Source organism: Cherax quadricarinatus, unplaced genomic scaffold (assembly GCF_038502225.1).
Source record: "Cherax quadricarinatus isolate ZL_2023a unplaced genomic scaffold, ASM3850222v1 Contig2894, whole genome shotgun sequence".
In the NCBI taxonomy this organism is placed as follows: domain Eukaryota; kingdom Metazoa; phylum Arthropoda; class Malacostraca; order Decapoda; family Parastacidae; genus Cherax; species Cherax quadricarinatus.
In genome coordinates this window covers 1-52,411 of record NW_027197920.1, presented here as the reverse complement: position 1 = coordinate 52,411, position 52,411 = coordinate 1, and the positions used below count along the sequence as shown (strand labels likewise).

The 52,411-nt window shown below is 41.1% G+C and overlaps 1 protein-coding gene and 1 pseudogene across 1 annotated transcript; one reads left to right on the top strand and one right to left on the bottom strand.

The window, feature by feature from the left end:
• Window positions 1-3: 3 nt before the first annotated feature.
• Window positions 4-13,948, top strand: LOC138851939 (deoxyribose-phosphate aldolase-like; annotated as a pseudogene).
• A 5,843-nt stretch (window positions 13,949-19,791) lies between these two features.
• LOC128699525 (uncharacterized) lies at window positions 19,792-47,190 on the bottom strand. The gene is made up of 8 exons (XM_070081503.1): window positions 47,024-47,190; window positions 43,261-43,426; window positions 42,236-42,362; window positions 40,755-40,960; window positions 37,981-38,116; window positions 36,570-37,372; window positions 34,684-34,832; window positions 19,792-21,149 (listed from the first exon to the last, which is right to left on the bottom strand). The coding sequence occupies exons 1-8, from the start codon at window positions 47,151-47,153 to the stop codon at window positions 20,797-20,799; spliced, it is 2,070 nt and encodes a 689-aa protein (XP_069937604.1). The 5' UTR covers window positions 47,154-47,190; the 3' UTR covers window positions 19,792-20,796.
• Window positions 47,191-52,411: the final 5,221 nt, after the last annotated feature.

The window sequence follows — 52,411 nt, the reverse complement described above, 5'->3', positions numbered from 1 at the left end:
ATAGGAGCAGACATTCCTGTAGCGGCAGGTATGTGATTAGTCAATACTGCATCTCTTTCCTTTGTATGTGAGGATACAGTATATACAGTGGACCCCCGCATAGCGAACGCCTTGCATAGCGAACAATCCGCATAGCGAACGCTTTGTTCGCCAAAATTTTGCCCCGCATAGTGGACAAAAACCCGCTCAGCGACCTTCGTCCGAGAAGCGTCCATTGTTTACCAGCCAGCCTCCGCGGTAACATTCAAGCATACACTCGGAATATTTCGTATTATTACAGTGTTTTCGGTGCTGTTTCTGGAAAATAAGTGACCATGGGCCCCAAGAAAGCTTCTAGTGCCAACCCTGTGGTAAAAAGGGTGAGAATTAGTATGGAAATTAAGAAAGATTTTGAAGGGTTTGGGGCTAACCCTGAGAAGCCTATGCCAGTTGTGGAATCCATTGTGCCTTGGGTTGAACTGCAAACCTTTATGGATGAAAATCACCCTGACACAGCTGTTGCAAGCCGTGCTGGTGACTATTTCAATGACAATGTTATGGCCCATTTTAGACAAATCGTAAAGGAACGGGAGGTACAGAGCTCTATGGACAGATTTGTTGTGCGACAGAGGTCCAGTGACTCTGAAGCTGGTCCTAGTGGCATTAAAAGAAGAAGGGAAGTAACCCCGGAAAAGGACTTGCTACCTCAAGTCCTAATGGAAGGGGATTCCCCTTCTAAACACTAACACTCTCTCTCCCCTCCTCCCATCCCATCAATCATCACCAGATCTTCAATAAAAGTAAGTGTCATGTAATTGTGCATGCCTTTTTCAGTTTGTGTGTACTAAAATTAACATTTTTTTGTGGTAAAAAAAAATTTTTTTCATACTTTTGGGTGTCTTGCACGGATTAATTTTATTTCCATTATTTCTTATGGGGAAAATTAATTCGCATAGCGAACATTTCGCATAACGACCAGCCCTCTTGCACGGATTAAGTTCGCTATGCGGGGGTCCACTGTATTTGCAGAATGCAGATAAACATTTTAATTATTCACAGTGTCAAAAACCTCACAAAGATACTGATATTGCTTTATATTCAACTTTGCTTTTATGTAACATTTTAGCAGTGTTTCTTAAGACTGTTGGTTTGATTAAAGTCTTATCATGAAGGAACATATCCTAGCAATGGTAACCCTTCTGCTCATGTATGTCAGTATTTTTTTTTCTTCGTCAAACCAGCCATATCCCACCGAGGCAGGGTAACCTAAAAAGAAAAACGAAAGTTTCTCTTTTTAACTTTATTAATGTATACAGGAGAAGGAGGTACTAGCCCCTTGCTCTCGGCATTTTAGTCACCTCTAAAGACACGCATGGCTTACGGAGATAAGAGGAAATGAACAAGAACAGGAACTAGCAAGAAAATAGAAGAAAACCCAGAGGTGTGTGTGTATATAAATGCTTGTACATGCATGTGTAGTGTGACCTAAGTGTAAGTAGAAAAAGCAAGACATACCTGAAATCTTGCATGTTTGAGACAGAAAAAAGACACCAGCAATCCTACCATCATGTAAAACAATTACAATCTTTCATTTTTCACTCACTTGGCAGGATGGTTGTACCTCCCTGGGCGATTGCTGTTTACCAACCTATTACCTAGTTACGTCAGTACGTATTATTATTATAATAATAATGATGATCTGGCAAGAGCTGGCTGACTATCTTGATAGAATTAATAAACATTTATCAATTTCTCTCTTCTTTCAACACATCGGCTGTATCCCACCAAGGCGGGGTGGCCCAAAAAGGAAAAACGAAAGTTTCTTCTTTTACATTTAGTAATATATACAGGAGAAGGGGTTACTAGCCCCTTGCTCCCGGCATTTAAGTCGCCTCTTACAACACGCATGGCTTACGGAGGAAGAATTCTGCTCCACTTCCCCATGGAGATAAGAGGAAATAAAAAAGAACTAGAAAGAAAATAGAAGAAAACCCAGAGGTGTGTGTATATATATACTTGTACATGTATGTGTAGTGTGACCTAAGTGTAAGTAGAAGTAGCAAGACGTACCTGAAATCTTGCATGTTTATGAGACAGAAAAAAGACACCAGCAATCCTACCATCATGTAAAACAATTACAGGCTTTCATTGTACACTCAATTGGCAGGATGGTAGTACCTCCCTGGGTGATTGCTGTTTACCAACCTACTACCTAGTTATATCAGTACGTATTATTATTATTTTTTTTTTTTTTTTTCAACAAGTCGGCCGTCTCCCACCGAGGCAGGGTGACCCAAAAAAAAAAGAAAGAAAATCCCCAAAAAGAAAATACTTTCATCATCATTCAACACTTTCACCACACTCACACATTATCACTGCTTTTGCAGAGGTGCTCAGAATACAACAGTTTAGAAGCATATATGTATAGAGATACACAACATATCCCTCCAAACTGCCAATATCCCAAACCCCTCCTTTAAAGTGCAGGCATTGTACTTCCCATTTCCAGGACTCAAGTCCGACTATATGAAAATAACCGGTTTCCCTGAATCCCTTCACTAAATATTACCCTGCTCACACTCCAACAGATCGTCAGGTCCCAAGTATCATTCGTCTCCATTCACTCCTATCTAACACGCTCACGCACGCTTGCTGGAAGTCCAAGCCCCTCACCCACAAAACCTCCTTTACCCCCTCTTTCCAACCCTTTCGAGGACGACCCCTACCCCTCTTTCCTTCCCCTATAGATTTATATGCTTTCCATGTCATTCTACTTTGATCCATTCTCTCTATATGACCAAACCACCTCAACAACCCCTCTTCTGCCCTCTGACTAATGCTTTTATTAACTCCACACCTTCTCCTAATTTCCACACTCCGAATTTTCTGCATAATATTTACACCACACATTGCCCTTAGACAGGACATCTTATTATAATAATAATGATGATCTGGCAAGAGCTAGCTGACTATCTTGATAGGATTAATAAACATTTATCAATTATTGTATTTAATTGAAGATTTTATGGCGCTTGTTTTGAGGTACTGCAACAAGGCATGTGAAATCATTTTACCTGTTCTAACTAGGTATGGCAAATTGTGGTCTTGGCTAATATTGAAAATGCTTGTTTACAATATTAAATAAAAAATTGTTTTCACTAATTTATCCTCAAATGAGACATATTAAATGCCTCTAGATTCTTTGGTTGTGGATTATCTGGCTCAAGGATAAATGTAAGCTTAGTATGTGTTGTATGAATGATTGTTATATTTGAAAAAAGTACAAAACCCATATGCCTAGCATGGAGCAATTGTTTCAACTCTCTCCTGAAAACTTTGATGGGCTTGCAGAAACTCTATTAAGCATTTAATATTAAGCAAGCATTTTGTATTATTGTATTAGATATATTTTATTAATAAATTTGTTTATTACTGTATACAATAACGGTACACAAAACCGACAGGTAGATTAATAAGACCCATGCACAACATGTGGGTTGCACATGTGGCTTTGTCATTCTAATACATCGGTGGTATTTTTCTCTGTATTGGATTGAGTCACTGGTTAGCAAAACATATCCATTTGTTTTATTAATCAGAAGATTTACTATCATCGGAGTTCACAATTAACCCTTAAACCGTCCAAACATAGATCTACGTTCACATGGGTAGTGCTCCCAAGTAGATCTACATTTTGTTACATTTTTCAAATATAGCAAAAAAAAATGTATATCAAAGTTTTTTTTATACACTTTCAAATGTAAAAAAAAAAAAAGATCTATGTTTGTTTACATATTTTCAAATGTTGAAAAAACGTAGATCTACGTTTGGACAGTTTAAGGGTTAAATACACACTTTATGTTTAATGAGCTGACTGTTGGTATTTCTTATAAAAATTTATCAACTTTGCAGTGGCAACAGGATTTCCATCTGGACAGTACCACTTGAAGACTCGGCTTGAAGAGATCCACCTAACTGTAGCAGATGGTGCAAAAGAAATTGACATCGTTATCAATCGAGAAATGGCTTTAACGGGCAATTGGCAAGGTGAGTGAACGAGAGTTTCCCAAGGGTGAGAGTGATAGCATGTACATTTGTTAATAGAGTCCATCACGAGTTTGCATTATTGAAAAGATGTCTGTTGGTATCCATACGTGGAAATTCCTTTATTCTTCTTGTCTGTGTGTAAATGATTAATTCACTATATATTATCATTGGAAGTTGATTATTACTACCTTCACAGACAACAATGAAAGAAGTGTATTCCTCACCATCCATATCACTGGCTAATTTGCTTGCTGTACCATCAGACACACTGAAATATAAAAGCCATCCACAATACTGACTTTATTTTAGTATTTTCATTGTTTCCCACCCAAGAAATGATGATATTCCCCATTACTTATTCCTTAGCTGCCTTTCCAGAAGGACTATGACATTACAGGCCAATGTTGTCCAACCAAACATCTTGCATTCCACTTTCAGAGTGCCAGCATGGTACTTTCCAACCTCCAAAACTCAAGTAAGGATAGTTCATTTCAAAAAATTCCTCTGTAGACATTATCATGTTTGTACTTCAGCAGCATCTCAAATCCAGTAGACCACTTACCTCCACTTCCTTCAGTCTAACATGCATGTCTGTGCCACCTAGATGTCCAAGCCTCTACAGCTCTATCTTCCTCAGATTCTGATCCTTGCACAGACCCCTTGGGATCATCAGCTCTTGCCATGCTGAGATCATTTCTTTTACATTATTTGACTTTTATATTGTCTTGAGGATAGTAGTCAAGTTGCCTTATCCACTGCATTTGTTTTCACCTCTTCTGTGTTATTTGCAGTAGGGAGGCAATGAAGCATTTCTGGTTCTTGCTGATCAGTGTATTGATTGGCTAGAGGCAAATACATTCTTGTATCCTCTTTGATAGTCTGACACAAGGGAATGCATAGATGGTAAATAGGGAGGCTTGTACATACCTGTACAGTACAAGATAAGAAGGATTGTACATGCATGGATAAGGGGGGCTTGTACATGTGTGGATAAGGGGGCTCGTACATGCATGGATAAGGGGCTTGTACATGTATGGATAAGGGGGCTTGTACATGCATGGATAAGGAGGCTTGTACATGCATGGATAAGGGGGTCTAGTACATTCATAGATCAGGAAGCTAATACATGGCAATATAAACACAAATGCAGTATAATGTGATCCTTTATTGACTACGTTTCGCCCACACAGTGGGCTTTTTCAAGTCACAAACAGAACTACCTGGGGTGGAAGGAACGCGAGTATTTATAGTCCGGCTGAGGTCAAGTGAAGAATGCTGCATCTGATGATGTACCGAGTTGGGTTGTAGAGTCTAAAAACTTGGGTAGCTTGGAAAGGAGACTGGACAAGTTTGTGAGCAGACCTTCTACAGTGTTCTTATGTGGGATAGCGATGAAGAAGTTTCTTGGCAAGTGGTTCAGCTATGTTATAGAAGCCACTATTCTGGTTGAAGTTGTCGGATATAGAAATAAGTGATGACTCCAGGATTCTTCGGTATTGGGTGTTGTCTTCTGTGGCGATAAGTCTTGAGTTTCTGTAGTTTATCAAGTGGTTGTGTGAATTACGGTGTTGTACGCAGGCATTCCTTGTGTCGTCAGACCTGCTTGCGTATTGGTGTTCTGAAATACGTGTTTGGAGGTCCCTTGATGTTTCGCCCACGTATAACTTGTTGCAGTCATTACAAGGGATTATGTATACCCCTGCAGAGGATGGAGGCTTGTCCTGCCTACTACTGGTGATGTCCTTGATGGTCGTGGTTGTGGAGGTAGATACTTGGAATGATGTTTTGGCAAAGATGTTGGAAACATGTTTGGCAATGGAGTTGGTGGGAAGGACTATGTATCTCTTCTCGGCAGTGTCTTCTCTGGGTGTGTTGAAGATGTTTAGTGCTCGCCGTCTGCAGTCTCTGATGAAGTGACGAGGATAGTGGAGTTTGGAAAATACCTGTTCAATTATAGTGCATTCTTCCTCAAGGAACTCGTTGCTGCAGATTCTGAGTGCACGCAGGAAGAAGCCTATAATTACACCACGTTTGGTTTTGGTGTCGTGGTGAGAGTAGAAGTGGAGAAGATCGTTTTGGTTGGTGGGTTTTCGATAGACTTTAAAACGAAGTTCGTGGTCAGCTTTGCAGAGTAGAACATCAAGGAAAGGAAGAGTGTTGTCGACCTCTTCTTCAAGTGTGAACTGGATTGAAGGCTCGACCTGGTTGAGCTTGTCTTGGAGAGCTTGAACGTTGAAGCGTTTAGGAGTTATGAGGAGAATGTCGTCAACATAACGGAGCCAGGTGACAGACGAAGGAATAATGGTGGAGAAACGTTCGGCTTCTAGATGTTCCATGTATAGGTTCGCTAGGACTGCACTGAGTGGCGAACCCATGGGTAGTCCAAAAGTCTGCTGAAAGAGGTGATTTTCAAAAGAGAAACACGTAAAGCCAACACATAGTTCAACCAGGTCGATGAAGTCGCTGGCTGGAATGGGAAGATCAAGTGAATCGTCAATTTTCTTGCGCAAGAGATCGATGGCTTGTTTAGTAGGTACTTTAGTGAATAGGGAAGTCACGTCAAGGCTGGAAAGTTTCTTGTTCCTGATGTTGATGTTGCGAATGCGATTGAGAAGATCACCTGAGTGTTTGAGATGTGTTGGACTGATAGTGCCCAAGAGTTTCGAGAGGTGTTTGGCGAGAATTCCTGGTTGAACTATGTGTTGGCTTTACGTGTTTCTCTTTTGAAAATCACCTCTTTCAGCAGACTTTTGGACTACCCATGGGTTCGCCACTCAGTGCAGTCCTAGCGAACCTATACATGGAACATCTAGAAGCCGAACGTTTCTCCACCATTATTCCTTCGTCTGTCACCTGGCTCCGTTATGTTGACGACATTCTCCTCATAACTCCTAAACGCTTCAACGTTCAAGCTCTCTGAGAAGAATGCACTATGAACGGGTGACTCAAACTCCACTATCTAATCTTCATCGAAGATTCTGAGCGGCGATATACATCTTCAGCACTTGAAGAAGACACTGCGAAAGAAGACCTCCACATGGTCCTTCCCACCAACGCATTATGAAGCATGTTTCAACGCCAAAACATCATTCCAGTAATCTGCCTCCGCAACCACGACCATCAGAACATCGCCAGTATTGAACGGGACAAGCATGCGAGGTGCTGTAATCCTTGCAATGACTGCAACGAGACCCATGCGTGGTAGGCGCAATCGAGACCTCAAACGCGTATTCAGAACGCCAATACGCCAAGCAGTCGGCGACACAGAAGGAAAATGCCTCGCGTGTACCGTGATACAACGATGACTACGAAACTCAAGACTTGTAGTACAGAAGACAACGCCCAATACGAGAAAGAATCTGGAATCATCACTTATTTCTGTATCCGACAACTGACTGAGAAGATAGTGACTTCTACTCTTTATAATAGTTTCACTATGAAAACACTATTCATCAAGCTATCACATAAACACTGCAAGATATAACTCTAAACTTTTATTCAGTCACTACCCAGAAGACACGAACTCTACAACAACTTCGACTACGTGCGGCATTCTTCACTGGGACTATAAATACTGGCGTTCACGGAAATGTGTTCTGTTTGTGACGAAAAAGCCCATGTGGTAGCGTGGTCGATAACGATATCTGCATTTGTGTTTATATTTTTATTGTCTCGATATTTTATGCCATTTGTTTCCAGCTAATACATGTGCATGTTCTACAGTTTTGTGTTAATTGTCTCAGGTGTTCTCTTTTGAAACTCTCCTGCTAATGGAACTGATAATTTAACATCATTTAGCCTGTGTAATAGTACAAGACACTGTACAGTAGACTGTGAACTAGAGCATGGATTGGATATATGATAGTCTTAGCACTTGACTGAGAATTTGAACTGGAAAAATATAGAGCATGAAAGGGATTAATATTAGCTAGTAAGGATTAGTGTAGATGCAGGATTATTATATTGCACAGTGTGCAATGTAATAACTTTGCCCTCACCTCCTCTCACCCCCCCCATATTCCCTGCTACCATGCCAGTTGCCTGGTAGATCACCACATTGGAAATGACCTTTCGTTGTGCAAAGCATTGCACAATCACTTTGTGCTAGATATATCTTGGGCACTCAAAGGAATATAACTTTATTCTTGAGGTCTAAGCAGATGACTAAGTATGAAACGCTGATGGTATATAAGAAAATACGTGAAAGTTTTAGATACGCTGGCATGTGGCATATGTAATGAATGCTGCCCGCTCATTTGGTCTTGGATCGTCCATGTGCACCATCAGAAACAATAAGAAGAAAGTAGAGCCTTTGTAATGACCAATTACAGAAACTGAGGTGCTGAAGACATTCCTGAGGCCAGTACATATAAATAAAAATGGAAAAATTTGCTGAATGGATTGAGGAGAGAGAAAAAAAAGGCCTGCTTGATGCTCAGATAATACAGCACAACCCCTTTTCATATTGAAACTGTTGGTTTTATAACTAGAGGAGAATTTAAAACTGAGAAGGTACAGTAAGGCTATAATATTAAGTTTAATGGTGAAATTATCCATTCTAATCAAGTGGTAGCTGAAATTTCCTGCTGACTTTAATGCAGGAGTATTTTTTGGAAAAGCATGTACTGTTAAAACTTGCATTAGTAAAGAAAAAAATGGGTCCCCTAAGTTCCAAGGCAGCTAGGATATGTTTTCAGTGAAATACACTGACATGTCTAGAAGCGGGGGTCTGCAGTGGATGTGCATTATTACCCACTCATTATAAGTTGTTGGTGGAAAACAGAGCAGAGAAGCATTTCATACATAATTCCTTGGGACTCCATTACAATCATTAACCACTGACAACTCTGCATCACATCGTACAAGAACCTCAGCCATCCACCTTTGCCATTATCGACCCAACCACACACTTGAAGTCGACAAGCAGTATCGGTGACAGTGTAAGGTAAGATGAAAGTTATAATTTTCAGGTTTTATGATCTTTCAGAAAACATGCAGCTTTTTAAGAGGTCAGTGGAATGTAACCCAATTTTCAGTATGTTCCTCAGGATTGGTTTTGATACTGGAGGATGGATTTTAGTTTTCTAAATATAACACGCTTTTGTATTTTACGACATTTGGCGCAGTGTGTTTGTTGACCATATGTTATTGCCATATTAATAGCATTCATTTTGTTTATTGTGACATCTGCATTATTATGTGTTCATTTAGTTGTGGATGATGAGAGAATCTATAAATCTGCTATATTGTTTTCATTATCTTGTGTTATAGTTTAATTCTAAATAGTTCTGCTGTAATGTTTCTTAAATTTCAATGTTTTTGACAGTATTTTATTGTGTATTAAATATAGTTCATTTCTCAGCTGTAAACATTTCAGGGAGCGTTGGTATTTTTTATGGCTTCGGGGGAGAAGTGCTAAACTCATAATGTTAACACAGTGCCTGGAAAAAATATCTGGTACACTGATACGCCTTTTAAAATTGTTTACAGGATTGTGCGATGAGCTGAGCAATCTGAGAGCATGTGATGCTACATGAAGCTATTCTGGCTGTTGGAGGGTAGGGTCTGAATAACGTTTACAAGGCTTCCCTTGTAGCAATGATGGCAGGGGCAGACTTCATTAAAACTTCCACTGGCAAGGAAGGGAGTAAAATGCCCTCTTCCTGTAGGTGTGTGTGCAGAGCTATCAGAGATTTTACCAGCGTCACTGGGGCATAGGTGAGGCTTCTTGTGACGTGTTGCTGTTTATTTTGGGGGTATTCAGCTATTCCCTTTGGAAAGTGCAATATGAAAAGTTATAAAATATTTGTGGTAATAATTGAAAGTATAATCTTTATGATGCAATGTGATGTTCACTAGTGTGCGCTACAACTATTTCAGAAATAAATGGTATAAAATACCGACACAATGGAAACATAAACACATATGCAGTTTAATGTGATCCTTTATTAACAGTTTAAACCACACGAAGTAGGCGTGCAAGTCTAAGCAGATCTGTTTGTGATGACTGCATATGTTTATGTTTCCACAACTACAGTGGACCCTCCAACCAGCGATGGCGATTAAATCAAAATCTGACTAGCGATACATTTTAGCACAAAAATTTTGCCTGCGACTGGCTTAAAAACCCCGGCCGGCGCTGGCTTCATTCTATGCGAGAGGCAGCGTCCACTTTGGCCTGTTGGCGCCTCATATCACGTGGTGCCGGTGTTTACAAACTAGCCACCGTGGTGGCTTCCAAACATACAACTGGAACATTTCATATTATCACAGCGCTGTAGTGATTGCACCTGCAAAATAAGTTACCATGGGCCCCAAAGCTAGTGCCAACCTACATGCAAAAGGGTGAAATTACTGTGGAGATGAAGAAAGAGATCATTGCTAAGTATGTAGAAAGTGGAGTCACAGTGTCTCTTGAGCTGGTCAGGTTGTATAATAAACCCCAATCAACCATAGCTACTGTGCAGGCAGCGGCCAATCAAAGGCTGCTCTTGCCAAAGGTGCAACTATGTTTCGGAAACTGAGAGAAGCGCAAGTGCTAGATGTTGGGGCTCTTAATGTGTGTGGATAAGCGAGAAACAGATAGCAGGAGATAGCATCTCAAGCGTTTATATGTGAAAAGACCAGGAAGTTTGCATGTGATTTAATTAAAAAAATGCCAACTAGTGATGCGTGAATTTAAGGCCAGCAAAGGTTGGTTTGAGAGATTTAAGAGCGTAGTGGCATTCACTTAGTGTGATAAGGCATGGTGAGGCTGCCAGTTCGGACCACAAAAGCGGCTGAAAAATATATTGCATGAATTCAAGGAGTACACCAGACAGAAGGACATTTAGACAAGTGTTTAGTGTGATGGAAACAGGCTGTTTTTGGAAGAAGAGTACCAAGCAAAGGACCTGCATTATCAGGGGAAAAGGAGCTCCACAGGACATAAACCTATGAAGATGAGCACTCTGTTGATGTGTGCCAATACAATGAGTGGTACAAAATGACCTTTATTGGTGTATCACTCTGAAACTCCAGTGTTCAGGAAAAACAAATATGATCAAGGCTAATTGTGTGTGTAATGTGGAGGCCAAACAGTAGGCATGGGTCATAGGGACTTTCTATGACTAGATTTACCATGCATTTGCTAAATGTAGATTGCCTAGTGAAAAGAAATTATAGACCTTAAGTACCTCTAATTGTGGAGCAATGCTCCTGGTCATCCTTCCCAGGGCTTGTAGGCAGCTTTCTAGGGACATGGGCTTCTCATACACTCTCCTCCTGCAGCCCATGGATAATGGTCATTTCTTCAAACTACACACCAAAGCTATGTTTGAAGAAAGAAGGTGCTTTGGTGACCTCAGAAACTCAACTGGCTCTGAAGTTTGGAAGATCATTTTACCATCCTCAGTTATTCAAACATTTATGGGCTAAGGCTTGGGAGGAAGTGCTGAGGATGCAGACTCTGCTTGGAAAAAACTGCTTGGCCAGATCTTAGACCAGGATTTTGAAGGGTTTGCAGGGTGCCCCTGAGGTCCTATACCAGGTGAGAATCCATTTGTGGCATTAGGAGATCCTTGAGTTGGAGTTTGTTGAGAGGATGTGGAAGAGCTGGTGGAGAGGACCAATGATGAGTGCCACTGATGAGCTACTGGTCATCTTGAACAGAAGGGTAGGTACAGGAAACTGCTTGGAGGAGAGAGAATTGAAGTTATCTACTTTAAGATTAAGGAAATGTGTGCAAATTGGCAAGTGCAAGGCACTTGATGAAAATCACCCCTAGCCTTCCTGAAGCGTGCTGTGACACGCAGCAATGTTGTGAACCACTTTGGAAAGTCATAAGGGCAGAGAGGTACAGTTATCTATGGACAGATATATTTGTGCGACAGAAGTCCAGTGACTCTGAAACTCTGGTCTAAATGGCATTAAAAAGAACAAGGGTAACCCCAGAAAAGACTTTCCTCAAGTGCTAATGGAAGAGTTTACATTTGAACACTAAGAAGATCAACAGTCTCTACTCTCCATGCATCAGTCATCACCAGATCTTCAATAAGGAGTGATGTCATGTAACTGTGCATGTCTTTGCTTCAGTTTGTGTGTATTAAAATTAATATTTGTGTAGTAAAAGTTTTTTCATCTTTAGTTATCTTACCTTGCAGTTAATTTGATTTCATTCTTTCTTATGGGAAAATTAACTTGACTAACGATTATTTAGATTCTGCATGATGAAGCTCTCATGACGGATTAATATAGCTAGTTGAGGTCCACTGTATTTCTACATTGTATTTCTGCATTTGGATCTCTGCTTCTTGTGTGTTTTATCATGTTGGAAATTATATTATGATCTCTGTATCTGGACAGTTATTTCTGAATTATTTTTTAATACCCTTCTTCAGGCATATTTTATTGCCAGTGATATGTTATTGCAGAGAAATTAGAATAGCCCATTTTGTGATCCTTACAGTTGTTTCATCTCCTTTTTGCCAGTTGCTGCATGCCCCTTATGGAGTTAATACTTTCCCCATGTGCTATTAATAATTGCAGGTTGGATTTAAGCCTGCTGGTGGGATCAGAGCAGCCAAAGGATGCTCTTGTCTGGTTAATTCTCATCAGGAGGAACTTGGGAATGACTGGGTTAACAGCACATGTTCAGGTAAGAAAATCCCAAAGTGTGTTATTTTATTTGCATTGTGTATTATCCACAAGATAAAATGTATTAATAAAAAAAAAAAAGTAATAATTAGGAGATTAATAATAATAATCTTTGTTTCACCAGTACATGTACAAGGTATACAGGCATAATGGTATCAGTGACATAATATTATAAAGAAAGCCCCTTGTTAACTGCAGAGCATTATTGGCAAATTAGATTCAATTTTGTCCCCCAACATGTGCTGACAATGATCAAGAAATAACACTTGAGTACCTATGTTTTGCTGTTAGGTGAACATGGACCTTGGAGTGTTTTGTTGTTACACTTGTGAGCATGAATTTTAAAAATAACAGGTGCTCAAGAATAATAAAAAATCCGAAATTATTATTATTATTGTTACCTTGCTCACACTCCAGCAGTACATTAAGTAATAAAAACACTTGTTTACACCTTATCTAGAGCACTCGCACAGGCCTGCTAGATCTTGGAAGCCCCAACACACAATATTTACCCCTCCATTCAGCCCTTCTAGACAACCTCTGCTCCTCCCCTTTCTCCACCCCAGACCTGGAAGAATTATACCCTCTTAGACCTATTCCTGCTCCATGCTTTCTAAAATCCAAACCACCTTGTAACCTCAGGTCTGGATGATTATAATAATATCTCCATGGGGAAGTGAAAGATCCTTCCTCTGTAAGTCATGCATGTCATAAGAGGTGACCAAAATGTAGAGGAGCAAATTGCTATTAACCTCTTCACCTGCTTATAATTACTATATGTAAAATTAGGAAACTTGCCATTTTTTCTTTTTAGGTTGCCTACCTTGGTGGGATGTGGCTAGTTTCTTGAAAAAAAATGTAAAAAAGAAAAAACTTTGAAAGCATTCTTCTTCTTTTCAGTCACCTTGCCTCAGTAGGAGATGGCGATGTATTATAAGAAAAAATAATAAAATGAAGAATGATTTCTGGAGATTTTTAAATGTTTTACTGTGATTTGCATCGAAAGATGGGAGTAGACTAAGTTGCAAAATAACTTTCTCTTAACCTCTTTAAATGTGTTTGTTCTTTGACTATTTTCTCATTCTTGAAAACATTGAGAAAGGTTCTTTATCTGAAAAATGTTTGCGAGTATTGAAGCATCTTCTATTTTTGCAGGATTGGAGCATCAGGTCTCTTGACCGATGTGGCGTCAACTCTTCACGCTCTATGTGTATGGTAGCTACGCAGCTGCATCGAGAGCTTCCCATGGCCTAGAAGACTTTCCTTAATCCTTTGAGGGTTGACAGGCCCTCTCGAGACTTCGTTCTCAGGGTCGAGCCAAATTTCAAAAAAAAAAAAAAAAAAAAAAAAAAAAAAATTCTTATGAGAAGATGAAAATCTTTCCCTATCACCAATCACCAAAAATATGAAATTTGATGGAAAACTTAGGGAATTATGCTCTTACGCGAAGTTAAGCGGTCTCAGCGATGTTCACGTATCGGCGATTTTGCCACCCCAGGCCCTGTTTTGGCCAATTCCTGTACTAGTCGACAAAAAAAACATGAATAATATTTACGTAGAACTCCATTTGTTTCGTAGTAGGTGCAGAAACCACCCATTTTAATTTCAACTGCTCCAGTACAGTGGTCAGAATTTATAATTTTGCCAATTTCACACATATTTCAAAAGATGCCAATTTCCAAACGGGTCCAGAATAAACAAGAAAGAACATTCTGGCACTAAAATGACATTTCCTCTGTTCATTAGTCTGTGTCAGATTTGCCATTCTTTTTGCTTTCCACTTTGAATTTTTATTCTCACAAAATAGAAGATTTACTGTTATACAGACTACTGCATTAGTGTAAAAAATGGTATAAATATTGGGCGCACTTGCGAGAATATTAGACTCACCAGTTGGCGTGTATTGGGCGGCAGCATGATTTGTTTACTTTTGAACTTTGGTAAAATCAAACATTTCTGCTAGTTTGAGCTCAATTTCAAGGTACTTTTCATTGTAAAACCAGTCAAAATCATCTCTCAATTTCTGTAATATGTCTTCCATTCTATAAAAATGAGACCAAGAAAACTAGAATACAACAATAAATACCATATGAAAATACAGTGCAAAGTCACTGTTTTATTCCAAAAAACAGATCAAGTTTTTTCCTCATTATACACTGTGTGCTGCAGGATTTTATTCTGCACCTTTGAAACCCTATAAACCCATTGCTCATATGTATACCTACAGTTTTCTCCCACTAGATTTGGCGCTAGAATTTAGGCGTACTGGTACATCAAAACCCTGGGTTAAATAGCCATACTAAAATGCGGCGAAACCCTCAAGGTTAGCCAGGATATGACAGCATCCTCAACACCTGCTGTTTCTTTGTCACTCTGGCCTGATTGCTTCAAGTATGATGTTACATAATATCTTAAGGCAGGAAGAATCTTCAATATTATGCAGTACATTTTATGAGTGAATTTGATTTTTGTTAAGATTATTACTAATGCTATACTTAAATTTGTTTATGCAGAAATGGGCATTCCCAAAAATGTCAGAAGCAAATGTTATTTTTAAGTATGTAACTTTGTCATAATAGCATTAATTTTTGTGGTGATGTAGGACTTAAGTACAAATGAAGACATTCAAAAGTGTTTTGTTTTAATCCTGTAGCTCAATTACAGCACCATTTATGGCATTTTTCAACATGTTTCCCACCATTTCCAGGATGACCAGAGAAAAATACATATACAGTTACTTACTCCCAAATTTATCTTTCTGGAAGTGCTTGTACATTACCATAAGTATAAAATGTGTGCAGTCTTGGAGTACCTCATCTCATGGCTCTGAGATCCTCGTCCTTGAGGTATAGTAAGTAGAATTAATTTCTGAACTTTTTTTTTTCATAACTCCTATCCCTTACTCTGCCTGACCAACTACTGAAAATCCCAACCTTCAGCATAGACTCGTGATTTCAAAGATAGAGGGGAAAATGACAGGTGGAGGGTGTGAGATGATAGACTTTAGAAAAGGAAATTTTGAAAGAAGAGAAAATTCTTGAATACAGTACAGTGGAATGGAGAACTGGAGGGAAAGTCAGCAGATGAGAAGCTGTAGGACCAAGCTGGAATATGCCAAGGAGAACTTCATACTCAGAAGATGTGGAAACAACAGAGAGCCGTTGGTGCAACCAATGATGCAGAGAGGCAAAAAGGAGAAACATAAGACCATGGAAACACTACAGATTAACAAAGGACAAATGAGAAAAGAGAAGTGAGCAGATTAGTCAGAAACAAATATGCAAGGGGTGAGGAGAGAGGCTGAGTAACATTTTGAAAATGACAGCAACAACGCCCTAGTTTCAACCAAACCTGCATCACAGCCACATAAAAAGAAAGATGATAGTAAAAGACCAAGTAATTCGACTGAATAAAGGAGGAAGAGAATTCACAAAAAAAAACAAGGAAGTCTGTGAAGTGTTGATCAAACAGAATTTGAAGAATCCTTCTCAATGGGAATATGGACAATGCCAAAAAGCTTGGGGAACAATGTACGCAAGACAGGTACTGAACGACAAACTCAAAATGGGGAGAGGTAAAGATACTTCTAATGGAGCTGGATACATCAAGGGCAATAAGACCTAACAAGGCATCACTTTGGATTCTGCAAGAGGGAATAGAAGGGCTATCCGTACCACTAGTTAGGATCTGTAGTAAATCAGTGGATATGGGAGAGTTGCCAGACATCTGGAAGACAGCAAATGTAGTCCTTATATTTAAGGCAGAAGACAGACAGGAAGTGTTTACCTACAGACCAGTTTCTCTGACATGCATACCATGCAACAGTAATGAACATTATCAGGAGAGTTACAGATTAGTTGGAGAGAAATTGGTTTCATCAACAATAACCAGCACAGGTTCAGAGTTGACAAATTTTGTCATTACAACCTATCGAGTTCTGTTACAAAGAAAGAGATGTGAGACGAGAGAGAGAGAAGGACGGGTAGATTGCATTTTGCTGTAACAAGATATATAATATTTTCCCACAAAATGCTAGGGTAAGTGAAGAATAATGGAATGTACAGTATTCCAGTGGCTCAAAGAGAACCTCGGAGAAAGGAAACAAAAAAGTGATCATCAGGAATGAGACGTTAGCATAGAGAACAATATCTAGCAAGGGTCCACAGGGATTGGTGTTAGGACCAATACTGTCTCTGGTATATGTGAATGACATTCCAGATGGGATTGAATCCATGTTTGCAGATGTAAAGCTAATGAGGAGAATAAGATTAGATGAGGAAAGTGAAAGGCTTTAAATGGATCTGGACAGACTGCAAGATTGGTTGGAGAGTGGTTTGAATTCATCCACAACAAATTCAAAGTTATGAAGAATGAGGAGGGAGCGAGAAGATTGGACACGTTATTGAAGGGGACAGGCTGCAGACCTCACTCAGTAAAGACCTAGAGGTAATTTGTTTTGCCTGGTATATCGCTTGAGGTTCAAAGCCGAATAACCTCTAGGACCTTTATTTAACATAGTCACAGGTCTATCTTGAGTATGCATCACCAACATGGCACCCACACCTGAAAAAGTACATTAAGAAACTGGAGAACGTGCAGAAGTAGGCAATGAGGTTTGTTGCAGAGTTACAGGAGATGAGCTACAAGGAGAGGCTAACAGAATGGAATCTAATGACATTGGAGGACAGGAGAACTAGGGAAGATGTGATAACATAAATACTCATGGGCTTAATAAATATTAGACAGTGACAGGCTTTTTGAGAGGTGAGAAACAGATACTCGGAACATCTTGTAGGAGTGAGGAAGAGCCAGTTGTGAGTGTGGCGGAAGTTCGTGAGGCAGTAGGTAAAATGAATGGGGGTAAGGCAGCCGGGATTGATGGGATAAAGATAGAAATGTTAAAAGCAGGTGGGGATATAGTTTTGGAGTGGTTGGTGCAATTATTTAATAAATGTATGGAAGAGGGTAAGGTACCTAGGGATTGGCAGAGAGCATGCATAGTTCCTTTGTATAAAGGCAAAGGGGACAAAAGAGAGTGCAAAAATTATAGGGGGATAAGTCTGTTGAGTATACCTGTAAAGTGTATGGTAGAGTTATTATTGAAAGAATTAAGAGTAAGACGGAGAATAGGATAGCAGATGAACAAGGAGGCTTTAGGAAAGGTAGGGGGTGTGTGGACCAGGTGTTTACAGTGAAACATATAAGTGAACAGTATTTAGATAAGGCTAAAGAGGTCTTTGTGGCATTTATGGATTTGGAAAAGGCGTATGACAGGGTGGATAGGGGGGCAATGTGGCAGATGTTGCAGGTGTATGGTGCAGGAGGTAGGTTACTGAAAGCAGTGAAGAGTTTTTACGAGGATAGTGAGGCTCAAGTTAGAGTATGTAGGAAAGAGGGAAATTATTTCCCAGTAAAAGTAGGCCTTAGACAAGGATGTGTGATGTCACCGTGGTTGTTTAATATATTTATAGATGGGGTTGTAAGAGAAGTAAATGCGAGGGTCTTGGCAAGAGGCGTGGAGTTAAAAGATAAAGAATCACACATAAAGTGGGAGTTGTCACAGTTGCTCTTTGCTGATGACACTGTGCTCTTGGGAGATTCTGAAGAGAAGTTGCAGAGATTGGTGGATGAATTTGGTAGGGTGTGCAAAAGAAGAAAATTAAAAGTGAATACAGGAAAGAGTAAGGTTATGAGGATAACAAAAAGATTAGGTGATGAAAGATTGGATATCAGATTGGAGGGAGAGAGTATGGAGGAGGTGAATGTATTCAGATATTTGGGAGTGGACGTGTCAGCGGATGGGTCTATGAAAGATGAGGTGAATCATAGAATTGATGAGGGGAAAAGGGTGAGTGGTGCACTTAGGAGTCTGTGGAGACAAAGAACTTTGTCCTTGGAGGCAAAGAGGGGAATGTATGAGAGTGTAGTTTTACCAACGCTCTTATATGGGTGTGAAGCATGGGTGATGAATGTTGCAGCGAGGAGAAGGCTGGAGGCAGTGGAGATGTCATGTCTGAGGGCAATGTGTGGTGTGAATATAATGCAGAGAATTCGTAGTTTGGAAGTTAGGAGGAGGTGCGGGATTACCAAAACTGTTGTCCAGAGGGCTGAGGAAGGGTTGTTGAGGTGGTTCGGACATGTAGAGAGAATGGAGCGAAACAGAGTGACTTCAAGAGTGTATCAGTCTGTAGTGGAAGGAAGGCGGGGTAGGGGTCGGCCTAGGAAAGGTTGGAGGGAGGGGGTAAAGGAGGTTTTGTGTGCGAGGGGCTTGGACTTCCAGCAGGCATGCGTGAGCGTGTTTGATAGGAGTGAATGGAGACAAATGGTTTTTAATACTTGACGTGCTGTTGGAGTGTGAGCAAAGTAACATTTATGAAGGGGTTCAGGGAAACCGGCAGGCCGGACTTGAGTCCTGGAGATGGGAAGTACAGTGCCTGCACTCTGAAGGAGGGGTGTTAATGTTGCAGTTTAAAAACTGTAGTGTAAAGCACCCTTCTGGCAAGACAGTGATGGAGTGAATGATGGTGAAAGTTTTTCTTTTTCGGGCCACCCTGCCTTGGTGGGAATCGGCCAGTGTGATAATAAAAAAAGGTCAAGTCCTGTCCTGAGTGTTTTGAAGACTTGGAGAATTTGAGAATATATTAAAGAGGCAGGCATCAACAGAAAAAGCCAGAACTGTCATATTAGGAATGTGTGCAGTATTGTATGACCCTTGAGTTTAGCTCCTATGTTATCATTAGGAATGTTGTGTATAAGGGCTGAGTCTACAGACTGTCTGTAAAGGCTAGAAGAACGGTAGACAGTTTTGGCAAAGGATCTGTTAATAGAATAGCTGCTTTTTTTTTTTTTTTTTTTTTTTTTTTTTTTTGTAAGTTGATCTGATCTTTGCTACTTTCTACTTTCTACTTTCACCACTACTACCATTTCTACTATTACTCCTACCACTTTTTTTTATTCCCTCCTCCCAGCCTGTCTTGGCTCTGCTTTTTCTTTAGTTGTGTTGTGATTTATTATCATCCAGGATGGACCAAAACATCATCAGCTTCCTAGCTTAAGTGACAATTATTTGTGAATAGTCAGGTAATGACAATTACTTTTTATAAGGAGTACATTCCCAGTTTTTGTTAAAAAAATTCCATGAAGTTTTGTAGGTCTACCAGGCTCCTGCCAATAACTATTTATATCAAAATTATTTTCAAATGTGTAGCTTTAAATTACAAATTCCTGACACAAGAAAGTCAAGCTCTTAATACAGTAAATATTGCCATTATTAGGGCCTATATTTCCTCTAATAGGTGGGCTGCAAGGATGCCATTGGAAGATTATTAAAATGATGTGGAAGTGAGGGGTCATACAACACCTGGAAAAGGGAAGTTCATCAGGTTTGATTCAAAGCTACTAGTTTGTTCCTAAGACTTGCTTTTTCTCAGCTTTAAGTAACCCCCATACCAGTGAAGGAATAGATCAATGCTGTTATGGTTACAAATTCATTGCCCTCCATGGAAGTGCCTTTAAACTGATAAAAGGATCTTGATCCAAGGAACTGGACCTATCCTCCCTTAGATGTGATTGTTTCCCATTCTCCAAGCATTGTATGAACCACTTCTATACCTACAGTTTTAATTCTTACCATGATTATAATAATAATTTTAGAGCTTGAGCTTGTATAAAGATTTACCAACTTTAGAAACTTATTGTAAAGTTTTTAAATAAATAATGATCCACAAATTCCAAAATAACTGTATATACAATGTGCATTTTATGCGAGTCTTTCCTGCCATACTACGTACCATGTGTCACTGTGTATGAATGAGAAATTATGTGAGCAAAATGTCAATTTGTTGAATAATGTACAAATTTTTTTATACAAAAATATTTGAAGGGTTAGTTCATAGACACCACATGGTTCAAGATGTATACCATAACACAGTGTATATACATGAGTATTAGCACTAGTGATGTAGCATGTATTATAAAAAGAGACATTGGTTATTCTTAAGAGCAATATTCAATTTTTTGACAGTAAAATTGACATCTTTGCCACATTATAAAATATTAACCAAGCTGTATGAAAGAGAATGATGCTAACATCTTTGCAGCAAGTGCACACAATTCTTAGACTGAGTTCTGATATGTTTACATCACATACAGAGAAAACGTGTTCCGGGAGCCACACGAGCAATCTCTTTTTGGCAACTGGAAAAATTCTGGTTTGCATCTCGTGACATTGATCTCTGCTTGACATACTGGTGCCAGTAACTCAAAGTCCAGAGTGCCATCTCGATGATCCAGGGAAAGTGCCCTCAAGTTTGGAAAATTAGGTAGCAGGTGCTGTAGGAAAAACTTCAGGTTTGACAGGTTGCCTAAATGAGAGCAAAGCTGAAGATGAAGAGTTTTAACAGAACGTGATGTGAGAAGACAAAAATCTTTTTCCATGTTCACGGCACATGACAGTCCCAACATCTGCAGGAATAAAAAATAATTAGATTACAGTATCAAATATTCCTTCCCTCTCTTACCCCCTCCCAATTTTTTATACAAAAATTTTTCTCTCGGAAAATCTGTTATAATTAGCAATACATTGCCATCACCTCTTCAAGGGGGGCTCCTTGGTGTGGTGAAGAGGCTCTTGGTCTGAGGAATTAGACCTGTCGGTCTACTTCCTCAGACCGAACCTAATTACCCCCCAGTCCCCCGTTCCCTATCCCATCCTCCCCATCCTCCCCTTTTTCCTTTCCTCCTCCTCCTCCCCACTCCTCCCTTTTGCCCTTCCTCTTTTTGTCCTTTGGGATTTCTCCCACAGGCGCGCTAGTTCCTAGGTAGGGGAAAGGGTACCGGGGTCCATCCCATTCCGTTGAGGTTCTTGGCGGTGGCGTAGTTTGCCGTGGAATCTGGATTGCCTGGGGATGTCCCGATCTCTTTCCGGTATCCCGGAGGATGGCTTTGGGTGTCTTTCAGGCGACGGGTGTATCTCTGGAAGCCACCTTTCGGATTCTGGGGGTGGTGGCCAAAGGAGGTATGCTTTGTGGCAGATATCTGGCCGCCCTCTCTTTTGTCCACCGAGGTAGCTCGACAGATGTGAGGTTGCTATCCCAGATTGCTGGTTTACTGGCATGATGGGTAGGGTATGGCATGGGTTCCATGCTGCATCTGCGCTACTTGCGGTGCTGAGGTCCTCTTGGGCGCGGAGGGAGATTTCTGGCCCTTTCATTCCTCCTAGGAACTATCCCTCCCCGGTCCCCCCTTTTTTTATTCTTTTTTTTATTTTTATTTTCTTTTCTTTCTTTTTTTTTCTTAAAAACAAAAAGAAAGAAGTAACCTAACCATGGCAGCCCTAGTCCATGAACCTGCTACCCCCGGGCCCCTTCTTGATACCGCACCCCGTTCTGACCCCGCCTCGTCTTTGGACCACTCTTCGGACACTCCTCATGCCTCTGTACCTCTTGCCGGTGCTGTTTCCTCACCCGCTTCAGGTACTGAGGCCTCGACTGACTCCTTCGATTTATCTGACCTTCGCTCTCCTCTGACTATGCTTCCGGCCTCTCCCTCTACGGTGCGGCAATTTTCGAATCGCCGGCCCGTTCCACGTCGGACCAACTCTGGTCCCACGCCTAAACGCCAACGACAATTACCTGCTGATGATACTTCTCCACCTTCTCGTTCTTCTCAGAAAAGATCGACACGTCCTTCACTACCTTTCCACGCTCAGTTTCAGACTGCACAATGGACTAAATTCTTCACTTTACGACCGACTTCCTCTACTGCCTATCTTTCTGACCACAGTATTGGCAAGGCACTCCTACGCCATGTTGGTAAAGATATTTCTTTTCATGCTCTTAAGAGCGGTACGCGCATCGTCACCGTACAGAATGCTACCCAGGCTCATGAGCTTTCTCGTCTTTCCCATATCGATACTGTTCCTGTCACTATTGAAAAACATCATTCCCTCAATTCTTGTAGTGGTACCGTCATTCTGCCCCATACCATAGTTCAACAAAATTTCCAGACATGTGGCACTGACATTCTTGAACAGCTGGAACTCCAAGATCTCCCAATCCTCAAGGTAGACACTTACGTTCTTCCTGCCCGCGGGCGGAGACGATACCCTAGCAATGTGGCTCGTTTAACTTTTGACAGCCGTGAACTCCCATCCTCAGTTTATGTAGCAGGACATCGGTTACAAGTTCGAAAGGTGATCCCTACACCGCAACAGTGTAGAAATTGCTGGCGATTTGGCCATCCAGCGAAATATTGCAGATCTATCGCCGAATGCCCAGTCTGTGGTGCCGATGACCATTCTAATACGTCTTGCAATCGACCTCCCTCTTGCCTTAATTGTCATGAGGCTCACCCTTCGTACTCTCGCCGTTGTCAAGTCTACTTAAATGAGCGGGAAATCCGTTACCTCAAAGAGGCAGAAGGTCTCCCTTATGCCATGGCAGTTTCTCATCTCCGCCTCCAAGGGAGACTACCCCGTGTTTCTTATTCCCGTGTTTCAAAACGTCCCCCCACTTCTGGGGTCCCATCTTCTGCACCTCCTCTGTGGTTACCTCTCCCATAGTCACTCCTGTATCTAATTCTTTTGCTGTCCTCGGCTCAGACGTCCCTACTTCAACGTCTCAGTCTGATCTCACTTCTTCGTGTTCTCTCTCACAAGCCTCAGTATCGACGAGATCTCGTATGACACCTCCTAATCGTCCCTCTACTTCTCAAAAGTCAAAAAAAGGTCTGTTAACACCTCCTACCCATCTTCCTCCTCCTCATTTTACCTTCCCTGTCTCTGTACCTGGTTTTTCCCCTCACTGGCTCTGTTACAATTGTAGAGGTTCACCCTCCTCCTCATACTGTACCTTCCTCCCCTGTTCCCTCCCAAGTCTCTTCCTCTTCTGCCACCTCCCAGGTTTCTGCCTCTTCTGTCCCCTTCCACGCTTCTCCAGTTCCCTTCACCCTTTCGTCCCCCCCTACCTTCGTACAGTCCATTACAGTTCCAATCTTTACTCATCCTACCCCTACCATTTCCAATATTGTCTCCCATACGACGTCTCTGAATTCTGAAACACTTGAAGCAATCTCTGAATATATTGCAGAGACCAAACCATCAATGGACACTGATCCACCCTCCGACTCCATCTGAACTCCTTTCTTCACAGCGCACCGTTCCTTCGCTGCTTGAACGTTTTCCACTGCCTCCGCATGTGGACTTTTCTAACCCCTCTAGTCCGTAGGAACCCTTACCTGCGGATTTCAGGTATCTCTACTCCCTCTCTTCAAGGGGGGCTCCTTGGCGTGGTGAAGAGGCTCTTGGTCTGAGGAATTAGCCCTGTCGGTCTTCTTCCTCAGACCGAACCTAATTACCCCCCATTCTCCCCTCCCCTATCCCATCCTCCCCATCCTCCCCTTTTTCCATTCCTCCTCCTCCTCCTCACCCCTCCCTTTTGCCCTTCCTCTTTTTGGCCTTTGGGATTTCTCCCACAGGCGCGCTAGTTCCTAGGTAGGGGAAAGGACACCGGGGTCCATCCCATTCCGTTGAGGTTCTTGGCGGTGGCGTAGTTTGCCGTGGAATCTGGATTGCCTGGGGATGTCCCGATCCCTCTCCGGTATCCCGGAGTAGCTTTGGGTGTCTTTTGGGCGACGGGTGTATCTCTGGAAGCCACCTTTCGGATTCCGGGGGTGGTGGCCGAAGGAGGTATGCTTTGTGGCGGATATCCGGCCGCCCTCTCTTTTGTCCACCGAGGTAGCTCGGCAGATGTGAGGTTGCTATCCCGGATTGCTGGTTTACTGGCATGAAGGGTAGGGTATGGCACGGGTTCCATGCTGCATCTGCGCTACTAGCGGTGTCTGAGGTCCTCTTGGGCGCGGAGGGAGATTTCCGGCCCTTTCATTCCTCCTGGGAACTATTCCTCCCCGCTCCCCCCTTTTTTTATTCTTTTTTTTATTTTTATTTTCTTTTCTTCTTTCTTTTTTTTTCTTAAAAACAAAAAGCAAAGGAGTAACCTAACCATGGCAGCCCTAGTCCATGAAACCACTACCCCCGGGCCCCTTCTTGATACCGCACCCCATTCTGACCCTGCCTTGTGTTTAGACCACTCTTCGGACACTCCTGATGCCCCTGTACCTCTTGCTGGTGCTGTTTCCTCACCCGCTTCAGGTACCGGGGCTTCGACTGACTCCTTCGATTTGTCTGAACTCCGCTCTCCTTTGACTATGCTTCCGGCTTCTCCCTCTACGGTACGGCAATTTTCGAATCGCCCACCCATTTCATGCCGGACCAACTCCGGTCCTACTCCTAAACGCCAACGTCAATCTCCTGATGATGCTCCTTCGTTACCTTCCCATTCTACTCGGAAAAGACCGACACGTCAAGCACTCCCTCTCCACGCTCAGTTTCGGACCACACAATGGACTAAATTCTTTACTTTAAGACCAACTTCTTCTTCTGCCTACCTTTCTGACCATAGTATTGCCAAAGCGCTCCTGCGTCATGTTGGCAGAGATATTTCATTTCACGCTCTCAAGAGCGGTACGCGCATCGTCACTGTCCAGAATGCTACCCAAGCTCATGATCTTTCTCTCCTTTCGAATATCGATACTACTCCTATCACTATTGAAAAACATCTTTCTCTCAATTCTTGTAGTGGTACTGTCATTCTGCCCCATACCATAGTCCAACAGAATTTCCAGTCATGTGGCAATGACATTTTTGAACAGCTGGAACTCCAGGATCTCCCAATCCTCAAAGTAGACACTTATGTCCTTCCTGCCCGGGGGCGGAGACGTTACCCTTGCAATGTGGCTCGTTTAACTTTTGACAGCCGAGAACTCCCGTCCTCTGTATATGTCGCGGGACATCGGTTACAAGTTCGAAAGGTGATACCTACACCGCAACAATGTAGAAATTGCTGGCGTTTTGGTCACCCAGCGAAATATTGCAGATCTATGGCCGAATGCCCAGTCTGTGGTGCCGACGACCATTCTAATACATCTTGCAGTCAACCTCCATCTTGCCTTAATTGTAATGAAGCTCACCCTTCGTACTCCCGCCGTTGCCAGGTCTACTTAAATGAACGTGAAATCCGTTGCCTCAAAGAGGCAGAAGGTCTCCCTTATGCTATGGCAGTTACTCATCTCCGCCTCCAAGGGAGACTACCCCGTGTTTCTTATTCTCGTGTTTCCAAACATCCCCCCACTTCTGGGGTCCCATCTTCTGCAGCCTCCTCTGTTGTTACCCCTCCCATAGCCACTACGGCATCTAATCCTTTTGCTGTCCTTGGCTCTGACGTCCCGACTACAACTCAGTCTGTTCTCACATCTTCGCGTCCTTCCTCACAAGCCCCAGTATCGACAAGACCTCGTACGACACCTAATACCAATCGCCCCTCTACTCAGAAGTCCAAAAAATCCACATTGCTCAAATCTTCTTTGCCCCTTCCTTCCCTTCTTCCACCTCCACACTTTACCTTTCCAGTCTCTGTACCTAGTTCTTCCCCTCTCTCTGGCTCTATTACAAGTGTGGAGATTCACCCTCCTCCTCGTACTATGCCTTCCACCCCCGTCCCCTCCCAAGTTTCTCCCTCTTCTGCCACCTCCCAGGTTTCTGCCTCTTCTGTCCCCCCCCACACTTCATCTCCAGTCCCTTACACTTTTCCCTCCCCCTCTACTTTGGTACAGTCCATTACTGTCCCAATCTTTACTCACCCTCCTCCTCCTATCTCCAATATGGTCTCCCATACATCTTTGAATTCAGAAACACTTGAAGCCATTTCAGAATATATTGCAGAGACTAAACCTTCAATGGACACTGATTCACTTCCTGTTCCTTCTCTTCCCTCTCCTCCATCTTCACAACCCCATTCTTCGCAACGCTCCGTTCCTTCGCTACTTGAACATCTTCCAATGCCACCACACGTTGACTTTTCTAACCCCTCTAGTCCGTAGGTGCCTTTACCTACAGATTCCTGATATTTTCTTCATCGCCAATCATGGCCTATTTACAGTGGAATATCCGCGGCCTCAGGGGTAATCGGGGTGAGCTTCAGATGTTGCTTTCCAGGTTTTCCCCTGTTGGTGCTTGCTTACAAGAACCAAAATTACACTCGGCTGTTTTCCAACCTATCTCAGGCTATAATTTATTGTATTCTTCGGATCCTTTCTCAGATGGGACCTTTAATGAAAGTGCCCTTCTTCTACGCAATGATATTCCGTACTGTCAACTATTTGTCCATACCTCGCTGCATTACACTGCAGCCCGTATCCACTTGAATAAGTGGTTTACAATATGTTCTTTATATCTCTCTCCTTCTCGAGCATTTTCTATCCCAGACTTTGCCTTTCTTGTTTCATCCTTACCACCACCACTTCTGTTACTTGGTGATTTTAATGCCCACCATTTCCTCTGGGGGGGGTCTCATTGTGACTCACGTGGCATTCAGTTGGAGGCTTTTCTCGCCTCTCACCCCCTCCATGTTTTAAATACGGGTACTCCCACCCATTTTGATCCTCGTACTCATACTCTCTCTTGCATCGATCTATCAGTCTGCTCTTCCTCCACTGCACTAGACTTCACCTGGTCTGTTCTACCAGACTTACATGACAGCGATCATTTTCCGATCATTCTTACTTCTCCTTCCTATTCACCACCTTTCCGTAGCCCTCGCTGGCAATTTGATCGGGCAAATTGGGATCTTTACTCACACCTCACTGCTTTTAGTGAGGTTCCTTCTTCATCCTCCATTGATGAGCTCCTACACATCTTCTCGACATCAGTTTATACCGCAGCTTCTCATTCTATACCCCAAACCTCAGGCAGGCATTCTCAGAAGTGCGTGCCTTGGTGGTCTCCTGCTTGTGCTCGTGCAGTACGTTTGAAACGTGCTGCATGGGGCAGGTACCGGTACAATAGAACCGCTGAGAGACTTGTTGATTTTAAGCAGAAGCGTGCGATCGCTCGCCGTGTCATCCGTGAAGCTAAACGCACTTGTTGGCGAGACTATGTTTCCACCATCACCTCTGCTTCTTCTATGAGTGCAGTCTGGAAAAAAGTGAGGAAATTGAGTGGTAAATACTCTCCTGACCCGGCTCCTGTTCTACGGGTCACTGGTGTTGATGTAGCAAACCCTCTCGACGTTGCCATTGAACTTGGCACACATCTGGTCCGTATTTCCCGAGGGCTCCATCTATGCCCCTCGTTTCTTTCCTCAAAGTCTGCCAGAGAGTTAGTACCCTTGGACTTTTCTTCTCTCAGAGAAGAACAGTATAATGTGCCTTTTACACTTCAAGAACTGGAGGCAACGCTCTCAGCTTGCCGATCATCGGCAGCTGGGCCTGATGACATTCATATTCGTATGTTACAACATTTACATCGGTCAGCCCTTGTAGTCCTCTTACACCTCTTCAATCTTATTTGGGCACAAGGAGTTCTTCCCCAGCTGTGGAAATCTGCCATTGTTCTCCCTTTCCGCAAACCGGGTACTACAGGACATGATGCCTCCCACTATCGCCCCATCGCTCTTACTAGTGCAGTTTGCAAAGTGATGGAACGCCTCGTAAATCGACGTTTAATGTGGTATTTAGAGACTCACAACAGTCTCTCCGCTAGTCAATATGGCTTTCGTAAGGGTCGTTCTACCATAGACCCCTTACTACGCTTGGATACGTATGTTCGTAATGCCTTTGCGAATAATCACTCAGTTATTGCCATATTTTTTGACCTTGAGAAGGCATATGACACAACTTGGAGGTATAATATTTTGGCCCAGGCCCATTCCTTAGGCCTCCGAGGCAATCTACCATCCTTCCTTAAGAACTTTTTAACTGACAGACATTTCCGTGTTCGAGTCAATAATGTTCTTTCCCCGGACTTCGTCCAAGCTGAAGGTGTCCCTCAGGGATGTGTTCTAAGCACAACACTTTTTCTCCTTGCTATAAATGATTTGGCCTCTGTTCTTCCACCCAATATTTGGTCATCACTCTATGTTGATGACTTCGCTATTGCTTGTGCAGGCGCTGACTGTCACCTTATTGCAGTTTCTCTCCAGCATGCGGTCGACCGTGTTTCCACTTGGGCCACCACACATGGGTTTAAATTTTCAAGTACCAAAACTCACCAAATTACTTTCACTAGACGCTCTGTTATCTCCGATCATCCTTTGTATCTCTATGGCTCCCGTATCCCCGAACGTGATACAGTCAGGTTTCTAGGCCTTCTCTTTGACCGTCGGTTATCCTGGAAACCTCACATTACCTCTCTGAAGGCAACTTGTCACAGCCGGCTAAACCTTCTTAAAACCCTTGCTCATCTTTCCTGGGGAGCTGATCGTCGAACTCTGCTTCGCCTACATTCAGCCCTCGTTTTATCGAAACTCGATTATGGTGACCAGATTTATTCCGCGGCCTCTCCTGCTACTCTCTCTAGCCTTAACTCTATCCATCACCAAGGCTTACGTTTGTGCCTTGGTGCTTTTCGCTCTTCCCCTGTTGAGAGCCTCTATACAGAAGCAAATGTTCCATCCTTGTCTGATCGCCGTGATGCCCATTGCCTTCGCTACTATGTACGCTCTCACGATCTACACAATCCTTCCATTTATAGAATGGTCACCGATATTAGTAGACATTCTTTATTCGTTCGCCGCCCCTGTTTGCTCCGTCCCTTTTCTCTTCGCCTACATTCACTCTTGTCTTCCCTTCAGTTACCACCTTTATATGTTCATGTAGCATCTCACTTTTCCCTACCCCCCTGGGAAGTTCCAGCTGTTCGGGTCTGTTCTTTCTCACTCCCTTGCTCGAAAGCTCAACTGCCTACGGTGGCTTCCCGCTCTCTTTTTCTTGATCACTTCCACTCCCATTCTCATGCCACCGCTGTGTACACAGATGGCTCTAAGTCTTCAGACGGCGTCGGATTCGCAGCAGTGTTTCCGGACAGCGTCGTACGGGGGCATTTACTATCTTCAGCTAGCATTTTTACTGCTGAACTGTATGCCATTCTTGCAGCACTTATTCGTATCGCATCTATGCCTGTGTCATCATTTGTAGTAGTCTCAGACTCCCTTAGTGCTCTACAGGCTATACGAAAATTTGATACATCTCATCCCCTAGTTCTCCGTATCCAACTTTGGCTACGCCGTATCTCTACCAAACATAAAGATATTGTTTTTTGTTGGGTCCCTGGTCATGTCGACGTACAGGGCAATGAACAGGCAGACACTGCTGCGCGGTCAGCAGTACATGACCTACCAATTTCCTATCGAGGTGTTCCATTTCTGGACTATTTTGCTGCAATAGCTACCCACCTTCGCACCCGTTGGCAACAACGTTGGTCAACTCTGCTCGGTAACAAACTTCATTCTATTAAACCGAGCATAGGTTACTGGCCGTCTTCTTGTCATCAGTGCCGAGGTTGGGAGACCACTCTCTCCCGCCTTCGCATTGGCCACACTCGTCTTACTCATGGGTATCTCATGGAGAGGCACCCTGTTCCTCTCTGTGAGCAGTGTCAAGTTCCAGTATCGATTAGCCACATTCTGTTAGACTGCCCTCTCTATCAACGAGCACGCAGAATTTACCTCCAACGTCGTCTTCGTTCTACTACTCTCTCTTTACCTTCCCTTCTTGCTGATGGACCCTCCTTTAATCCTGACTCTCTCATTGACTTCTTGACAACGACTGATTTACTCCACAAACTCTGATGATACTTTTCGCACTCCCCTCAGCCCTTTCTAGTTCAGTCTCTTGCTGCCCTTTACCCTTTCACCATCCACTGCCCCGCTGTTATCCGTAACCTATTACTCATCCATCTCCCTTTTGCCACCTGATGCCCTCGCTTCCTTCCTGCCCTGCAGCGCTGTATAGTCCTTGTGGCTTAGCGCTTCTTTTTGATTATAATAATAATAATAAACTCACCCTCCTCCTACTATCTCCAATATTGTCTCCCATACATCTTTGAATTCAGAAACACTTGAAGCAATTTCAGAATATATTGCAGAGACTAAACCTTCAATGGACACTGATCCACTTCCTGTTCCTTCTCTTCCCTCTCCTCCATCTGCGCAACTCCTTCTTCACAGCGCACCGTTCCTTCGCTGCTTGAACGTTTTCCACTGCCTCCACATGTGGACTTTTCTAACCCCTCTAGTCCGTAGGAACCCTTACCTGCGGATTTCAGGTATCTTTATCATTGCCAATCATGGCCTATTTACAGTGGAATATATGCGGCCTCAGGGGTAATCGGGGTGAGCTTCAGATGTTACTCTCCCAGTTTTCCCCTGTTGGTGTTTGCTTACAGAAACCAAAATTACACTCTGCTGTTATTCTCAACATCTCAGGCTATAATTTATTGTATTCTTCAGATCCTTTTCCTGATGGGACCTTTAATGAAAGTGCCCTTCTTCTACGCACTGATATTCCGTACCATCAGCTATTTGTTCATACTTCGCTGCATTACACAGCAGCCCGTATCCACTTGCATAGGTGGTATACGCTCTGTTCTTTATATCTCTCTCCTTCTCGGGCATTATCTATTCCAGATATTGCCTTTCTTGTTTCGTCATTACCACCACCACTTCTGTTACTTGGTGATTTTAATGCCCACCATTTCCTCTGGGGGGGGGGGGTCTCACTGTGATTCCCGTGGCATTCAGTTAGAGGCTTTTCTTGCCTCCCACCCCCTCCATGTTTTAAATACAGGTACTCACACCCATTTTGATCCTCGGACTCATACTCTCTCTTGCATCGATCTCTCAGTCTGCTCTTCCTCCACCGCATTAGACTTCACCTGGTCTGTTCTACCGGACTTACATGACAGCGATCATTTTCCCAATCATTCTTACTTCCCCTTCATATTCACCACCTCTTCGTATCCCACGCTGGCAATTTGATCGGGCAAATTGGAACCTTTACTCACACCTAACTGTTTTTAGTGAGGTTCCTTCTTCGTCCTCCATTGATGAGCTTTTACACCTCTTCTCGTCCTCAGTTTTACCGCAGCTTCTCATTCTATACCCCAAACTTCAGGGCAGGCATTCTCAGAAATGCGTGCCTTGGTGGTCTCCTGCTTGTGCTCGTGCAGTACGTTTGAAACGCGCTGCATGGGGCAGGTACCGGTACAATAGAACCACAGAGAGACTTCTTGATTTTAAGCAGAAGCGTGCGATCGCTCGCCGTGTCATCCGTGACGCTAAACGCACTTGCTGGCGAGATTATGTCTCCACCATCACCTCTGCTTCCTCTATGAGTGCAGTCTGGAAAAAAGTACGAAAACTGAGTGGTAAATATTCTCCTGACCCGGCTCCTGTTCTGCGGGTTGCCGGTGTTGATATAGCAAACCCACTAGATGTTGCCAATGAAATTGGCAATCATCTGGTCCGTATTTCTCAGGGGCTCCATCTATGCCCCTCGTTTCTTTCCTCAAAGTCTGCCAGAGAGTTAGCACCCTTGGACTTTTCTTCTCTCAGAGAAGAACAGTATAATGTGCCTTTTACACTTCAAGAACTGGAGGCAACACTCTCAGCTTGCCGATCATCGGCAGCTGGGCCCGACGACATTCATATTCGTATGCTACAACATTTACATCAGTCAGCCCTTGCAGTCCTATTACACCTTTACAATCTTATTTGGTCACAAGGAGTTCTTCCACAGCTGTGGAAATCTGCCATTGTTCTCCCTTTCCGCAAACCAGGCACTACAGGACATGAAACCTCCCACTATCGTCCCATTGCTCTTACCAGTGCAGTTTGCAAAGTGATGGAACGCCTAGTAAATAGATGTTTAATGTGGTATTTAGAGAGACAACAGTTTCTCCACTAGTCAGTATGGCTTTCGTAAGGGCCGTTCTACCATAGACCCCTTACTACGCTTGGATACGTATGTTCGTAATGCCTTTACGAATAAGAGCTCAGTTATTGCCATATTTTTTGACGTTGAGAAGGCATATGACACAACTTGGAGGTATAATATTTTAGCCCAAGCCCACTCCTTAGGCCTCCGAGGCAATCTACCATCTTTTCTTAAGAACTTTTTAGCTGACAGACATTTCCGTGTTCGGGTTAATGTGCTCTTCCCAGATTTTGTCCAAGCTGAAGGTGTCCCCCAGGGATGTGTTCTGAGCACAACACTTTTTCTCCTTGCTATAAATGATTTGACCTCTAGTCTTCCATCCAATATTTGGTCATCACTCTATGTTGATGACTTCGCTATTGCCTGTGCAGGCGCTGACTGTCACCTTATTGCAGTTTCTCTCCAGCATGCGGTCGATCATGTTTCCAATTGGGCCACCACACATGGGTTTAAATTTTCCAGCACTAAAACTCACCAAATTACTTTCACTAGACGCTCTGTCATCTCCAATCATCCTTTGTACCTCTATGGCTCCCGTATCCCTGAACGTGATACAGTCAGATTTCTAGGCCTCCTCTTTGACCGTAGGTTATCCTGGAAACCTCACATTACCTCTCTGAAGGCAACTTGTCACAGCCGGCTGAACCTTCTTAAAACCTTTGCTCATCTTTCATGGGGAGCTGATCGTCGAACTCTCCTTCGCCTACATTCCACCCTCGTTTTATCGAAACTTGATTATGGTGACCAGATCTATTCAGCGGCCTCTCCTGCTACTCTCTCTAGCCTTAACCCCATTCATCACCAAGGATTACGTTTATGCCTTGGTGCTTTTCGCTCTTCCCCTGTTGAGAGCCTCTATGCAGAAGCGAATGTTCCATCCTTATCTGATCGCCGTGATGCCCATTGCCTTCGCTACTATGTACGCTCTCATGATCTCCGCAATCCTTCCATTTATAGAATGGTCACTGATATTAGTAGACATTCTTTATTTGTTCGCCGCCCCTGTTTACTCCGTCCCTTCTCTCTTCGCCTACATTCGCTCTTGTCTTCTCTTCAATTACCACCTTTCTATGTTCATGTAGCATCTCACTTTTCCCTACCCCCCTGGGAAGTTCCAGCTGTTCGAGTCTGTTCTTTCTCTCTCCCTTGCTCGAAAGCCCAACTGCCTACGGTCGCTTCCCGCTCTCTTTTTCTTGACCACTTCCACTCTCATTCTCATGCCATTGCTGTGTACACAGATGGCTCTAAGTCTCCTGACGGCGTAGGATTCGCAGCAGTGTTTCCGGACAGCGTCGTACAAGGGCATTTACTATCTTCAGCTAGTATTTTTACTGCTGAATTGTATGCCATTCTTGCAGCACTTATCCGTATTGCATCTGTGCCTGTGTCATCATTTGTGGTTGTCTCAGACTCCCTTAGTGCTTTACAGGCCATACAGAAATTTGATACACCTCACTCCTTAGTCCTCCGTACCCAACTTTGGCTACGCCGCATCTCTATCAAGCATAAAGATATTGTTTTTTTGTTTTTTGTTGGGTCCCTGGTCATGTTGACGTACAGGGCAATGAATAGGCAGACACTGCTGCGCGGTCAGCAGTACATGACCTACCAGTTTCATATAGAGGTGTTCCATTTACGGACTATTTTGCTGCAATAGCTACCCACCTTCACACCCGTTGGCAACAACGTTGGTATACTCTACTCGGTAACAAACTTCATTCTATTAAACCGAGTATAGGTTACTGGCCGTCTTCTTGTCATCAGTGTCGAGGTTGGGAGACTACTCTCTCCCGTCTTCGCATTGGCCATACTCGTCTTACTCATGGATATCTCATGGAGAGGCGCCTGTTCCTCTCTGTGAGAAGTGTCAAGTTCCATTATCGATTAGCCACATTCTGTTAGACTGCCCACTCTCTATCAACGAGCACGCAGAATTTACCTCCAACGTCGTCTTCGCTCTACTACTCTCTCTCTTTACCTTCCCTTCTTGCTGATGGACCCTCCTTTAATCCTGACTCTCTCATTGACTTTTGACAACGACTGACTTACTCCACAAACTCTGATCTCCCCTCAGCCCTTTCTAGTTCAGTCTCTTGCTGCCCTTTACCCTTTCACCATCCACTGCCCCGCTGTTATCCGTAACCTATTACTCATCCATCTCCCTTTTGCCACCTGATGCCCTCGCTTCCTTCCTGCCCTGCAGCGCTGTATAGTCCTTGTGGCTTAGCGCTTCTTTTTGATTATAATAATAATAGGTGAAGGAAGAGTCGTGAGCATTAGTTACCTCGGCAGGAATGTCCTGGATCACTAGGGTACGTAACGTCATGCAGGGACGAAGGATGGTCCTGATGGAAAATGTACACCACTATAACTACATTGACACCTTTACTGCCATATTTATTTAATTCTAATGTCTACCTAATTCAGAGTGTGTGTAAATTAGGAGGTGTGGAGTAATATTTTGTGAAGGGATTCAGGGAAACCAGTAAGCCAGACTCGAGTCCTGGAAATGGGAAGTACAATGCCTGCACTTTAAAGGAGGGGTTTGGGATATTGACAGTTTGGAAGGACTTCTAAACTGTCGTATCTGAGTGCCTCTGCAAAGAGAGTGGTTATGTATGAGTAATGGTGAAAGTGTTGATGAAAGTATTTTTCTTTCTTTTTGGGTCACCCTGCCTCAGTGGGAAACAGCCAATTTGTTGAAAGATTTGCACCTAATATCTGTGTGAGCTTGTTAGATAGGAGTGAATGGAGATGAATGTTGGAGTGTGAGAAGGGTAATATTTTGTGAAGGGATTCAGGGAAACTGGTTAGCCAAACTTGAGTCCTGGAGGTGGAAGGTACGATGCTTGCACTTTGAAGGATGGGTTTGGAATATTGGCTGTTTGCCGTGACATCTAAACTGTCATACCTGTGCACCTCTGCAAAGACAGTGATTATAATCACTGTCTTTGCAGATTTTTTTTTTCAACCCCCCACTTTTACCATCATTCACACATAATTATGTATGAATGATGGTCACCCTGCCTTGGTAGGAGATTGCCAATGGGTTGAAAAAAAAATCTGCACTTCTTTTTCCATTAGAAATAGGGATGGGTTAATTAGTTAGCCAGGCTTGAGCCATGAAGGTGGAAAGTACAGTGCCTGCACTATGAAGGAGGGGGTAGGGATATCTGCAGTTTGGAGGAGCATGTGAACTGTATTTGCATACCTCTGGCAAGATAGTTGTAGGCTGAATGATGGTGAAAATGTTTCTTATTTTTTGGGCCACTACCTCAGTGGGAGACAGGAAGTGTGTTAAAAAAAAAACTGTACCTCCTTTTCCATTAGAAATAGGATGGGTTAATTACAAAGAAAATCCTCATTTTTTTTTTTCCAACAAGTCGGCCGTCTCCCACCGAGGCAGGGTGACCCAAAAAAGAAAGAAAATCCCCAAAAAGAAAATACTTTCATTATCATTCAACACTTTCACCACACTCACACATTATCACTGCTTTTGCAGAGGTGCTCAGAATACAACAGTTTAGAAGCATATACGTATAAAGATACACAACATATCCTCATATCTATTAAAAAAAAAAATTATTCTCACTGGAAATACCACCATGATGCATGAATTGCTTACTGATATTATAGCATGTATGTACTATGAGAAGTTCTCATGGTCATCAGTCAGGTATTTACTTACAGATGACAGGGAAATTAATATTCTATTAATAATAATGCAAAACACAAGCTAAGGAGAAAGTAGAGATTAACCTAATAAAGAATTGTTGCTAAAAAAGTTGAATGTATACACGAATTGGATAAAGACAGTATAATACACACATGCCACATGACTGAAGAAAAACAGGAATTTTTGATTGTTTAAAGCTCAACAGAAAATAAAATATATAAAGAATTCAGAATATTAAGTTCAGTTTGTAAAATGCCATATTCAATCATGGAGAACAGCAACAATGAAGATGTGAGGATAGGAATCGACCTAGATAAGGTGACAACGATTATTAAATTTGATATTTTTTCTGAATTAGTGTTGTTTAGCTAAAATACTATATACAACTAGCCTTATGCTCACCCACCTGAAGTTTCTGGATGCAGCATCATTGTCGTTCATTACCATAGAGACTGCCAGGAAATGTAACCTTGGACACAGGTTGATTATCTGGTACAACGTGTTGGAGTTCAGTTGTGCGTATTCGTAACATATATGCAGAGTAGTTATACAGCTTCCTTGTGCATGGAGTGTCGGCAGAACAACTACTGACATGTCTACTTCTTCATGTGGATGTAGTGCAAGAGATTCAAATGCAGTCATTTGAGATACCAACTTTTTTAATTTTGCTCCTGCTTCTTCCAGTCTTCTCGCAAACAAAGAATCACATTCTGCACCTTCAAAATAATCATCCATGTGCAGTCTTAGTTCTCGTAAGAATGGGGCATTATTGACTAAGCAACTTAGTCTCTCATCAAGAATCCCTTTGGTTCTGCAGCTTATCCTCAGAGCCATAACTTTAGCGCCCACATCCAAGAAGGGCTGCACTAGATTTTTTTCACTTTCATCCACATAAGCATCAATTTCACACAGTCGTATATTTGGATAAAACACACACAACATCTGAATGAATCTTTCTGTTGGCTTCCAGTACAGAATATCAACATATTTGAGGTGGCCAAATGATATCCTTGGTTTTGTACCTTCTTTCCAGCAGTTTACTACCTCTTCACTTGTCATGCCATCAAAAAAACATGCAAATAATGACTCATCACTCATAAACACTTGTGGCTGCATATATGGAATAGCAAACTCTATAAGCATTCTGCAGTGACTTCCCAAAGATATCATGAAGTCATTACTAAGGGCCCACTGGTTCATTTTTAATACCTGTCACAAGAAAATGTAATTTATCAAAAGAAATCAAAGTGTAAGATAACATCCACACACCAACTAAAAACTAATTACACCTCTGACTTTTTGTCAGCGACAGCTTTATTTACACTGATTTTGATTATTCTTTCCCTTTAGCATTCCTCACCACCTTCACTGACTCTACCTCTGGTGTCATCACCATTGCTGGTCGCTGATCTGGCATACTATTACCCTGCAGCGCTGTATGATCCTTATATGTTCAGTACTTAATTTTGACTGTAATAATATTAATACCAACTAGAAACTCTTGTTAATGAAATTACTATGATAAAACATACCCTTTTAGTCTGACACTTTTCTTGCATTTAAGATATTCATTCCCTTCAAGAAGAGTTCCCCGAGGTTAGTGAAAGATCTTGCCTAAATACAATAAACAATGAATATGGATTTTTTTAATATTCATTCTAAGGCCAAGCACTGAAATATGACTAATATTTTCTTCAACACAAAATCTGATTTTGAAAAAAATACCCATTCATTTGAATATTTTAAGTAGGATGTTGAAGAGAGACTACATGTTCCAAGCTACATATATAATATACAGAATTACCACTGTTCCTTACCTGTAGGTGTGGCGACTGTTGTACCAAAGCTGTAAGGACAGGTTTAATTCCCAGTGTATCATCAGTTACAAATAACTTCTGAAGTGGAAATGGCCCCAACTGTGTTATCACTTGAGCAAGATCTGAACACCATTCACTGAAAATATATGGGTCCCCAATTTTATTAATATTTTTGTTTATTTTGTAATGTTTGAATGAGAAAGGTATACAATGTAGGCATGTCTAAAATTCTAACCATCCCTCCCTTTGAACTTTTGTCAGTAGATACAGTCTGAAGATGGATACATGCAAAATTAATAAAAAAAAATTATTATTATTATTTTTAATACATCGGCCAATTCCCACCAAGGCAGTGTGGCCCGAAAAAGAAAAACTTTCATCATCATTCACTCCATCACTGTCTTGCCAGAGGGGTGCTTTACACCAGTTATAAAACTGCAACATTAACACCCCTCCTTCAGAGTGTAGACACTGCACTTCCCATCTCCAGGACTCAAGTCCGGCCTGCCGGTTTCCCTGAATCCTTTCGTAAATGTTGCTTTGCTCACACTCCAACAGCACGTCAAGTATTAAAAACCATTTGTCTCCATTCACTCCTATCAAATATCCTCATGCACTCTTGCTGGAAGTCAAAGCCCCTTGCACACAAAACCTTTACCCCCTCCCTCCAACCCTTCCTAGGTTGACCCCTACCCCACCTTCCCTCCACTAAAGATTTATAAATTCTTGAAGTCATTCTGTTTTGTTCCATTCTCTCCATATGACTGAACCACCTCAACAACCCCTCCTCAGCCCTTTATTGACTGAAATAGTCTGGCCCTTTTCATAAATATAATAATAAAAATAATGAGTGAAGAATTACATGGAAACTGATTTACCATTCTCATTTGGTGTGAGAGATACACTGCCATTCATTAAAACAATCCAGGGCAATGTATAACAAAAGTAGAGATTATTCCAGCCCCAAGACTCAAAATGTAGCTTGGATTATGTTAAAAACTGGCAACTGGTTGCATCCCCACCCTGCTGTTAAATGCAGTGAGCTGATCCCCACAAAACTTCCCTCTCTTAGGTAATAAATCAAGATTACAAATACTTTATTTTCCTACATTCTTAATTTTTAATTTTCTTCTCCCCTTTCAAACATTTTACCTGTTTATTTAGCAGCTAAATGAAAAGAAATGGATTCCTTAGGTCTCATGGAACTAAAATCATTATATTTCCAACTCTCCTTGTCAAAAGCAAAAGAGCCTATGGGTTTAATGTTCCCTGTAACAACAATTATGTAATAATAATACTGCAGATTCTCACTATGATCTTATGACAATCATTTGCAATATAAACTGTTATCCTTTCCCCCAATTACTGACTGCTATATTTTCCTCAACACCATCTCTTACCCTCTTCTGTATGGCATTTCATGACCTATATGAGTTTAAAACATTTCCATGACTCAAATAATATGAATACAATACTGTATATTAAACATAACTTTCCAGGCCTACCACAGAAAAAAGTAATGTATTGTACTATGAACATTGCTGTGGTACCATCCAAAGTACAGAGGTCACATACCAAGTACAATACCATACATTATAAAAATATAAGGTAATGGTAAGAGTCTGTATTTCCAGCATCATGTTATGCCTGAACATTGAAGATAATAACCCCTTCTCCTGTATATATTACTAAATGTAAAAGAAGAAACATTCATTTTTCTTTTTGGGCCACCCCGCCTTGGTGGGATACGGCCGGTGTGTTGAAAGAAAGTATTACTATACAGCACGTGTCAAAACCCTAAATATTTTATAATTTTGTACACAGGCAGCTCATTGCATATGTAAATTCTATAAAATTTGTAAAGTAAAATCAGTTAAAGCATTCAAACATTATTGTGTTAACAATACAGTAGTTTAAAAAATAGTTATTTTTAATAATAATAGGCATAAAAATTTTCAGAGGGCTGAAGAAAAGTTGTTGAGCTGGTTTGGACATTCAGAGAGGATGGAGAGGCTATGCATGATGTAAAGGGTGTATAAAGCTGGGGTGTAAGAAAGGATGGGTAGGAGTCATCCCAAGAATGGTTGAAAGGAAGAGTAAAAGAGGATTTGAGTGCATCCAGTAGGCTTGTGTAGATGTATCAGAGTGGAATGACTGGAGACAGGTACTTTTTAATGATTGATGTGCTGTTAGAGCAAGAGCAAAGTAACATTTATGAAGGGATTCAGGGAAATTAATTATCTGGATCAGAGTCCTGGAGGTGGGGGATGGGCAATACCTGCACTTTGAAGGAGGGATGTGAATGTTGCACACCTGAGGAGTCATCTGAACTATGAAGTCAGCACACTATTGGCAAGACAGTGATTAAATGAGATGGTGAATGGTTTCTTTTAAGTCACCCCACTCATGTGCAAGATGGCTAATAAGATAAAAAAAAAAATAATGGATATGTTATTGGAGTGAGAACAGGGTAACTATTATTAAGGGATTCAGGAAAGCTGGCTAGCAGGGCTGAATTCCTGGAGGTGAGAACAGCAATGCCTACACTCTGAAGAAGGGGTGGGGATGTGACAATCAGAGGGGTAACCTGACTCTGATGTCAGCACACCTCTGGAAGACAGCGAATGAGTGAATGTTTGGACGTGTTTTCTTTGGGTCACCCCGCCTTAGCTGGAGATGGTCAATGAATTAAAACAAAAATAATAAATCATGTGGTTCATTTTTATTTTTACAACCAAGAAAGGATTTGTCCTTACAAAAAGGAGTATTCCTACCTCAAAATCTCAAAGCACTCCCCACCAAGCTCAATCTTGGTGTCCACACAGAGTCGTAGTAACAAGAAGAGGACAAATTCTTCCTCTGTTTTGGAAGTCCAACTTAGCCGCTCAAATGCATTTACAATCTGTCTCCGCATCACTGAATCTAAACCTCCAAGAGTGCTCGTGTTCCACCACCAATCACGAAACTTCTTCATTTCTTGCTGTTGAAAATTATAACATTTAATGTTTTATGATCAATTCCTGATGCCAAATGAAATATTTATCAGCAGGTATGATTTCTACCGAAGTGTTTATTAGACTAGTCTGGTATTATATATGCAACTAATATAAATGAGATTGAAAGTTTGTTAATTTGTGGAAAAACTGTATGCATAATTTTTAAAAGAAAAACATGGCTGAGCTGTAATATGTTGGTATTTCTGCAACTACTACATTTATAGTTTAATTTTCACAAAAATAAGAGCAGTTTCTGTGGTACGTTTTTCTACGAAAATTAAATCTACTCATGTTTCCCTCCTCACTAAACTTTTACACCTTGTGGAGCCTACACATCAAGCCTAACAACTGGTCTAGCAGCTTTATCAAATAAAGTCTAGAACTTTTAGCAGAAAATTAAAAAATTCAATTCATTTAGGTTGTCATGAGCAATAAAGCATTGTCTAAGTATATTAATAGGACATAATTTGGAAAACAAAATTAATATAAATTGCACAAAACTTGTGTTAAAATTTAGAAGTCTCATTAACCAGTCTGACAATGAATCCTGACTGAAGCAACACATTCAGTCTCATAGTCAAGTAGAACTGATATGACAATGTTCAATAGTTCTGTCACCCTCCACAGACAATTCCTTTGATATGGTCAAGAGCTCTAAACCTAAATAACTGGAGCTACCCTCCCTCTCCTTGCACTGAATCTAATTGCTTCCTAATCCCCCAAGGCACTGTATGACCCCTGCAGGTTTAGAGCTCCCTCTATGTAATGAAAAATAGAGTGCTTGTCAGAAATCCTTGCTTTGGAGTTGCCACCAGAGTCACTTACAGTACATGAAACTCCCCAACTATACTAGCTTTCCTTCAAGATGCTAAAACCTGCCACTCACATTAAGCCCCAACAAAACTTGCATATTTTTTTTTTTTTTTTTTTTTTACCTTGGAAGATATTACAACCAGTAGCTACAGAGAATTCTAGGTAGTAGGTTGGTAGACAGCAACTGCCCAGGGAGGTACTACCGTCCTGCCAAGTGAGTGTAAAACAAAAGCCTGTAATTGTTTTACATGATGGTAGGATTGCTGGTGTCCCTTTTTCTGTCTCATAAACATGCAAGATTTCAGGTGCATCTTGCTGTTTCTACCTCTTAAAATTAACACTGGCAATAATCAATAAAAAAAAAAATTATTATAGGGATCCCTAACTAAAATGAATGCCAAGTACATTTTACAAAAGCAATTATTGTGTCATGCTAATCAACATACCCACTGAGGTTTTGGAACTGGCATGGTCACTTCATTCAGATTATAAATCTGACTTCTCTCGGTGGACTTTTTATTTTTCTTCTTCTTCTGTGGTAACTCATACTGCCATATTGTAACAGGGTCCCACCTATCAGTAATGAGAAAAAAAAATGTCTGAGATGAAAACAATCATATCACTGTCTTAAGGAAAAAACTGGAAGATTACAGAACCTGTAGTGACAAAAGCATATTGTAAAATATATGTGAAAGAGATTACTTACAGTGGATGGCCCGGTGGCCTGGTGGCTAAAGCTCCCGCTTCACACACGGAGGGCCCGGGTTCAATTCCCGGCGGGTGGAAACATTTCGACACGTTTCCTTACACCTGTTGTCCTGTTCACCTAGCAGCAAATAGGTACCTGGGTGTTAGTCGGCTGGTGTGGGTCGCATCCTGGGGGACAAGATTAAGGACCCCAATGGAAATAAGTTAGACAGTCCTCGATGATGCACTGACTTTCTTGGGTTATCCTGGGTGGCTAACCCTCCGGGGTTAAAAATCCGAACGAAATCTTATCTTTCTCTCTCTCTCTCTTCAATACAATGGCATTGGGACAGTCACAAATGTGATCCTGTAGCTAGAATATTATGATGCTACATTTCAAAATGATAATTTTTCTCCATGGGGAAGTGGAACAGAATTCTTCCTTCATAAGCTATGCATGTCATAAGAGGCAGCTAAAATGCCAGGAGCAAGGGGATAGTAACCCCTTCGCCTGAATACATCATTAAAGTTAAAAAGAGAAACTTCCGTTTTTCTTTTTGGGTCACCCTGCCTTGGTGGGATACAGCCAGTTTGTTGAAAGATAAAGACAAGCTTCAGATAAAATCTAATTGCCTTCCAATATTTACAGTGTAACTTAACATACCACCAAAACCAGTGAAGAACACAATAATACCTTATATAATATACAACTCTGACTTACTTGAATTTTTGTTTAGTCAGTATAAAGATGTTTTACACAAAAAAAAACATTCAAAATTATTACCTATAATGATTACATTCTTCAAAATCTTCATATGTGAGGCTCCGAGCAATAGCCCCAGCAGCTAACGTGGTCAAACAAGGAGGGCGGTGATATGAAGGTATCATGGATTTTTCAGCGAGTGTAACATTGGAGGTCATTGTTCTACATCTGGCTTCCTCTGCTACGTCTGTGACAAAGAAAAAATTATTTAAAATTCAGATCCTGGGAATTGTCATTTCACGGAAAATACCTTGATGCCAGTGAAGGCTAATTACATACCAAAAACTAAATAAACATCTAATAATAATTGCTGTAGATTTACTATCAACTTTATTCAATGAGAAGACCTACAAGTAACTTATTTTATAAACAATATGAATAAAGTCACATGTACCGAACTTGCACACGAAAATCACTCACTACGAAAGCAAAAGACTTGGCAGACGATGCACCATCCCCCCAATGAAAAGCAGGGGTGTCACTAGCACGTTAAGAGACCATACAATAAGTGTCAGGGGCCCGAGACTGTTCAACTGCCTCCCAGCACACATAAGGGGGATTACCAACAGACCCCTGGCAGTCTTCAAGCTGGCACTGGACAAGCACCTAAAGTCAGTTCCTGATCAGCCGGGCTGTGGCTCGTACGTTGGTTTGCGTGCAGCCAGCAGCAACAGCCTGGTTGATCAGGCGCTGATCCACCAGGAGGCCTGGTCACAGACCGGGCCGCGGGGGCGTTGACCCCCGAAACTCTCTCCAGGTAAACTCCAGGTGTACAATACTTGGGTAACTTTACTAAAACATTTAGCACTGCAGTGCAAAATATTTTCTCAATAAAGATACCCAAGTGTTGCACGTGTTTAATTCATGAACTTGTCGGTTCTTTGAACCATTATCGACAATATGAATAAAAGTTTATTTTTATTCTTTCAACAAACCAGCCATATCCCACTGAGGCAAGGTGGCCCAAAAAGAAAAACAAAAGTTTCTCTTTTTAACTTAAGTAATGCATACAGCAGAAGGGGTTACTAGACCCTTGCTCCTGGCATGTTAGTCACCTCTTACAACACAAAAGGCTTATCGAGGAAGATTTCTGTTCCAGAGGAAATAAAAAAGAACTAGTAGGAAAATACAAGAAAACTCATAGGGGTGTGTATATACATATGCTTGTACATGCATGCATAGTATGACCTAAGTAAGTAGAAGTAGCAAGATGTCCCTGAAATCTTGCATGTTTATAAGACAGAAAAAAGATACCAGCAATCCTACCATCATGTAAAACAATTACAGGCTTTTGTTTTACATTTCCTTGGCAGAACGGTAGTACCTCCCTGGGCAGCTGCTGTCTACCAACCTACTACCTAGGAAAAGTTTATTATGCCATCAATTACCAAACCTACAAGGGGTGGAAACATCGGATGTGTTTCCTTACACCCATCAGGAAAATGGGTACCTGGATGTTAGTTGACTGGTGTGGGTCACATCCTGGGACAAAACTGACCTAATTTACCCGAAATGCTCTGCATAACAATTCAATTCAAAGTTTATTCTCTATAAGGATTACAATGCTGAGTTTACAGAATTTGGTTATTGTGTGGTTTACATGTAGTAAAATGATAATTACAGAGTGTACCATTAGAACACCTAGCATAGCTAGGCATTTCGGGCAGACTTATATTAAATCTTAAGTTTAAAATATTACAAAATTATGAGGTAAGTTGGTATTATGGCTAAGTGACTAAATACTAGTTGTGAGTTTAGCAATGTGAATGCTTTTGTTTTGGCACTATACATAGTTTCAGTATTGGAGTATCACAGGCCAACTTATGACTAGTTAAGATTCATTATTTTGAGATTGAGATTGAGATTGATATTTCTGTTTATGGTCAAATGGGCGAGTGAGTGTAAGTGTGAACCACCAGGTGGTATTCGTAAAGGTGATGAATGTGTCTGCAGTTTTGGGATTTTCAGGTAGGGTGTTCCAGATTTTAGGGCCTTTGACATACATTGAATTTTTGTAAAGGTTTAGTCGGACACAGGGAATGTCATAGAGATGTTTGTGTCTGGTGTTGTGCCTGTGGGTTCTGTCACAACTATCAAGAAAGCGTTTTAGGTCAAGGTTAATATTGGAATTTAAGGTCCTGTAGATGTAGACTGCACAGTAGTAAGTGTGGATGTACTGAACAGGAAGTAAGTTTAGATCTATGAAGAGTGGGGGGGGTGTGTTACCAGGGATGGGATTTAGTGATTATTCTTACTGCGGCTTTTTGTTGGGTTATTATTGGCTTTAGGTGTGTTGCTGCAGTTGAACCCCAAGCACAGATAGCATAGGTGAGGTATGGATATATAAGCGAATGGTATAGTGTGAGAAGGGCAGTTTGCGGCACGTAGTATCGTATCTTGGAGAGGATCCCAGGGGCTTTCTATATAGTAGTATGTCAATTATGTCAGCTAGGCCTATATACCATGTACATGTACTTGCAGTAAATAAAGATATTATTATTACTATTATTATTACCCTACCTTCCAAGCCACCAACATATCAAGAATAAAATACCACTTAAAACTAAGAAAATCTTATTTTAGCTCAAAGATGAAGCATCAGTGAACAACAGTGAACACAGCAGTAACTTGTCTCTGCAGTTCTACAAAAAACTGGTCTCTACAATAAACATTGTCCTTTAAAAACAAGGTCACTACATAGCCCATGGATATCAACCGCTTCCTCAGCTCCATTAACAAAAAACATACCTACAAAAAAAAATACAGACTGGGATTTAACCCCAAAGAGGTAGACAAATTATATATACATTATATACATCAAACAATTGTATTATGTTAACAAGATTAATGAAAAGAGAATATATAATAAAGCCCTTCAGATAACTTTATAGTAAACTTAGCATTCAAATAATCTAACTTTAATTATACATAATGTGTTATGTCACAAGTTTGACTGTTCAAAATGCTCTACATAGCCAGTAACTTTGCAGAATGTATGAAATAAATGTTGCCTAATTTTGTAATAATTATAAATATTTTAAAAATAAATTTGTTTTGTTCTGCTTGTTTATACTGACTGCAAGTTGTAACAATAGAAAATTTGTATATACTGCTATAAAACACTTGTATTAAATGCCTTAAACCATTATATGACATTTCTTCATCATGAGAATATTTGTAGGCAGTTGTTTCCATGGCCACATTACATTATTTTGAACATGGGGGAGTGCTAAACTTGTGGAGGTCATACAGTGCCTGGGGAATGGAAGGCATTTAGACTCGATTCAAGGAATTAGAGCACAGGTCCAATTCCTTGGATCAAGGAATTTTTCCTAAGCAGAACACTGCACATGAGACTGGTGAGGGTGTAGCCATCACCCTGGTGCTCTGCAACTTGGCTTTTTCAATTTGCTGTAAATGTTTAGATGCTGCTAGATGTCATTAGCAATGGTTTTGAGGTAAACTGGATACTATTAGATAAGGGTAAAAGTAAGGTCAGCTTCATATCTGAAAATCGACAAATATTTTAAACAGAAGCATAAACGTTCTGAGTGCAAACTGATATTTTAGGCAAATAACGATAGTATACAAGATAGCTTGATCAAGTCCCAGGTGGACAAAACACCTCAATATATATCATAACAACCCAGAGAGTTTGTCACCCAGGATAACCATGAAAGTCAGTGTATCATCGAGAACTGTCTGTCTTATTTTTATTGGGATCCTTCAATCTTGTCATCCAGGATGTGACCCTGCACTAGTCCACTGACATCCAGATACCTACTTGCTTGACAAGTGAACGGGAATTGCAGGTGTAAGGAAACATGCCCAATGTTTCCACGCAGCCAGGGATCAAACCACGGACACTCAGTGTGTGAGGCGAGAGCATTGCCTACCAGGCCGCGGGACACCATAGCATCCTCAGCTCACACAGAGGGTCCAGGATCAACACCCGGCAAGGGTGAAAAGTTGACCATTTATTTATTTATTTTGTTATTTATTTATTTTATTTATTTATTTATTTAAAAATTTGAGCACACATACAGAGGTACAAAAAATACAGATAAGAGCAGTATGCCAAAGCCACTTATACTATGCATAGCATTACGGGCTGGCTTAAAATTAACTTAAGATTAACTAAGCAATGATGAAATCAGTGATAAAACTTTAATGTAAACAGATTACTATAAAGCACAAGTGAGTATTACAAAGACAGGTCATATGGTTGTATGCATTGTTGTACATTCAGTAGAATGGAGTATTCTGTTAGGTAGTGTATTTAAAAAATAATAAAGTTAGATTGGGTTTTAGGTTTAACATTTATGTGATATAATTGTGAGAAACATTTAAGATATACAATTTATAAGGTTCAGTTATTCAGTATTTATTTGGTTTTGGGTGAGTAAGTGATCTTTGAGAAGAGACTTGAATTTATAAACAGGTAGTGTTTCTTTTATATTTACAGGTAATGAATTCCAGATTTTAGGGCCTTTTATGTGCATTGAGTTTTTGCATAGTGTGAGATGGACACGAGGAACATCAAAGAGTGATCTGTGCCTTGTGTTATGGTCATGTGTTCTGTTGAGGTTGGCAAGGAGATGTTTGAGGGGAGGGTTAATATCAGAGTTAAGTGTTCTATGTATGTAATAGGTGCAGTAATAAGTATGGATGTTTTGTATGGTGAGTAGGTTTAGTGTATTGAATATTGGTGGAGTGTGCTGCCTATAGTGAGAATTTGTTATCATTCTAACTGCAGCCTTTTGTTGGGTAATTAGTGGTCTGAGATGGTTACTTGTTGTTGAGCCCCATGCACAAATTCCATAGGTGAGATAGGGGTAAATAAGAGAGTGATATAGGGCCAGGAGGGCTGACTGTGGAGCATAGTACCGTATCTTCGATAGTATGCCTACAGTCTTGGAAATTTTCTTAGAAATTTGTTGTATATGTGTATGAAATTTGAGTCTATTATCAAGGTGGATTCCTAAGAATTTTCCCTCTGTTAGCTTTGTGATAGGTGATCCGTTTATCATTATGTTAAGAGGGACATCTGTAGCTCTGTTACCAAACTGAATGAAGTAGGTTTTGTCAATGTTTAGTGTAAGTTTGTTAGTCCTCATCCAGGTAGATATTTTCTGTAATTCGGTATTTACAGTATTGGCTAGCGTGACTGGGCTCGGGTGGGAGAAGACGTATGTAGTGTCATCTGCAAATAGTGTGGGTTTGAGTAATTGCGAAGCATTTGGTAGGTCATTTATGTATAGGAGAAAGAGAAGAGGGCCAAGGACACTTCCCTGTGGGACACCAACTGTAATTGGTTGTGCAGAAGAGTTTGCCCCATTTGCATACACATATTGGCTTCTGTTGCTGAGGTATGACTTGAGGTAGTTGAGGGAGTGCCCTCTTATACCATAGTGTGACAATTTTACGTGGAGCAAGTCATGGTTAACTGTATCAAAAGCTTTACGTAAGTCAATGAAGATCCCCAGTGGGACTTCTTTTTTCTCTATTGCAGTGTATATATGTTCTAGCATGTGTATAATAGCATCATTAGTATTTTTATTTGGCCTGAATCCAAATTGGCAGGGGTTGAGTATGTTTTGGGAGATAAGGTAGGAGTAGATTCGTTTATGAATTAATTTTTCGAAGATTTTTGAGAGAGGGTGTAAGTTGGATATTGGCCTATAGTTATTCAACTCTGTTTGGTCTCCTCCTTTGTGGATCGGGGTGACCCTTGCTATTTTGAGTACTGTAGGGAAGGTGGAGGATTCAATGGATTTGTTAAAGAGTGTTGCAATGATTGGTGATAGCACTTGTGACACTTTTTTGTATATAAAGGGTGGTAAGGTATTTAAATCTCCTGCCTTGTTTTTTAGTGTGTTGATAATAAGGGAGACTTCGTATGGGTTAGTCGGAGCTAGGAACAGTGTGTTCGGGTAGTTGCCAGTGAGGTAGTCATTTGGTGGGGTATCTGAGCTTGGGATTTTATTGGCAAGGTTTTGTCCTATAGTGGAGAAGAAGTCATTGAGTCTGTTTGCTGTTTCTGTTGGTGGGAGTTGGGGTTCATCTGATTTTGCTAATTTTATTTCGCTATTTCGTGATATCTTTTTTGTTCCTAGAATTTCTGATAGGGTTTTCCAGGTCTTTTTTATATCACCTCGTAAGTTGGATAATCTGTTCTCATAATACAATTTTTTTGCCCTTCTTATCAGGCTGGTTAGGATTGACGAGTAACGTTTTGTTTGGTCTCTGGTTATGTGACCCATTCTGTACTGTTTTTCATATTGGTGTTTTGTATTTATGGATTTGAGAATGCTGGGTGTTAACCAGGGACTGTTCAGTCTCTTAGCTGTCATCTGTTTAGTTTTTTTAGGGCAGTGCTTGTTATAGAGGTATTGGGTCTTTTTTAGAAAATTATTAATACATTCGTCAATATCTGTATAGATTTCTAGCTCAGTGTGCCAGTCAATGTTTGCTACTGCTGTTGTGAAGTTATTAATGGCTGCCTCATTGTGAAGTCTGAAGGTGACTTTAGTAGTGTCTTGGGGTAATTTACCAAGAGTTGTTATGAGAAAAGTAGGGTAGTGGTCTGTGGTATTATCTGTAATTATGCCTGATTTTAAAGGGGATATGGTGTTGGTCCAGATGTGGTCAAGTAGGGAAACACTAGTCTCTGTAACTCTTGTAGGTTTTGTTACTGTTGGTAGCAACATACAGTTACTCATTGTGTTTGTGAATTCAGTAACGTGTGGGTCCTGGTCTTGCAGGAGATTTATATTGAAGTCACCTGAGAGTAGTAAGTGATCTTTGTTCATGCGTGCATCAGTTATCATACTTCCTAGGTTTTGACTAAATTGGCTAATGTTTGACTGTGGAACTCTGTAAATGTTTATCAATGTGAGAGGTTTTTGTAGGTATTTGGATTTGAATTTGGCTATTATATATTCCCCATGTTCATCCCTTGTGCAAGTATTAGTGATACATTCTAGTTGGTCTGAGTAGTATATGGCTGTGCCACCCCCTTGTTGGTCTGGCCTACAGTTGTGTATGGCTGTGTAACCAGGAATGGCATAGACATCTGTACTATCAGGCTTTAGCCAGGTTTCAGTTAGTGTAATGATGGACATATTGGCATGTAAGGAATTTAGTAATGCTATGAGGTCATCGTAATGCTTGCTTAAAGATCTGATATTGTAGTTAAAGATAGTTATGTTGTTGTTGGCACTGAGAAGTGCCTTTGATTGTTCTGCAGTGTAGTAATTACAGTAACTGTTTGAATCATTTAAGTCATTAAATAAGAGGTTGGTATCAGGATCAATGCTTGTAATCATAAGATTTGTAGTGAATCTATAGTTAGAATTAAGTATAAAACAAAGTAAATAGTCTTAAGCTAAAAAATAGCACCTGAATTATTTAACAAATGTAAAATAATGAGCTAAGGTAGTTTTGGAATATAATGGCAAAGTTGTGAACTTATTCTACTTTAGCACCTGAGAATAGCACCTTGATTATTTTAACAATTGTGAATGTATAAACTAGGGTAGTTATATAAAGCTAAAATAAAGGAGAAAATATATGAGGGACTAAAATTAAGTAATGGTAAACAAAGTTAAATGGACAGGTGGTCACTATGAAATAATATTGGTTTAGGAGTAAGATCTGATTTGTAATATTAATCTGTTACAAAAATGTCAGCTTTTCTAAGGAAGGTAGAGAAATCGTGTTCATTTGAGATAGTATATTGTTGTCCTGTTGATGTTTTCCTTACTAGTATTTTCCCATCTCGCGTGAAACACTGATGTATTTTGTTTTCCTGTTTAAGTTTTCTCAGCCTGAACAGAAGGTTTTGACGTTTTTTTGTTAGACACTCATTTATGTACACTCCATTTTTCATTGTAATTGCTGATTTAATTAAGTCCTTTCTTTTATCGTATGAATGAAGTCGGATCATTATACTGTGTTTACTTCCTGGTTTTCCTAGCAAACGTGTTTCTTTGATTTCATTGTTTTGCACGATGACTTGTACGTGGTTCTGTATTATCCTGATAGCAGTTTCTTTGCACTGTGCTTGTGTTATGTCACTAGGAATGTGTGGACTGTTTATTATAACTGCATCAGACAACTTATCTTGTTCAGTTTTGTCGTCTTGGAAATCAAGGTATTCATTTAGTCGAGCAGTGTGACTGGCTATAGCTGCTTTTAGAGTATTTTCTGTGTCAACACTTCCCGATGTAATCTTCTCTTCAAGGTTTTGGATCTTATTCTCGAGGTTGGTTATCTTGGATTCTCGTCGCTCGAGTGTTGCCTTGTGTTATGGTTGTGTGTTCTGTTGAGGTTGGTAAGGAGACGTTTGAGGGGAGGGTTTATATCAGAATTAAATGTTCTATGAATGTAGTAGGTGCAGTAATAAGTATGGATGTTTTGTATTGTAAGTAGGTTTAGAGTTTTGAATATTGGTGGAGTGTGCTGCCTGTAGTGGGAATTTGTTATCATTCTGACTGCAGCCTTTTGTTGGGTAATTAATGGTCTGGGATGGTTTATTGTTGTTGAGCCCCATGCACAAATTCCATAGGTGAGATAGGGGTAAATAAGTGAGTGATATAGGGCCAGGAGGGCTGACTGTGGAACATAGTACCGTATCTTCGATAGTATGCCTACGGTCTTGGAATTTTTTGGGGAAATTTGTTGTATATGTGTTTGAAATTTGAGTCTATTATCAAGGTGGATTCCTAAGAATTTTCCTTCTGTGAGTTTTGTGATAGGTGATCTGTTACCAAACTGAATGAAGTAGGTTTTGTCAATGTTTAGAGTAAGTTTGTTAGCACTCATCCAGGTAGATATTTTCTGTAATTCGGTATTTACAGTATTGGCAGTATTTCTCTACACTTGCTGCTCCTGTTCACCTAGCAGTAGGAACCTGGGTGTTAGTTGACTGTTGTTTATGGTATGCTGAGGGGTCCAGATTAACCTAAGTTGCCTGAAATGCTCTGCATAATGCCAATGATGTCAGCTACATCTATACATGTACATGTAAAAATAAAGATTATTATTACTATTGGATAAACTTGATTACCCCCTATTCCGTAGGCGCTGTATGTTCCTTACGGATTCTGCAGTTTCCGGTAAATTTATATATGTATAATAACCTAGGATAGGCCAATGGCCATAATGTATA

Coding starts and splice junctions, on each gene's coding strand:
- LOC128699525 (XM_070081503.1), bottom strand. CDS start 47,153: ATGGTGTCCCGCGGCCTGGTAGGCAATGCTCTCGCCTCACACACTGAG. Junction 43,427..47,023: donor CCCGTTCACTTGTCAAGCAA/GTAGGTATCTGG, acceptor TCTTTGTCACAG/ACGTAGCAGAGGAAGCCAGA. Junction 37,373..37,980: donor AACAGTCGCCACACCTACAG/GTAAGGAACAGT, acceptor TTCTTGTGACAG/GTATTAAAAATGAACCAGTG.